The sequence below is a fragment of the Dama dama genome, chromosome 2, assembly GCF_033118175.1.
Source record: "Dama dama isolate Ldn47 chromosome 2, ASM3311817v1, whole genome shotgun sequence".
NCBI lineage: Eukaryota > Metazoa > Chordata > Mammalia > Artiodactyla > Cervidae > Dama > Dama dama.
The window spans coordinates 40,698,895-40,770,983 of NC_083682.1; the positions used below are offsets into that span (position 1 = coordinate 40,698,895).

Here is a 72,089-nt window from a genome sequence, read left to right on the forward strand (position 1 = left end):
AGACACAGAGCTGAATGGTTCAGAGGTTTGAATTCAGAGTTCAGGCTCTGCCACTTGCCAATTGTGTGAGCCCGAGAGAATCACTCAGACTTTCTAAGCTGCGAAATGGGACTAAGACCCCCGTTTTGTTGGCCATTTCAAGATATGAAATAAGGCTAACCCCACTGGAGAGGGCTCTTGTGAAAACTGAATAAGAGAACTTGTGAAAGCAGTGCAACGGCAGTAATTATTATTGGTTGTGGCTCTTTGTGGAGGGGGAAACAGAGCTGGCTCATTATTATCAAGGTCAGGTTATGGGGACAATGCTTCCCTTTATTCTTAACAATGGTGCTTCCTTGGTTTAATTGTTTGCTGTTCTGTTAGATCACACCCTCACGACCGACTTAGCTTTTGGCTCACAGGGAAGATAAAGCCCAAGTGTGACAAATTCCGACTCTCCTCTACAGCGGCCTTGCCTAAGGGAAGCTCCAGCCATGTTGGGACTCCATATCATTATGGAGGATAAAGCTATTTCTCCATGGAAGGGTGCTGTACACAGAAGATCATGCTAATGACATTGCATACTTATTCAGACTTTTACAGTTTACAAAGCACTCTTACCTGAGATGGGTTACTACTTCTTCATTTTAGAGATGAGGAAACAAAGACTTAAAGAAGTGAAGTAATCTGATTCAAGTGACATTTGATAATTGGTTGTTGGGGCAGGATCCATACCCAGCTCCTCTGACTACAAGTCTGGGGCTCTTTTGTGCAATATGATATGTAGGACATGAACAGGTAGCAGATTAGAAAGCTAGTTGCTTTCAATCATAAAACTGTTGACTTTTAGAACAGGAAGGAGTTTTCAGATGACCTAATACTGTGGTTTCTAAACTGTGTCCAGGAAATCCAGTAGGAGGTGAAGCAAGCCAAGTAGGAGGTAGAATTGTATGCAACTCAGCTTTTATCAATTAAATGTATAATGTTACAATGGAGTTTGAATAAATGTTTAAAACAGGAAGACTTTCCTTAAAAAAGAAGAAAGTTTGAAAATCCCTGATCTAGTTCAACTATTTCATTTCTAGAAGGCGTATACTGAGGCTCAGTCTGGTTGAGTAACTTGTCCAAATCTCGTAACAAGTCAGGAGTATGGTTGGAACTAGGACTCTGTCTTTGCCATCTGCATATTTAATTGGCGTGCCATAAATATCCTCATTCTCCAAATAGTTTTCTTTGTTTACCTCAAACCTGTCACTTACTTGTGACAATCATATCATTAAGAAATTAGCTCTGGGGTTAGTCTCTCCAGATGACTCAACAATATGACCTTGGGTCAGTCCATTGGTCTCTGAACACTCAGCTTCTCCATAGGTTAAAATGGGATGATAATTCCTGTCTAGGCAACACTCAGTGGGAATGTTGTGATGACTGCAAAAGAGAACATTTGGAGGTTCACAGGGTTCTTCAAGGGAAGGACATTCAGCAAGTTCAATATCGTAATATTTACAAATGCCTACCAAGTGCATCACTGCTCTTAACGCCGATCTAGGAAATTTACTATCCTTATTTATTTGTTGTTCCTTAACTGAGAGGGTAATATATTGTATTTTTGCAACCATGTCAAGTACTACTGGTTTGTGAAATAGCCTCTAAAGCTTCTTGTCACACTGGCTTTCTGATAAGACTTCATGATTTCTTACTACTTACACATGGCAATAATCTTTTAGGGTTAAATACCTTTCATTCCAGACAAGTTATAGAAGCAGCTGTCACTGAAGGGTTCTCAAAAGCCTGGGGGAACCAAAACCAGGTTAGATCAAAGGACTGGTGTGCAAGTTACAGGGTTTGGATGCCTCCCACCTAGCTGGCAGTTTCTCCTCCTTCAACAAGGAATACTAAGAAAATGCTATCACAGACCTTCAGGCTGATCTTGAAAACAGCCTAATTTACTTGTCACACTGGCCAAGTTTTTAATCTCTCTGAGCTTGTTTCACTCATGGAAGGCAGATATGGATTGCCTTCAATTTCTACCTCCTACAGCTTCCCTCGTGGCTCAGTGGTAAAGAATCCTCCTGCCAATGTAGGAAACATGAGTTCAGTCCCTGGGTTGGGAAGATTCCCTGGAGAAAGAAAAGGCAACCTACTCCATATTCTTGCCTAGGAAATCACATGGACAGAAGAGCCTGGCAGGCTATAGTCCATGGGATTGCAAAGAGTCATGACTTAGTGACTAAACAACAACATTTCCACCTCATAGGGCCATCAAAGATCAAAAGACAGAGCACACAGTGGCATGTTTTTAAAACTATGAAGTATTTACTAAGTTAAAGGATTGTTGTTTTTAAGAATGTGTAAAATGCTACAATTATTTATAATGTGCATTTTCACTAAGCCCTCTCAATTTGTTAGAAATGCCCACTAAGACTGATCAACTACTCAGGTTGAAGAGAGATGTTTCAATTTATGCTGATCTCGATGAAGAAGGTGTCAACACTGAGCATGGCTGAGTTATTAAGAGAACTAGGGAGTTACCTCCTTAATTGACATTATCACTAAATGAGAAATATTTATATATACATATTTTTCTCTTTCTTTCTTTCTTTTTAATTTTTAGCCACACACTGTGGCATGTAAGATCTTGGTTCTTCAACCAGGGATTGAACATGTACCCCCTCTAAGTGGAAGCTTGGAGTCTTAACCACTGGACTGCCAGAGGAGTCCCTATATTTTCTAGCAAGAACATTTTAAATAAAAAAAAGAAAAGAAATGAAATGAAACAGAACTTTAGCAAAATTCTATCATGAATCCGCCAAATTTCTAACTACCTCTCTTGGAGAATAGCATTTCTATACTTTAAAAAATCTGGACCTAGTTTCCATTATGTGGATGAGCCACAGGAGCCAAACAATGTTTTAAGACAGCAGTGTTTACTAATGGATGTCTGGCTAGAAACAGTGTTGGCAGAGTTCTGGCCAAGGCATTTACTCTCACTAATGCTGTGGAACAGGGCTGTATGATCATGGCCACTTGTGGTAATATTGAGTCTAATACATTAGACAGTCCAAGACTGTCATGTTTTGCAATAGAACCACAAACAAGCACCCCTCAAAGTCCTGGGATTTTCCTGGAAGAGGCATTACATCAGAACTGGTTCAGATCTTCCCAAAGTCATTGCCTCAGCCAGTCATTTCACCTAGGACCTTCTTTACAAAAGCGACTTCACAGAGGACAGTGGACATCAGACTGTTTTGCAGAATGTTTAGAGACATAGACAGTATACCCTATAAATGGACTATCCCAGGCCAGGAAATATCTACCAGACATTCCCTTAAAAACCACATCAAAGTGCTTTTCTTGCACACATACTAATAGATCCCTAAAATAGAAGGACATTCAATCCATTCCCCCAACTCTGCCCCAGAAATCTACTGCCACTTATGCATTATCATTTTCTTTCCTAGCTGGACCTGGTACTAGACTTATCAGTTATTCATCAATAAGAAAGAAGGACAATGACATTCATTTTGACTGTTTGGACGCTGTTACTGTATCATTCTTTGGGGAAAGAGTAATTTCTATCTATTAAAAGAGGTTGATTCCAAACTTAAATATGTGGGAAGTCATTTGGTATTTAATAGAATTCAAGTCATGCACATAGCCCTAAAAATTATAATTAACAAGAAGCAAGGAAAATGAATAACCACAAGTCCTTATAATGGAAATCCTTAGAATAAAGGAGTAGCTGTTGTTATCATATTAATATTGTTCAGTATTAAAGATGTCAAGATGCTGTCATTAAATTTCTTTCCTGTCTACCTAGTGCTTAGACTTCCAAGGAATCTTCATTCTATTTTGCAAAATTAGATGCTGATTCAAAGATTTTAGAAGTAAACCATGAATTGAGAACTCTGAAGAAGCATTAAGTTTTACAGATTACTATTAAATAACATCTTTATCCCATATTAATAATTTAACCATGACATTTGTCAAATATTTCAATATCTACTTTAGAAATATCCAGTATTATCTGAAACCAAATCTGGCTACTTCAAGTGTATTAGAACTTGGCTCTGGAATTTTAAAATGTCCTATATCCCTCCTCCCTTCTTTCCTTGCCTCCTTCTTTCCTCGCTCTCTTCCTTCCATTTATTCTTCCTTTTTCCATTCTTATAGCCCTATGGTGTTCCTTACTTATATCTCGGGCAACATTTCAGCAGAAGAAAGTACTTTAGGAAACAAAGTGCTAACATGTCACGTAGCCACATTGAGATAAAGAGATGTATTTGCCAGTCATGATGCTGTAAGTCATTTGGACTCATACATCCTCTATCAAGATGTTTGTGCCTCAGTTTTTGATACAGATATAAAGATTATCCCTTTAATTTTTAACATAGTCAAAGTTAATATGTACCATTTCCTTTTCAATGTTGTTAATGTTAATAGAAACCTTTTAATTTTTAACATTTTAAGAGTTAATATAAACTCCATTAACGCTTCTCAGCTGATCACAGGAATGATCATCACGCACTAGTTGTATCGGTAGTTTTTTTCTGTAGATAGCCAGTTAATTTTTTGGTGATGATATTGTCAACGGTTATAATGACATCTACTTATATTTAGATTCTTTAATATATATATATACATGAAGTACTATCCTTCTCAGTCCCTCATTTGAGACCATCCTCAGCACCCTGCTCATCAGTCCAGGCTTCTTCCCCAGTTGCCTCTGTGATCTCCTGACCTTTTCTCCAGGCAGCTGCTCCTTACTCCTGGGGCTACATTCTTTAGATGTGCATCAACTCCTTCCTTCATTCTTCCAAGTACAGGTAACACAGCCTATTATGTGTGGTAAGCTTGACTAAGTGTATTCCTTTCCTGGGTTGTGGTACAAAATACCACAAACCGAATGGCTTAGACAATAAAAATTTATTGTCTTAAAGTTCTGAAAGCCAGAAATCTGAAATCAAAGTATTGACAGAGTTATTCCTTCTGAGAGCTATGAGGAAAGAATCTGTTCAGAGGCCTCCAACTCTTTGCGACCCCATGGACTGCAGCACACCAGGCTTCCCTGTTCATCACCAACTCCTGGAGCTTGCTCAAACTCATGCCCATCAAGTCGGTGATGCCATCCAACCATCTCATCCTCTGTTGTTCCCTTCTCTTCCTACCTTTAATCTTTCCCAGAATCAGGGTCTTTTCCAATGAGTCAGTTCTTCCCATCAGGTGGCCAAAGTATTAGAGTTTCAGCTTCAAATCAGTCCTTCCAATGAATATTCAGGACTGGTTTCGGACAGTTTAACTTAATTACCTCTATAAAGATCCTATCTCCAAGTAAGGTAACATTCTGAAGTACCAGATGTTACAACTGCAACACATTCTTTTTCTTTATAGCGTTTATTTGTCTACTAAGTCTCTCTAGTTGCGTCCGACTCTTTGAGACGCTATGGTCTTTAGCCCACGGGATTCCTGTGTCCGTGGGATTCTCCAGGCAAGAATACTGGAGTGGGTTGCCATGCCCTCCTCCAGGGGATCTTCCTGACGCAGGAGTCAAACACGTGTCTCTTATGTCTCCTGCACTGGCAGGCCAATTCTTTACCACTAGCGCCACCCGGGAAGCCTTTATAGTTTTTAAGAAAGAAAGAAAGTGAAGTCGCTCAGTCATGTCCGACTCTTTGCGACCCCATGGACTGTAGCCTACCAGGCTTCTCCATCCATGGGATTTTCCAGGCAAGGGTACTGGAGTGGGTTGCCATTTCCTTCTCCTTATAGTTTTTAGGAGGGTACAATTCAATCCATAACACAAATTCCTAAAGATAACACATGGGGAAGACAGCATAGAAAAGAAAAACTTACACTGAATTTCAAGTATCATTGTCAAGGAGTCCATTGACTCTGTTACAAGCTCTGATTCTCTCCTTCCTTCTATCCAATCCGCTACCATGTTTCTGGGGCCGGCTCATCATCCTGGGTGGTAATACTATTATGTACATCTCTCACATCCTGTGACAGGTAATTTTATGTGTCAAATTGACTGGACCACAGGGTACCCAGATAATTGGTCAAACATTATTCTGAGTGTTTCTATAAGGGTGTTTGGGGATGAGGTTAATATTTAAATCAGTAGACTGGGTAAAGCAAGTTGGTTTCCATAATGTGAGTGGGTCCCACCCAATCAGTTGAAAACCTAGAAGAACACAAGGCTAGCCCTCCCCCGCCTTCTCCTGCCTGATGGCCTTAAAACGGGAATGTCAACTCTTCCTTGTTATATAGCAGCTTTCTGCTTTAAGATGCAAACTAGAACACTGGCTCTGTAGAGTATGTGTACACACACACACACACACACACACACACACACACACACAAACTAGTGATTTGGTTTCTCTGGGGAAGTCTAACTAATACACTCCCTCAGACCTACTTATACAGAAAAATCACAAATAAAATAATTATCCCTTCACATTTGCAACCTATCTGCCACAAAACCAGCCCTTTATCTTACTAAACACAATACCCAACTCCCCTAATTGTAAGCCTTTGTTGTTGTTCAGTCGCTAAGTCGTTTCAGACTCCTTGCAATCCGATAGACCGCAGCACGCCAGGCTTCCCTGTCCTTCACTATCTCCTGGAGTTTGCGCAAACTCATGTCCATTGATTCAGTGATGCTAGGGTTATTCCTCTGGGTTTTTTAGTCATCTTTATGGTTAAAGATGCTCCCCCATTTGTCTCTCCAAGAATAAAGCAAGAGCCCACCCCAGAAGCAAAATCCAGCGGCCAATGTTAGCGGAGCCATAGATTGAGAAATACTGAGGTTATAGACCTAGAGCACTCAGCCATGTGCACAAAACTTCTTACATATTCTTTGCATATGCTTCAAAACTTGAAGACTTTCTCAAATATTCCTCATCTAGTTTCACTTAAGTTTCTTCATTCAACTAGACAATTCCTTTATCAAACTGTCTTTTATAGTTTCATACTGCACGTGTGTGACTCTGTACACAATTAGCCTTGTCTAATTAGCATAATACCCTCCACAGGTTAAACACACAAGAGCTGAACCAAATCGGACTCCTGAAAGAGTGCCTCCAGGTTGGAAGGGGATGAAACACTCCCCCTGACTCAGTGGCTTGACTTCCATCTTTACTTCAGATTTCCATTTTCCTGACTTCGTGTCATCATATCCCCTATTCATGCCTCACCCAAGCCTGTGTGGCTCCCCCTTTAAAATTTGCAATGTGGACAAAGCTGTTTCCTTTGGCATAACTGAGACAGGCTGGTATTTTCAAGAACAGCTTTACTAAACATGAGGGAAAACAGAAAAGAAATAATTACAGAAAACATACACAGGATAAAAATAGCCAAGTTTCCAACTGCAGGTTTCTGTTTCTAAAAATTCCATTAGAAGTAGGAAAGCTTTAGAGGGCCTCCATCCCATTTCGCCCTAGTCAACCACGTCCCTTCATTTGGCTGTATCCTGTCTGGACTCCTCTCTTACCTCCAGCACTTCACCAACCTCTGAACTCTGCAATCTTGAGATTCTATTTTGAATTTTTGAACCCGTATCTCAAAGAAAGAATGCCCTCTAACTTACTTTTTAAACTAACATTCTCCCAATAAAAATATCCTGGACTCCCAAAGACCTACCAAAATTCTGGCTTACAAGAGATTTTTCAAATTTGGATTTGAAGATCCACTGAATTTCAAACATTACCTCTCCCCAATATTGATATTAAACCAGCAGAAAGCAAAGTGTATGCTAGGAAATGAGCCATGGGATAATGAATATTCTCTACAGTGGCAAGTAGGGGTCTGTGGTCAAATATTGGGTTGGCCAAAAAGTTCGTTCGAGTCTTTCAATACAGTGTAACCCGAACAAACTCTTTGGTCAGCCCAATACTTTTGAGGCATGTCAGGCCAAACTAAGCTCAGTTTTCTCCACTGCATAATTTCTCAAATCATCATGCAGTCGACGAATATTTACTGAGCACCTATTATGTGCCAGGCACTAGGTGCTGAAAAAACTCTGGTGAAGAGTGAGATACCTGCCCTGCCTTCAGAGAATCCACTTTCTAGGTGGGGTTTATCAACAAAAGTGAACAAGCAAACATGATTTCAAATACTGCTGAGGACTGTGAAGATCTCAACAGGGGATATTGTAGGGAAGGACTGGAAGTGGGGAAGCCAGCAGGCAGAGGGAACAGCGGGTCCACAAACCTCACAGGTCAAGGTTTGGCATGTGAGAAGAACCTCACAAGAGCCTCCATGGCTGGAGCTGAGAACCTGCATGTGATGAGGTGTGATCTTAGAAACTGCAGGAAGAGGTAAGGTTTGATTGTTGTGCAACAGAAAGCAATTTGAAGTGTGTTAAGCCTTGGCTCATTCTAATTGACAACTTGGAGAAAAACCAAAAAGCCCAAACAGAAAAATCTCTCCTTGGCTGTTGGGTAGGAAATAGAATCTAGAAGCCAAGATTACAAGTGGAAACCAGTTAGAAGGCTCTTGCAGTCATTCATCTGAGATGATGATGGTCTTGTCAGTGCAGAGAGAGAGAGGTGGATGGCTTTAGCACATTTTTGAGTAGAGACAACAGGGCTTCCTGATGGGCTAATGGGTGTAATAGGGACCAGAAGAAGACAGTCATCACTTCCAGCTCTGGGGCGTGAGCAATGAAGTACATGCTGGTATTACTGAGGCGTGTCAGCTCAAACCCTCTGAGCTGGTATTGACTGAGCCGGAAGAGACTAGAGAAGCAAAGGCTTAAAGGCATGAGGGAATAAAGAGATTGTTTCACCCAAGCTGAGTTCAAGATACCTATTACACATGTAGGAGATGCTATCAAGTAGACAGGATCAAGTATCAAGTAGTTGAGTCTGGAGCTTAGGAGGAAGGTTTTGAGATAAAAATTGGGAACTCATTAGCATACGGATGGCATTTGAAGTCCTGGAACTGGATGAGATTACCTAGGAAGGGTGTAGAGAGGAGTTCAGGCCCACAGCCAAGCCCCGAGGCACTTCCAATTTAGAAATCTGGTACAGAGCGGCAGCCATCAGAGCAAACTTGTAACCTGTTCACACGCATCAATGACTCTACGGCAGGCAGTGTTTCCCAGACTTATTTGACCTGGGAACCTTTTGTCACATAGCATCCCACAGGCCTAGGGTTCCAAGGAAAACCTTTTGGGAAGTACTCTTCAAATCCTCATAGCTGCACTCCATGTGGCACAATATAGTAACTTCTAAGCTGACATAGGTTAAGTCTTCGCTCTTCAGGCAGAGAGGTGTTTCAGTAAAAGCCCATCAGTTACTGGACAAAACAGTTCCCTGAAGATCTGGGCCAAAAAATACACCCACAGGAATCACACATGTGCCAAATGCAGTAAAAAGGGAAGGAGGGCTGTTCCGCCACAGCCGCATGGAGCCAGACCTCACATGCCAGAACTTTTAGCCTTTTTGCATGAGTAATAGTTATTTCGGTGGAGGAGTAAGATCGAAAGTCTGAGGAGAGGCCCAGGGAGTAAATGCTCTTTGTGTGTGTGAACTATATAACTTTTTCCAGGATACTAGCATTTCAGTGTTTCTCTATCTATATACATTATACCAGAGAATCATTTGATGTTCTGGGAAGAGTTTATTTTTTTGGCCATACCACATGGCTTGCAGGATCTTAGTTCCCGAGCCAGGAATTGAACCCAGGCCCTGGGCAGTGAAAGCACGGAGTCCTAACCAGTGGACCACCAGGGAATTCAAAAGGAAAGAGATCATTTAGAAAAAGATATATTTCTCTATTTTCTGGTTAGTTTCTTTTTTTTTTTTTTTTTCAACACAAATGATAACATTTTATTCTGGAAAAGGCAGCCCAAATATAAGATTTCATAAACACTGGTAGGTGAACAAGTGCAAATTTAAATGTAAATACACAGTAAAGGGGATTTCCTGGTGGCTCAATGGTAAAGAATCCGCCTGCAATACAGGAACTGCAGGAGACAAGGGTTCGATCCCTGGGTCGGGAAGATCCCCTGAGGAGAGAGCATGGCAACCCACTCCAGTATTCTTGCCTGGAGAATCTCATGGACAGAGGAGCCTGACAGATCGCAAAGAGTCAGACACGACTGAGGTGACTTAGCATGCATGCATAAAGTTGAGGCAAAATCTACAGCACTTTGCCTTTAAGAGGAAATGTAATGTTCTCCTGCAAAGGTTATCCCATCCAGACCACGAATGCAGCTCCATCTCCCATAAAGATATCAGGTTTGCTTTCTGAACTTTGCCCAGCCTAACAATCTCAAAATGATGGCAACGAGTGGCACTGAATAAATCATTAAGACTCATTCTTAACTTTCTATTGACTGTTACTCAATAAAGTCTTTTGTTTCTGTTTTTGTTTGTTTGTTTGTTTCTGTTTAAAGGAATAGAAACTCACTCAGGTATGCTTTTGGGATCTGAGGCAGCCCTAAGAACAGGATTCTCTCTGTAACATATTTTCCCTTCTCTTTCTCTCTGTGTGTCTCTTGCTCTGTATGTGTGTGTCTGTCTGTTTCTCTCTATCACCACACACCACACACACACACACACACACACACACACACACACATACATTACATACACAGAGGCTCAGAGGGTATATGTTCATTCTCTCACAGGACTCTGAAATGTCTCATGTTTTAGTTATGTGCTAAAAGATAATATTAAAATTCTCCACATTGGCATACCACAGTCTAAGTGAACCACACATGTTATGAACTGATTGTTTGTGTTCCCATAAAACTCATATTGAAATCCTAACCCAGAATGTGATGGTATCAGGAGGTGGGGTCTTTGGGAGATAATTAGGTCATGAGGGTGGAGCCCTCACAAATGGAATTAGCACTCTTATAAGAGGAAACACAAGAAAGATGATCTCTCTCTCGCTCATGTGAAGATGCAGTGAGAAAAAGAGCATCTGCAAACCACGAAGAGTGTCCTCTCCAGACATCAGCTCTGTCAGCACTTCATCTTGGACTTCTAGTCATCAGAACTGAGAAATAAATGTTTGGTGTAAGTCTATAGCCTTATAACATATCACACTGACTGAGACAGCATACCTGGTTTCAAGGCTTGCTTTTCGGGGAATCCGAGGTCAAGAGAGGAGAGACATGACCAGTGGAAGCAGCCCTCCGTGGGTTAGATAAGCCTGAATTCTGCCCTTTTGGGGCTGTAGGCAGGTGGCTTCACTGGAGCCTCAAATTCCTCTTCTGCAAAGTGAGGAGACTGAGTGGAGATGAGATCTTCAAGATGCATTTTTCAGCATTTATAGTCTGATTTTATGATTTTCAGATGGAGTGACTTGGCTAAGGTCAAACAGTTTGGTGGCCCATGGCAGAGCTGGAACCACATCTTCTGTCACCTGTTCTGTTTCATTGCATCAAACGGTATTTCCACTTAAAAAATGTTTAAGCATCAGCTCACCATTCTCATCTATTTGGATGGCTATGAAAACACCGTAAGAAGGCAGAACTGTACAACTTTTTTTAAAAGTATATATTTTGAAGTCAGTGAAACTTAGGTTTGGATCTAGGGCCACTTTCAGCCCCATCACCTTGGAGCAGCTACTTAACTGCTTCTCAGCCTCAGTTTTTGTCCCCGTAGGACAGGTGTATTCCGTACCTGGCTCACAGGGTTGCTGATCAGGCCGAAACCGTCTGTAAAGCACCATGGCCATAGGAGGTATAAACATGCTGTCTTTGTCCACTCAGGCTGTCATAACAGAATGCCATAGACTAGGTGGCTTAAACAACAGAAATTTATTTCTTAGTCTTGGAGGTGGAGAAGTCCAAGGTCGAGGCATCAGCCAATCCAATGTCTGATGAACTTTCATTTCCTGATTTGTACTTGGCAGAAGGACCAGCTAGCTCTTGATCTCTTCTTACAAGTCCCACTATAAGGGCTCCATCCTCATGATCTAATCACCTCCCAAAGTCCTTACCTCCTAATATCAACACACTGTACAGGGAAGGGGTAAGATTTCAACATATGAATTTGGAGAAGACACAAAATTCACTCTATAACACATACCATCTCATATTTCACATCTCCCTCCCTCTTAATTATTTGGAGGAGATAAAGCACAGAGTTCATGAACCAGGATGAAGGGGAAGCATGTGGTGGCTTTATTTTACATATTGTTATTATTGTTCAGCCACTAAGTCATGTCTGACTCTTTGTGACCCCATGGACTGCAGCATGCCAGACTCCTCTATCCTCCACTATCTTCTGGAGTTTGCTCAAATTCATGTCCACTGAGTCGGTGATGTTATCTAACCATCTCATCCTCTGCCACCTCCTTCTCCTTCTGCCCTCAATCTTTCCCAGGGTCAGGGTCTTTTCCAATGAGTCAGCTCTTGGCATCAGGTGGCCAAAGTTTTGGAGCTTCAGCTTCAGCATCAGTCCTTCCAATGAATATTCAGAACTGATTTCCTTTAGGATGGACTGGTTGGATCTCCTTGTAGTCCAAGTGACTCTCAAGAGTCTTCTCAAGCACCATAATTCAGAAGCATCACTTCTTTGGCACTCAGCCTTCTTTATGTTCCAGCACCAACATCCAAACATGAGTACTAGAAAAACCCTAGCTTTGACTATATGGACATTATACCTTTCATGTGTAAGTAATATTTATTAAAGAAATCATTGTAGTTCTATCCCTCTGGTTGAGAATCTTTTCAAAATATTAGTTTATGTTCTTTTTTTGGAAAGCACACACAGAATATAATTGAATCTTTCTTGATGACTGAAGATCTTGCCATGCCTCAGGCTATTTACTCAGAACTCAAATTCAAATTATTCAACTGCCTAGATAAATACGCAGAAGGTGCAAAACCTAGTTAGAATGTGTTGAACTCAGGAAATCTTCTAGTTTATTGTTTGTTTTGAATTGAAATCTTTGTTAACAATTTCTTTGTGGTTCAAACTTCTAAACATGTGCAAACATTCCATTTATAGATGAGGATCTTGGATATGGTGTTCTGGTTAAACAAACAACCAACAACTTTTTGTCTTTTCCATTACTGCTTATTACAGCATATTGAATGTAGTTCCCTGTGCCATATAGCAGGGCCTTGTTGTTTATCCACTCTATGTGTACTAGTTTGTGTCTGCTAATCCCAAACTCCCAACCCATCCCTCTCCTGCCTCCACCTTCTGCCTTGACACCCTCAATGTCTGTGAGTCTGTTTCTGTTTCATAGATGAGTTCATTTGGGTCATATTTCAGATTCCACACATACGTGATATCACAGTATTTGTCTTTCTCTTTCTGACTTATTTCACTTAGTATGATAATCTCTAGGTCCATCCACATTGCTGCAAATGGCATTATTTCATTCTGTTTTGTGGCTGAGTAATATTTCATTGTATTTGTGTGTATACACATATATGTATACAAACACATATATAGTGTGTATATATATATATGCACCACATCTTTTTTTGAATGCCTGCTTTGTTGAATGACCTAAACCAGGCACAATTTTGAATGTGAGGAAATATAAAGATTAATTTGAGGCCTTAAGGAACATATGCTCTCATTGAGGAGGCAAAACATAAACTCATGAACAAGTAACTATAGCAAGATCCTAATAAATGAAAGAAGTCTTTATAAAGAAGTCAGTACTTGACATGGGACTTGAACTGTGGTTGGATTTGGACCAGCCATGGTCTGTGATCGTGTTGCTGGAAGGGGACCACTCCCAAGGCCCAAGAGTGGGCGCCTGTCTAACACTCAGAAATGAATTGTCCGAGGAGACACACGTGCTGACAAAGCAGGAGACTTTATGAGGAGGGGGCGCCCAGGCAGAGAGCAGCAGGGTAGCGGAGCCCAGGAGAACGGTTCCGCTGCGTGGCTAACAGACTCAGGCTTTATGGTAATAAGGTTAGTTTCCAGGTCATCTTTGGCCAATCATTGACTCAGGGTCCTTCCTGGTGGCCCAGGCACAACTCAGCCAAGGTGGATTCGAGTGAGATGGATTCTGGGAGACTGGTGAGGCATATGGACTGGCATCTCCTCCCTCCTTTTGACCATTCCTGATTTCCTCTGGTTGCCAGTAGCTTGTTAGTTCCGTGTTTCTTACCAAGATCTCTCATTGTAAGATAACTCATGCAAGTGTTTATGATTGTGTCTGGCCAGGGTGGGAGGTTTCAGTCAGGGGTTCCCCCAGTGTTTGCTAGGGATGGGTCTTTAAAGTAGAGGGGATAATCTGAATATATGCTCAAGGGGGATGGGAAGGCTTGGATATATCCAAAGGACTATAGTTGTTCATTTCAGAGAAAATTAAAGCTAATGCAAGATATTTAGCTGGGACTTTCCTGGTTTCTGATACCATGTACTAAAGAGACAGATCTCTTGAAAAGTGTTTCTTAGGCCCCAGTAGTTGTGGAAAACTGTGATCTCCTGTATACTCTTTTGTAAATTAGTTTATTTCTGTGGGCTGATACTATGTAGATCCAAAAGAATTCACAGAGCTTTGAATTTGCCTGTTGTTAGAGGTCTAGACCCATCTCTTACACACCAGACAGCCCTACCAAGACCCCTTCTCCTGTGTTGTAGAAAAGAACCTTTCCAGACACATTATAGGTCCTAGGTTTGGATCCCTGTTGCCCTTCCCTAAACCCCTCAAGCCAGGAGCGTGGAGGAGCGAGAGAAACAGGTTTCTCCAACCTCCCCGTTTGCCTTACCTGCTGCTTATTTGTCAGCTCAGCCCTGTGCCCACCCCCACCCCACACTGACTCCATGAAAACAAGGTCAGTTTCTTCAGAAGATAAAGAGCATTTCACCTATTTGATCAATGAACTTATATACTCCTTCTTTATGAAAATAGAAAATGAGAGAAAGGCAGGAAAAATCTGTGTAGGACCTTGGCATTGTGGAGCATGAGTTAGTCTGCTTTGTGGACGCCATCACTTCCGGACGCCATCACTTCCAGAACAGGAATAAAAACAAACAATAGAACACACACACACACAAGCAAAAACCCCATGATACACCCACGTGCATGCCACAATTTTTTAAAGTCTTTATTTAATTTGTTACAATATTGCTTCTGTTTTATGTTTTGGTTTTTTGCCTGCCAGGCATGTGGGAATCTTAGCTCCCCGACCAGGGATCGAACCTGCACCCACTGCATTGGAAGGCAAAGTCTTAACCAGTGGACCAACAGGGAAGTCCCTGCAGTCCACACTGAAGCATCTGGGCAGTGAGCCTCTTGTTAAAAATTGCTGGGTGGATAATCTCATGGACAATTTCAAGCACTGATTAATTTGAAGGAGACAAAAGAAAGATTGAGATTCTCAAACTCAGGTTTCCATGTGTAAAGCAAATCTAGACTATGCTAAAGAGCATGACGTTTTTGCTTTTTAAGAAGACAAGCATTTTATCCTGAACACGAAACATGGAAAGCCCTTGGTCTGGGATTCCCTGTCTAGAGTTCCTTCTAGTCTTTTTTTTTTTTTTTTCGTAATTTTCCCATTTCTGGTCTCTTTGTTTCTGCCCTTTACCTTCAATCATAATGCAAACCTGCTTCCCATATAGTGAAAAACTCCTTTCGTCACCACGCACAGGGCCCAAATGGTAGAAATGAAAGGAAGCTAAAAACCACCAAATACACCCTCCTGGCTTTAAAGATAAGGAAATGAGGCTCTGAAAGATAAAGTGGCCTTGTTGAGTATAGGGATGGTAAGAATGGAAGCAAGTGGTAGAACTTTATGTGCTCATTCACATAGTATTTGATGGTTAACAGAGAGCCAACATATGTGTGATCCCATAAAACTTGTGATGTAGATGGTATTATTATGTTCATTTTACAGGTGAGGAAGCTGAGACCCAGAGAATTCTCCTATAAGGGGAAAGAGCACATGCTTTTTTATCAGGTCAACTGCCCATGACAAAGCCTAATGACTGCAGTACCAAACTCCGCTCTGAAGGGCTGGGCATACGAAGATGAATGACACTGCTTATATGCAGAGTACAACATGAGCAATGCTGGGCTGGATGAAGCACAAGCTGGAATCAAGATTGCCAGGAGAAATATCAATAACCTCAGAAATTCAGATGACACCACCCTTATGGCAGGAAGTGAAGAACTAAAGAGCCTCTTGATAAAAGTGAAAGAGGAGAGTGAAAAAGTCGGCTTAAAACTCAACATTCAGAAAAATAAGATCATGGCACCCGGTCCCATCACTTCACGGCAAATACATGGGGAAACAGTGGAAACAGTGGCTGACAGTACTGGAAAGGAATATATCAAGGCTGTATATTGCCACCCTGCTTATTTAACTTATATGCAGAGTACATCATGAGAAACACTGGGCTGGAAGAAGCACAAGCTGGAATCAAGATTGACGGGAGAAATATCAATAACCTCAGATGTGCAGATGACACCACCCTTATGGCAGAAAGTGAAGAAGAACTAAAGAGCGTCTTGATGAAAGTGAAAGAGGAGAGTGAAAATGTTGGCTTAAAGCTCAACATTCAGAAAACTAAGATCATGGCATCTGGTCCCATCACCTCATGGGAAATAGATGGGGAAACAGTAGAAACAGTGGCAGACATTATTTTTTGGGGCTCCAAAAATCACTGCAGATGGTGACTGCAGCCACAAAATTAAAAGAAGCTTACTCCTTGGAAGGAAAGTTATGACCAGCCTAGATGGCATACTACAAGGCCGAGACATTACTTTGCCAAAAAAGATCTGTCTCATCAAGGCTATGGTTCTTCCAGTAGTCATGTATGGATGAGACAATTGGACCAAAAAGAAAGCTGAGCACCAAAGAATTGATGCTTTTGAACTGTGGTGTTGGAGAAGACTCTTGAGAGTCCGTTGGACTACAAGGAGATCCAGCAAGTCCATCCTAAAGGAGATCAGTCCTGACTGTTCATTGCAAGGACTGATGTTGAAGCTGAAACTCCAATACTTTAGCCACCTGATGCGAAGAGCTGACTCATTTGAAAAGACGCTGATGCTGAGAAAGATTGAAGGTGGGAGGAGAAGGGGACGACAGAGCATGAGATGGTTGGATGGCATCACCGATTCAATGGACATGAGTTTGGGTAAACTCTGGGAGTTGGTGATGGACAGGGAGGCCTGGCATGCTACGGTTCATGGGGTCGCAAAGAGTTGGACACGACTAAATGACTGAACTGAACTGAACATGCTCACGTCTATTAGGAAAAGGCTTTCATTCACCTGCAATGTGGGAAACCTGGGTTCAATTCCTGGGTTGGGAAGATCCCCTGGAGAAGGGAAAGGCTACCTACTCCAGTATTCTGGCCTGGAAAATTCCATGGGGTGTATAGTCCATGGGATGGCAGAGTCAGACTCAACTGAGTGACTTTTACTTACTTCACTTCACTCAAGGCCACCCACAGGGTATTCTAATGCTGTCAAAAAAAATTACTGAAGCCCTAGAGGGTCTGAGTCCTATAGGGTCATTTGACTCCATCCTAAACATGGCTGTGTGGAAACTTTAGAAAAGAAGGGACAGTTCTTCTGCACAGAAATCTACATTTTAAACTGCACACAGCAAGAGTCTGTGAAATGTGACAAGTAGTAAAGTTGGCTCAAGATTATAGAGACATTTGGAGTTTAATTGGAAATAGAGGTGAGGTAGGAAGGAATCCACTCCAGTATTCTTGCCTGGGAACTCCCGTGGACAGAGCAGCCTGGCAGGCCACAGTCCTTGGGGTCACAAAGGGTCAGTCATGACAACGACTGAACAATATCAGCGGGGATGAATAAGGGCTTTCCGGCCTCTTCTTCACCTATCTTGTACTGTCCTTTGTGACTAGTACCCTGCCTTGTCACAGTGGTACTGACGAGCACAAACTCTTTTTGTTTCCCCCTTTTATTCTTGCTAAAAGAATCTGATCAACGACTAGATCATACCCTGCATGGATGGTGAAAAAAATCATCTGGAACTTCTGTTTATCTAAGACTAGAGTAGACAAACCACTGCCTGTTTTTGTAGGCTCATGAGCTAAGAATAGTCATTACATTTTTAAAATATCATTTCTTTTATTTTTGGTTGTGCTGGGTCTTCGTTGCTACGCACAGGCTTTCTCTCGTTGAGGGGGAGCTACTTTTCGTTGCAGTGAGCAGGCTTCTCATTGCAGTAGCCCCTCTTGTTGCCAAGCACAGACCTGAGGCATGTGAGCTTCAGTAGTTGTGGCTCATGGGCTTAGTTGCCCTGGGGCATGTGGAATCTTCCAGGACTAGGGATCGAACTGGTATCCCTGGCATGGTGAGGTAGATTCTTAACCACTGGACCACCAGGGAAGTCCCTACTTTTTTAAATGGTTGAAAAATCAAAAGAAGAAGAATATTTTATGCCATGTGAATACAATATTAAATTGGAATGTCAAAGGCAATTAAGTGTTACTGGGCTGGCAGGCGCTTTTATTATTTGCATGATGTTCATGGCAGCTTCTGTGCTACAGCAGTGGAGCTTCGTGGTTGCAGCAGAGATTATATGGCCCCCGGAGCTTTAAATATAAATGGCAACCCACTCCAATATTCTTGCCTGGAAAATTCCACGGACGGAGTAGCCTGGTAGGCTACAGTCCATGGGGTCCCAGAGAGTCAGACACGGCTGAGTGTGCACGCACGCACATTCAGCCTTTATATATATAACCTTTGTCAGCCCCTCTCTTAGAGCGCTAATCATACTGTTTGAGAATTGATTCTGTTCACATCCATCTCCCAAGCTAGACTTTTGAGCTTATGAAAGCCTCCATTTTTCTCAGAATGAGGCTTCATTCCTGGTTGGCTTTCTATAAATGTTTGTAGGATGAAAAGAGGAAATGAATGTATACCGTGAGCGTAGGCAAATCAGTTCCCTTTTCTGGGCCTCAATTTCCCCTTTTGTGAAATGAGAGCTTTGGCTATGGTGAGGTCCCTTCTAGCTCCAACATTCTATTTTTTATATTTAAAAAGCTATAACTAAAAATCAATATATCACGTTTAGTTCATTGAATCTTATTTTCCCCAAATTTGGGTTTTCCTTTAGTGACTTCTGATTACTGGTTGGTTTCCCAGGTCTGTCAATATCATGAAACGGGTGCCTTGACCAGCTAACTTTAGTGGAGTATCTGATGTTAGTGGTGTGGTATGTACATTGCATGTAATGTGAAAATTCATTGCAAATCAAAACTTCCTTCCTTCAAGTCTGCTTGTCTTGCATGAATCTAATGTTAGAAACAATATTCTTAGGGCATGGTCACTATTAAGAATCTGGGGACTTCCCTGGTGGTCCAGTGGCTGAGACTCCACACTCGAATGCAGGGAGCCTGGACAGGGAACTAGATGCCATGTGCCACAACAAAGACCCAGCACAGCTGAACAAATAAATAAATATTTTAAAAAAGAATCTGATTAAAAAAAAAAAAAGAAGTAGGACTCCCCTAGCAGTCCAGTGGTTAAGATTCCCTTCTTCCACTGTAAGGGGCCTGGGTTCAATTCCTGGTCGGAGAACTAAGATCATGATGCTCGGTGTGGCCAATAAAAAAGAATCTGAATGTGTGGAATCCAGAGAGCACACTCTGGATTTATGGTCACTTCTCACCTCCGTCAAGACGCATCTATGTGATAGGCCTAGAAACGAGTTGTCTGCCCCTACTCAGAATTTTTGCGACTTACAAAAACTTATTAATTGAAAAGTCCTCCTCTAAACCTCACGAGCACTCAGGACCAGGCCCTGAGGTGGTGTTTGGTGGACAGCTTCACACAGAGTTAAGGCCTGATGTGTTATTACTGTGATTTCATTGAAATCATTATCCCGGTCTGTTACCTCCCAGAAGGGTCTCTGCCTCTCCCTAACCCACCGTTGTCAAGGGGACAGAATCTTAGAATTGAGGCTCAGGAGACACGAGGACGCAGGCTTGCCTGTCATCGGACCCGATGAAAATTTCCTGCACGGAAGTCAAGACCAGCTCTCATGGATTAGGTGCGATTTGTTTTGTGGATTCTTATGTTTCCCTTTCTACCCTTCCCCTCAGGCTTCTAACACTGCCCACTGGTTATCCTGGGCCACTCCTATGAGGCAACAAGCGTGGGAAACACTCAAGCTTTCAGTTCAGTATCTCCTTTCCCTTTCTCTTCTAAACAACCAGCGGTGAGGTAGAGTGGACAAGGGTAAAGCCCCTAGAATCCGATTAGCCTGAGACCCAGGTTTTCCCAGGTGACTCAGTGGGTAAAGAACCCACCTGCAATGCAGGAGACACAGGAGATGAGGGTTTGATCCCTGGGTCGGGAAGATCTCCTCAAGGAGGACATGGCAACCCACTCCAGTATTCTTGCCTGGAGAATCGCATGGACAGAGGAGCCTAGCGGGCTACAGTCAATGAGGTCTCAAAGAGTCAGACACGACTCAAGCGACTTAGCAAGTGTGCCAGTTTCCCCACTGCATCGGTGGAGCTGCAGTTCCTCTTATCTGCTAAATGGAGATAATATTAATACTCCTCATCTACCTCCACTAATCATCCAGAATCCCTTAAAGGCAAAGACCATGCATTATTTATTCTTTTTTATCTCATACTCCTCAGTACAGAGCACGCAGCAAATAACTGACATGGGCCTCATATAAGCAGAATGGAACTGACCTTACGTCGATTCATGAATGATGGTGAAATGTGGAGTGTATGAGCTAAAAGGGGCTCAAAGCCCTGTTTGTTCAGTGAGAGCAAATGAGAGGCAGATGTACACCGCCGCCCACTTCTGTGCTAAACAGACAGAAAGAGTCAGTATATTCTTTCCAGCTGGGTGTCCTTCCTGACCTGGGCTTCACGATCTGCAACAACACTCTTTGGGACGCCATTGCCATTCGACTCCGTTATTGCTGGAGGGAAAAAAGAAAAAACAACACCTATATACTCTTCCTGAATGCAACTTCCACCTTAGAAACCTAGACCTAGAGAGATGATATCATTTGGCCAAGGGCACAGAACTAATCGCAGGGTGAGTTCGAGCAGGTTCTTCATCCAGTGCTCTGTCCACTGCATATCAACTAGTTCTAACACAAGTCTAGATGCCTTCAAACCAAGGCTTGAGCCCTGGGGGATATTTCTAGCAAGGACACGTGTTTTGTTTTGCTTCCTTTGTTCTTGTTTTGTTTTTTTGGAGATGGAAGAACAATTTAGGAGGCAAGTAAATTATTCAATGCACTTTCACTGACAGCAGGCAAAAGAGCAGAGAGGCAAAGGCCCCCAGAGAGCTAGTTAGATAAAAAGAGGACTCTGCCCAGGCCTTATAGACCCATAAACAAGTAGTGAAAAAAAAACCAGGTTGATAAGTGAGCTAACAGAGATACACTTATCTCTGTTGAGGGTCAGAGGGCATGACCACTCGACAGTTTGAGAGGTCTAGGAGGGCTTAACTGAGGAAGTAATTCTCCCCAAGAAGAGTCCAAGTACTCCAGAGCAAAGAAGGGAACAGCGGTTGAATCATAGGGAACTGCATATGCAAGGGCACAAGCTGGGACAAGCCTATTCATACAGAGAGACTCGCAAAAGTTTGGCATGGAAAGAATGGTGGATGTGGTGAATTGAAAAGGAGAAGGGAGGGGAATAGGGCAGTGTCAGAAGAGGTTTCTAGAGAGATAAGCAAACACAGCCTGCTTTGAAAGAGTCTACAAAGGCTGATAAGACAGATATGTGTGTGTGTCTATAATTATAATGCATGATAGAATGATCCAAGGCTTTTCAGAGGATCAAAGGAAGTGCAGAGAACTCAGAGGTGATTTCCCACTGGGGGTTAGAGAGTGTATCACTGATTCGTCAGGGAGGGCTTGAACTGGTCCTTTTGAACTTGGAGGATTCAGGTAGAAGTTAAAGGTCTGCAGTGCAATTACCTACCCAACTGTGTTCTCTCTCTCTTTTTATTTTAAATTGGAGTACGATCGCTTTACAGTGCTGTGTTACTTTCTGCTGTGCAATGAAGTGAATCAACGATACGTACACATATATCCCCTCCCTCTGAGACCTGCCCTCCTCCCCCCAATCCCACCCATCTAGGTCATCTGGGTTCGACATATTTACACTATTGTGTGCAAAATAGGTAGCCAGTGGGAACCTACAGTATAGCACAGGGAACTCAGCTTGGTTCTCTGTGATGACCCATTTGTGTTCTTCTCGATCATATCTTTAACTTAATGGAGCAGATCCTAAACCTCAACACACTGCCCGGCGGGCTGCCCATTCCCCTTATGTAATATGTGGTCTGTTTTGTTCAGCTCTCTATCACCAGGGCCTAGGACAGTGCCTGGCACCTAGGAGGTGCCAAATTAATATTTGTGGAATCGGTCTTTTCAATGATGTACTTTTACCAGGGCAACCACATATTTTAGATTTTTTCAGAGAGTCTTTAAGATATCCTGTCCCTTAGTTGCCATTAGTACAACTGCATCTTGTCATGCATCTGTAGTTCTGACTTAGAAAATATGGACACACATGAGAAAGCTTCATTCTCATTTTCAAAACCTTTCCCTATGCCAGCTGGCGTGTTTGGGAGGAAGGTGGGAAGAGAACGTGGTTTTCTGGAGAGCACACCGTTTCTGGGCCGGCGGCCGTGGCCACCCCCTCCTCTGTGGTTGTCTGCCCACATGGCCTCAGAGCAGGGCAACCCCTCTGTCTTGTTCTTTGTCCACGAACACACAGACTTTGGGAATCGTGGATGCAAGTGGAAAGTATTAGCAACTCGAAAAGGATGTAGCTGGGTGTTTGTGGCCTTATTTGGGTCTTTCCAAACAAGTTTCTGGCTGCTCTACTGGGAGAGAAAAACTTCCACATCTGCAGAGATGAAAGAATATGCTGTTTCACAGGCTTCGCATCTGCTCCACACTCCCCGGAATGTAATATTCAGCGTGCTTGATTCTCATTGCCAAGTGGACCATCATTATCAACCTTGTATGTTCCCCTCTCCTGCTTTTCTTTGTTTAGTTTTAGGTTCAGATGTTAAAATTACTAGGTGCATATAGGGTGGTTTTTTTTTTTTTTTTTTTTGAGTTAAGGAAGAGGCTTGCATTATATTCTGACTTTCCACAGCCTATCTCTTCCTCTCTGAAAATTTTAAATCCCTCTTGTACTTAGAAAACAATAGAGAAGGCTGCCTTTCCTTTTTTTTTAAGTTTTTAATTTTGTATTGCAGTATAGCCGTTAATAAACAATGTGTGATAGTTTCAGGTGAATAGTAAAGGGATTCAGCCATAATATACATATATCCATTCTCTCTCCAAATTCTCTTTCCATCCAGGCTGCCACATAACATTGAGCAAAGTTCCCTGTGCTACACAGTAGGTCCTTCTTGGTTACCCATTTTAAATATAGCAGTGTGTGCCTGTCCACCCCAAGCCCTGAGCCATCCCTTTCTCCCTAACTATCCCATCCCCCCATCCTTCCCCCTGGCAACCGTAAGTTCATTCTCTAAGTCTATGAGTCTCTTTCTGTTTCATAAGTAAGTTCATTTGTATAATTTCTTTTCAGATTCCACGTATAAGGGATGCCATATGATATTTCTCCTTCTCTGTCTGATTTACTTCACTCAGTGTGACAGTCTCTGGACTGTCACAGTCCATGTTGCTGCAAATGACATTATTTCATTCTTTTTAATGTCTGAGTAATATATAATATATTTAGGGCTTCCCAGGTGGCTCAGATGGTAAAGTGTCTGCCCGCAATGTGGGAGACCCTAGTTAAATATATATACACACACACACATATATATACCACATCTTCTTTATCCATCCCTCTGACAATGGACAGTTAGGTTGCTTCCACATCATGACTATTGTAAACAGTGCTGCAATTAACAATGGGGTGCATGTATCATTTTAAGCCATGTTTCTCTCCAGGTATATGCCCAGGAGTGGGACTGTAGGGTCACATGGTAGCTCTGGACTTTCAGGTGGCTCAGTGGTAAAGAACCCGCCAGCCAATGCAGGAGACATAAGAGACACAGGTTCAGTCCCTGGGTCTGGAAGATCCTCTGGAGGAGGGCATGGCAACCCACTCCAGTATTCTTGCCTGGAGAATCCCATGGACAGAAGAGCCTGCCGGGCAACAGTCCATAGGATCACAAAGAGTCGGGAATGACTGAAGTGACTTAGCATGCATGCAGAGCAGCTCTATTTTTAGTTTTTTAAGGAACCTCCGTACTGTTCCCCGTAGTGGCTGTATCAATTTGCATACCCACCAACAGCGTAGGAGGGTTCCCTGGAAACAACTGACTTTCTTAATGGTTTCATCATCCTCCTATTCACCCAAAATAAAAACTTTTACAGCCATCTCCTGTACTTCTCTCACCACTTCATCCTCAAGCCCTCTTAATTCTGTCCCCAAATTATTCACACATGTATCCCCTCTCCCCCTCAGTCTCTCAATACGCGTCATTCCAGCAGCCTCTTACTTGATCTCCCTAAACTCCAAGATCTCTCAATCAGGCCAGTCTTTGCATTACTTCCTCAATGACAAATGAAATTATGACACCATCCTCCCGTATGACACTCTTCTTCCAAAGCCATGGGCAGCTCCTCACCACATAGAGAATAAAATGTAAGATCCTTGGTATAATCAAGACTTTGTTGAGTCTTAATGCTTTCTCAGTCAACCTTTGGAAATGAAAAACAAATAGAAGAAAATTTAATTTATACAATAAACTGGATATATTACATAAAAAGTGTTGTCCAAAAATCCACCATAAACGTATATGTGTATATATATCATGTAGATAGACGGACAGGTGTGTATATATACAGGCAATGTTACAGTGATTATTTGAGTTACTAGGCAAACTGACAAAGTCTCTTCATTGTGTGATTTTAGACTGACTACTGAGTGTATGTGTTGTTTTGAGAACTTAGCAATTCAAAGAAATAAAACAGAAAAGCCACTAAAATTTAAAGTTATTTTTAAGAAATATAACTTTAAATTTTAGTGGCTTTTCTGTGTGACAAGATGGACAGACAACTCCATTTATCTTCAGAGCTAACGTTGGCTACGTGCTTACAGTATGTGAGGTCACGTTCTAAGACCTTTGCAAGCACCAGCCTTAGAAACACACCATGTCCCCTACACATGAACCTTCAGGTTGTGACCTTTCAAAGAGGTGAACGTGCGTGTGCATGTCCAGCCACGTAAGTTAGTTCACGCGTCTGGCATCCATTGTCAAGTGCGTGCATCCGCTGTAAATGGCCGTGCTTTTGTGAACATCACTGAAAGTACTGACCGGGTACAGTAGCCCCACACCTCGACTTCAAGCCCGGGATGTGACTTGGCTGGTATTGCTGAGAAGGGCCAGCCGTTGTACTGTACTACTGCACCTTTCAAGGAACTGTACTGTAAAATTAAAAGTGTTTTCTTTATTTTCTTTCTTTATTTAAAACATTTATTTATTTATGTGTCTGTGCCAGCTCTTAGTTGCTGCGGGCGGAATCTTCAATCTTTGTTGTGGCATGTGAGATCTTTGTTTTTTTTTTAATATTCAGTATTCTCTTTATTTATGTACGCTAATTCCTTCAGGTCCACGCTTATATTGCTTAGGAGATCCAGTTTAATATAGGTACTACTAAGAATAAATTTTGTCAAATATATTGACTGGAGATGTTAGATATACTTCTTTATGCTGGTGTGTTCCACTTTGCCAGACTTAAATATTCAGTCACATTAACTAAATTGCTTTAGGTTCGCCATAACATGAATTGATTTTTTTGTTGATATTATTTTCTAAGCTATTATTCAATTTTGTTATTTATGACTTAGGCGTGTGAGATCTTTAGGTGCAGTATGTGGTTTTATTTTTTGTGTTTGTTTTTTATGCATTATCTGTGTGAAAGTATCATAAATCTATTACAGTACACTACTATATAGCCAATGGTGTTAGTTGGATTCCTAGGCTAACTTTGTTGGACTTAACGAACAAATCAGACCTACCAACAAATAGGACGTACGATCATGCTCTCAAAACAGAACTCATTCCTATGTAGGAGACTGACTGTATTGGTTCTCACACCAATCTTATAAAATAGATATCATCATTTTCTCCATTTAAAAAACAAGGAAACAGAGGCACAGGAGAGTTAAATAACTTACCCGAGGTCACACAGGGAGTGGTAAACGTAGGCTTTGAATTGAGGCAGCTTGGCTCCTAAGTCCCTGCTCTAAATGACTCCCCCGGGTTAAGGGCCACTGGAGAGTTATCTGGGAGAGTCAAGGCCACGTCACGGGACAGGGTGCACAGCAGGGGTCCAAAGCCATTGGCGAGAGACTGGCTGGGGACAAGGCTGGGATGCCAGGACTGGGGACTGGGAAGATGATGTTTTTTGAGGTCATTTTGCTGCTGGGGATGTTTTGACATTTACACTTACTTCATTTCTATGAAAAGTAAAGTGATCAGTTTTCAACTTAAAAAAGCATCGTTGTATGCTGTGCAGAAGAAACTCAGTCTAACGTCAGGATGAAATGAGGGTCAGAGGGTGGACTCAAGGATGGGGCTGAGTCAGAGATGTGATGGGAGATGATAAAGCCGAGGAACACATTCAGAAAAAAGCAAAACAGCTAACTAGTGGAAAGCTGCTAGATAACACAGGGAGCCCAGCTGTGTGCTCTATGACAACCTAGAGGGGTGGGAAGTGGGGGAGAGAGGGGATATACATATATAATTATGACTGATTCTCTTTGATGAATGGAAGAGACCACCACAACACTGTAAGGCAATTACCCTCCAATTAAAAAAAAAAATTCACTGATTTTTTTTTTTTCAAAGAGATTGGTTGATATTTAGGGTCACAGAATGTCCATGATGTCAAAATGGGCTAAACAAAATGTTCTACTTCAGAGAGTAACTTGCAGAGGAAGAGGTTAAGCAGTAAGTGCTAACCACAGCCTGCCTTGGGCAGAAGCAGAAGGAAGCCTTGGGCCCAGTGATGGGAGGGAAGCTGCTTTCTGTTCTGGTTGTAGAGGGGCAAAGAATCAAAACACCACTGTTGCAATGGATGAGTTTACAAAATTACAGGAAGTGTGACATGACTTGAAAGACAAGGCACACTGTGGAAACATCTTCAAGCCATACTTTTTGTTTTGGAGTATTTCCCATCTGGGAAACTGAGATTTGATGAAATGGCATCACCTCGGGTATTCCCATGGATCAAGACGAATAGAATATTGTGAGAAGATTGGGATATAGAACCAGGTTCAAATCAGGCTCCATCACTTGCCAGCTCTGTGTCTAAAGGCAAATTTCAACCTCTCTGATCTCAGCTCCCACACTGATCAAAAGAGAATAATAACCCTACCTAAGTCCCGGGGTTGTTGTGGGCCTTCAGGTGTGACTCAGCTAGTCGGCATTCAATAAATATTCATCAAATGGCATTCATCAAATTCATCAAATGGTTAGTGGGATTACAGCTGAGTCTTTGTTTTATTTTTCTGCATTTCAAATTTTCATGAACATAAACCATGTTTGTAATTAGAAATAAAAACAATAGAACATTCCTTTTCAAAAGGGACAGGCATCTATATCAATGGTGATCTCGCAATTCATCCCACCCATACGTCAGATAGATGGCTAATGGGAAGCTGCTGTTAGCACAGGGAGCTCAGCTCAGCGCTCCGTGCCAACCTAGGGGGGTTGGATCGGGGCGGAGCAGGAAGGAGGCTCAAGAAGGAGGGGGTATATGTAGACATATAGCTGATTCCCCGGTGGCTCAGACGGTAAGGAATTTCCCTGCAATGTGGGAGACCAGGGTTTGATCCCTGGTCAGGAATATTCCCTGGAGAAGGGAATGGCAACCCACTCCAGTATTCTTGCCTGGAGAATTTCATGGACAGAGAAGCCGGGTGGGCTAGAGTCCATGGAGTTGCAAAGAGTTAGACACATCTGAGTGACTTACACTTTTTAACATAGCTGATCCATATGGTACAGCAGAAATGAACACAACACTGTAAAACAGTTATACTCCAATTAAAAAAATTTTTGTAAAAAACCACGCACCCAGAAAAGGGACAGGCAGTAATTTCTCATATTGTCACATTTGTTTTCCCCACCTCTGTCTCTTTCATATCTCTTTCTGCTGTGTAAAGCTTGGGTCCTCTGTAGACATCGATAGTCAGAGGATGCCATGGGGTGCTGGCTACTCTCTAGACTCTGGCAGGGCCTTGCGGGGTCAGGCCCCTGCACCCAGGCCTGCGGCACTTAAATGAGGCTGAGATGAGTGGTATAGCTCAGTGCCCACGGGGAGCTCTCTTCTCTCCATTGCGCATCGATCCCTGCCGTTCCCTCATCTGCCACTCAGCTGGATGCTCCCCCCGGCCCTCAGGGAGCTCCATTCTGTGCCTCCCGCTGGTTTCCATTTATTCACCACCGAGGCCCGGAGGCGCTGACAAAGGCTGCAGGGGTCCTGCCTGCAGCTGGTGAGACCAGGGAGCCTGTGGTCAAGTACATTAAACAAAAGAACACTGGCAGGAGACCAGCTTCAACTCTCGAAGCTTCCCCTGGTTCTTTACTTTTTTTTTACAATTTTAGGTGTGTGGGTCTCACAATTTGCCTTCTGGAGCTGCTTAGCAATAAGAGAAAAGATGGACGTGGGGATGGGAGGCAGAGTTACACCAGTCTGAAGTCATCCAACACCAGGAGGCGTAACCGAGGGCCCAGTTGAGTTCGCAGGGACCCGGTCTGCCCACCCTCTTGCACGAAGGCCTCATCTCAGGCAGGGCGGAAGGGGGAGAGCCACAGAGCCAGGATCGCTCTGAGTGTGTGGCTTCTGGGAACACAAGGTGTGGTTCATCGGCTTCCTCTCAGACCCACTCCTGCTGGCCGGCTCCCCTCTCTGCAAACATCATTGCTGTCCACCCCGATGCCCAAGTAAGAATTCTAGGTGTCTTATTTGACCGCTCCCCCTCCTTTATATCCCACAGCAAATTACACATGCAGCCCTGCTTACTGCTTTAAAACGACTCTCAAATCCATCCACTTCTCTCCATTTCCACTGCTACCAGCTAGCCGAGACAAGCGAACTCTCCTGCCTGTAAAACTGGTATTCACAAATAGGACAGTCGTTTGAATGCCAGGCTACCGCAGATGACAGCTAGAGAGGATAAGCAACATGCAAAGGTCACGCAGGTGGTCAGTGACTGACAGATCCAGAGGAGAATTCAGACTTCCTGGTCCCAGGTCCAGCCCTGCTGGGGACACGTCCAGGCTCCACGTATGCCTTCATTCGCTCCACTGGATTGAGACCGTCTTATGTGCCAGACTCAATGAGAGACGCGATCATTGTCTCTGTGTGGGGGGGGTGACCCCCCCTGTTGGATTATGGCTTTCTGCCTGTTAATTTATGTCTTGATCCTGCCTGCTCTGAACGGCAGACAGAGCAGAACATCTCTCAGGCCCCGGCCGGCCTTCACATTCCAGCATTCCGCAAGTTGGCTTCTGCGCGGTCTACTCAAAATAGCTTCTGAGCCAGTGAAGCCAACAGAAAATACACACGATGAGGCACTTCTTCCAAGGAAAGGACTCTACCAGAGTCCAACACTTAAAGAGAAAGTGTTTGCCTCTGGACCAGATTTATAATCTATGTGGGAAAGGGGGACAGGAAAGTTGATCTGGTTCCATTTTTATTCCATAACTTCCTGGGAAATACCCAGGGCACTCAGGATTCCAACTGACTCACTTAGTGCATGTTAATAAAGGTGTACTAGGTGGCTCAGTGGCAAAGAATCTGCCTGCAATGCTGGAGACGAGGGTTCGGTCCCTGGGTCGGGAAGATCCCCTGGAGAAGGAAATGGCAACCCTCTCCAGTATTCTTGCCTGAAAAATCCCACGGACAGAGGAGCCTGGTGAGCTAGAGTCCATGGGGTCACAAAAGAGACACAATTTAGCAACTGAACAACAACAAAGACGTGCCAGCACAGTAACAGGCGCTGGGAGCACAATGCTGGACCACAGAGAGATGTCCTGTCCTAGGAGGACTGATAGGTGATGGAATCTGACCTAAGCTGTTACCTAGCTTCCTTTTAAGTATATTCATTTCTAGATACAACCTTCACAAATTTCAAATACAGGATTATAGAATCATAGATGCGAAGAGACATAGAGGAGATATTTCTTTAGCACAATGTCTTTCTGCCCTGAGTTGAGGTTCAAATCTCTTTTATAATATCCCCATCAAGTGATCATGTGGTCCCTCCTTGGATACCTCCAATAGTAGGTGATTTGCTGCCTCTAAGATGATCTATTTTTTAAAACAGATATTTTATTTACTTTTTGGCCACTCCATGCAGTATGCAGGATCTTAGTTCCCCAGCCAGGGATTAAACCTGTGTCCCTGCAGTGGAAGTGTGGAGTCTTAACCACTGAAACACCAGAGAAATTCTTAAGGTGATCTATTCTATTTCTAAACAGCAGAGGAAGTTAGAAGCCTCTTGTGTTTGTTGAACCAAGATCGGTTTCCCTAAAATTCACCCTGCGTTCTGCCCTCTGAGCCTACACAGGTCAAGAAGTGTCTTCTGCTCTGAGGTGCCTCTGGGCTACATGATCATGGTTATAATGTCCCCCCAAGCATTCTCTTCTCCAGACCAAATGTCACCACTTGATTCCATTTCTTCCCCTACACGTGGTTTTGAACTCTTTCTCTAGTCTAGTGGCCAACAGAGCTACTCTCTCCCACTCTCTGGAAACACGGAAAGACTCTTCATGTAAACAATATGATCCTCCTTGATTCTCCCATATTCTCCCATGTGACCATAGAGCAAATGTCTCCCATCCCTGCAATAGCCCCCTCACAAGCATAGCTCTGTAGATAGCTTTGAAACAAAGCAGGTCAAATTTATTACTCACAAACTAGAGCTAATAATATTGAACTTTCAGGATTGTTGTAGATATTAAAAGAGATATGAATGATGAGTTAAATGCTTCAACAAATTCTGGCTGAACAGTACCAGGCACTGCTGGGCTCTGGGTAGACTCAATCCTGAAGAATACAGAAAGGACCTCCTCCCTTATGAAGCTTACAGCCTTGAACCTAAGGATAAGCAGCTCTCCAAGGATCACAGAGTTTGAGCTGAAGTCTAGGGTTCCCTATGACCTAAGCTTGAAGCTCAAAATCATACACACTGTTAAGGGTATCACCATGAACATAGATGCAACCAAATTAATGCCAACTAAGCCTTTAGTGGTACAATTTCCTTATGAGACTACTGCTTTTAGAAACAGAAGACCATAGTGGTATTTCTTATGAATAATAACCATTATATCACAAGTTGTCTCATTTTCTCCTTCTAGAAACCCCATTTCCCATAAATCAAGGCATTTTATAATACATGAACCAAGTTAGTTTCCATGCAGTTTGTTTCTTCAAACCTTCATCTCTTTCCTAACTTGGTTAAACTAAGTGAAAAACTCCAGCGCAGAACAGCAACTTCACTGAGGAAGAGGTGCTTGCAGTTAAGTATCTCTGCCCAGCTGTGTGCTAGGGCAGTTATCCTGCCCATGAAGTTGTCACCAGCCACCATCTTATTCAGCAGGCTATGGACAACAGGATGTGCTTCTGACATCAAGGAGACTTTCGGCTTTTATGCAGCTGTGTCTTGGCTTCCTCATTATTTCACACCACAGTTTCAAAAGTGTTTGGTCAAGGAACTGATAGAAATGGAAGAGTCATTTACTGCAAAACCCATAGTCTCTTTGCTCAGTTAAAACCACTGATCTTCCTGTTTCTCTGTTACCGTCAGATAAGTCACCATCTTGGGTGGGGTGGCCTGTGGGGTGTGGGGGGAAGGAATGTCATGACTTGTGTCAGAAGAACAGAAAATATTTAGCAGAATATTTTCCATATCAGAGAAGATGCTCTGTGACCACCATGCTGAGAGTTAAGAGTTGAGGTCTTGTTAAGATCTCAAGACGAGATCTTAAGAGTTAAGATGAGAGTTAAGATCTCGTTCATTAAGCCCCTTCCACTGACCCTGTATGCTGACAAAATTTTCAAATACTATCTATGTCTTGGTGTATTAATCATCAAAATATTTACAATGGCTAAGAGAGCTGCTTTGCTACCTACGAAACCCCGACCCAGGCAGGTCGTTTACGAATGGTTTAGCAGCAGGTTCCCCATGAACATGCCGCATGTAACAGGTGAGGGGGCGGCCACCTTTCCTGCTACACCCTGTGTCCCAAGACGAAGGGATGCGGGGCGGTGGCCCAGCGGTGGCCCAGAAGGTCAGCGGGGGACCGGCTCTCCAAGGCCAACCAAGACTCCCGCAGCACTGCCGTGTCGTTCCGCCTGGGCAGGATTCTGACTTAGAGTCATTTAGTCATAATCCCACAGATGGTAGCTTCGCCCCATTGGCTTCTCAACCAAGCACATACACCAAATGCCTGAACCTGCGGTTCTTCTTGTGCTGAGCAGGATTACCATGACAACAACACGTTACCAGTAGGGTAAAAGTAACCTGTCTCAGGACGGTCCAAACCCAGCTCACGTTCCCTATTAGGGGGTGAACAATCCAACGCTTGGTGAATTCTGCTTCACAATGATAAGAAGAGTTGACATCGAAGGATCAAAAAATCCCTTAGAAGAAAAGGAGTAGCCCTCATAGTCAACAAAAGAGTCTGAAGTGCAGTACTTTGATGCAATCTCAAAAACGACAGAACGATCGCTGTTCGTTTCCAAGGCAAACCATTCAGTATCACAATAATCCAAGTCTATGCCCCGACCAGTAATGCTGAAGAAGCTGAAGTTGAATAGTTCTGTCAAGACCTATAAGACCTTCTAGAACTAACACCCCAAAGAGATGTCCTTTTATTTATAGGGGACTGGAATGCAAAAGTAGGAAGTCAAGAGATACCTGGAATAACAGGCAAGTTTGACCTTGGAGTACAAAACGAAGGTGGTCAAAGGCTAACAGAGTTTTGCCAAGAGAATGCACTGGTCATAGCAAACACCCTCTTCCAACAACACAAGAGAAGACTCTACAGATGGATATCACCAGATGGTCAACACTGAAATCAGACTGATTATATTCCTTGCACCAAAGGTGGAGAAGCTCTATATAGTCAGCAAAAGCAAGACTAGGAGCTGACTGAGGCTCAGATCATGAACTCCTTATTGCCAAATTCAGACTTAAATTGAAGAAAGTGGGGAAAACCAACAGACCACTCAGGTATGACCTAAATCAAATTCCTTATGATTATACAGTGGAAGTGATAAATACATTCAAGGGATTATATCCAGTAGACAGACTGTCTGAAAAACTATGGATGGAGGTTCATGATATTGTACAGGAGGCAGTGATCAAGACCATTCCCAAGAAAAAGGAATGCAGAAAAGCAAAATGTCTGTCTGAGGAGGCCTTACAAATAGCTGTGAAAAGAACAGATGCGAAAGGCAAAGGAGAAAAGGAAAGATATACCCATTTGAATGCAGAGTTCCAAAGAATAGCAAGGAGAGATAGGAAAGCCTTCCTCAGTGATCAATGCAAAGAAATAGAGGAAAATATTAGAATGGGAAAGATTAGAGATCTCTTCAAGAAAATTAGAGATACCAAGGGAACATTTCATGCAAAAATGGGCACAATAAAGGACAGAAACGGTATGGACCTAACAAACAGAAGCAGAAGATATTAAGAAGAGGTGGCAAGAACACATAGAAGAACTATACAAAAAAGATCTTCATGACCCAGATAACCACAATGGTGGGATCACTCACCTAGAGCCAGACATCCTGGAATGTGAAGTCAAATGGGCCTTAGGAAGCATCACTATGAACAAAGGTAGTGGAGGTAATGGAATTCCAGCTGAGCTATTCCAAATCCTAAAAGATGATGCTGTGAAAGTGCTGCACTCAATATGCCAGCAAATTTGGAAAACTCAGCAGTGGCCACAGGACTGGAAAAGGTCAGTTTTCATTCCAATCCCAAGGAAGGGCAATGCCAAAGAATGTTCAAACTACCACACAATTGCACTCATCTCACTTGCTAGCAAAGTAATGCTCAAAATTCTCCAAGCCAGGCTTTAACAGTATGTGAACTGTGAACTTCCAGATGTTCAAGTTGGATTTAGAAAAAACAGTGGAACCAGAGATCAAATTGCCAACATTTGTAGGATCATCGAAAAAGCAAGAGAGTTCCAGAAAAACATCTACTTCTGCTTTATTGACTACACCAAAGCCTTTGACTGTGTGGACCACAACAACCTGTGGAAAATTCTTTTTTTTGTTTTAAATTCTGGTATTTTGGAAATACCAGACCACCTGACCTGCCTCCTGAGAAATCTGTATGCAGGTCAAGAAGCAACAGCTAGAACCAGACATGGAACAACAGACTGGTTCCAAATCGGGAAAGGAGTACATCAAGGCTGTATATTGTCACCCTGCTTATTTAACTTATATGCAGAGTACATCATGAGAAATGCCAGGCTGAATGAAGCACAAGCTGGAATCAAGATTTCCATGAGAAATATCAATAGCCTCAGATATGCAGATGACACCATCCTTATGGCAGAAATCAAAGAAGAACTAAAGAGCCTCTTGGTGAAAGTGAAAGAGGAGAGTGAAGAAGTTGGCTTAAAACTAAACATTCAGAAAGCTAAGATCACGGCATCTGGTCCCATCACTTAATGGAAAATAAATGAGGAAACAATGGAAACAGTGACAGACTTTATGTTGTTGGGCTCTAAAATCACTGCAGATGGTGACTACAGCCATGAAATTAAAAGACGCATGCTTCTTGGAAGAAAAGTTATGATCAACCTAGACAGCATATTAAAAGGTAGAGACGTTACTTTGCCAACAAAGGTCCATCTAGTCGAAGCTATGGTTTTTCCAGTAGTCATGTATGGATGTGAGAGTTGGACCATAAAGAAAGCTGAGCACCGAAGAATTGATGCTTTCGAACTGTGGTGTTGAAGACTCCTGAGAGTTCCATGAACTGCAAGGGGATCCAACCAGTCAATCCTAAAGGAAATCAGTCCTGAATATACATTGGAAGGACTGATGCTAAAGCTGAAACGCCAATATTTCGGCCACCTGATGAGAAGAACTGACTCATTGGAAAAGACCCTGATGCTGGGAAAGAGTGAAGGTGGAAGGAGAAGGGGGCAACAGAGGATGAGATGGTTGGATGGCATCACCGACTGAATGGACATGAGTTTGAGCTAGCTCTGGGAGTTGGTGAAGGACAGGGAAGCCTGATGTGCTGCAGTCCATGGGGTTGCAAAGAGTCGGACACGACTGAGGACTGAACTGAAGCATTATTCTCCTTTTTCACAGGAGAAAACTGGTTCGGAGAGGACGAGTGGCTCACTCAAAGTAATTTAATACAAATGCCGGGATTTAGGCCCACTCCAGGGCCTGTGATCTTGTTATTTCTATAATCTAGAAACTCGTACATGTAAGTCCCAATTCAGAATAGAAGGGCCTGCTCTCAGGACATCCTTTCTTGCCTACTTTTTTCATTCCCTTTCACTGTCTGTATCCTTTTCTATCTCTTTTAGAGAATTTAGTTCCTATGAGGAAAAAATAGTTTACTTATCCTTCTATTCTTGCCAAGAGAACACAATAAGGTCTCAATAAGTACATTTTAAGCGAGAAACATACACAAGCCAAGATACAATGTTATAGCCAGAATTTCCTTCTTAATTAATTTTTATTAGGGTATAGTTGCTTTATATGGGCTTCCCTGGTAGCACAGTGGTAATGGATCTGCCTGTCAATGCAGGAGATGCAAGAGACCCAGGTTAGATTTCTGGGTGGGGAAGGTCCCCTGGAGAAGGAAAAGGCAACCTGCTCCAGTATTCCTGCCTGGAGAATGCCATGGACAGAGGAGCCTGGTGGGCTACGGTCCGTGGGGTTGCCAAGAGTCGGACACGACACGACTAAGCCACTGAGCGCACGAGCCCAGCGTTGCTTTACCATGCCGCCTGAGTTCCCACCGTGCCGCAAAACGAGTCAGCTGGAGTGTCCATGTGTCCCCTCCTTACTGGACTTCCTGGCCATTTGGGTCACTGCAGCGCTTTCAGCAGAGTTCCTTGAGCCATACAGCAGGTTCTCACCAGCTATCTGCTTTATACTCAGCCTCGATAGCGTACACGTGTCAGTCCCGGCCTCCCAGTTCCTCTCATCCTCTCTTCCCCCCCTTGGCATCCACACAGTTATTCTCTATGCCTGTGTCTCTATTTCTGGCTTGCAAATAAGATCATCTATACTGTTTTTCTAGGTTTCCACATATCTGCATTAATGGGCAGATTAATGTGTTAGTGGTAAAGAACTTGCCTCTCAGTGCAGGAGACATAAGAGATGTGGGTTGGTTCCCTGGGTCGGGAAGATCCCCTGGAGGAGGGCATGGCAACCCACTCCAGTCTTCTTGCCTAGAAGTCCCATGGACAGAGGAGCCTTCGAAGTGATGGTCCATAGGGTCACATAAAGGCAGACATGACTGAAGGGACTTCGGAGGCATGCATTAATATCTGCTATCTGTTTTTCTCTTTCTGACTTACTTCACTCTGTATTACTGTCTCTGTGTCTATCCACGTCTCTACAAATGGCCCAATTTTGTTCCGTTTTACGACTGAGTAACATTCTGACTCCTACTTCACAATTAGAGTCTCTCATTTTTAAATTAATAATGAATCAAATCACCTTACAGAGCCCATGTGGTAGAAACCATGGGATGACTAAACAGTAAACCCCCTTCCACTGTGGTTCCAAACTGCACGTTCTCGCTGTCCAAAGCCAGAGAGAACGAGATCCTCCCATTCTTAGTGGGCCACTCATAAGGAGTTGAACAGAGACATGCAGGTGTTCAACTACGAATACAGGGACTTGCTGCTCTACGAAAATAAAGAATGTTCCCCAGAAATACAAGAAACTGGTAGGACTTATTGTGCAGCGTGTAGGGGAAGAAAGCTCTCTTCATGCAAGCGTGGCTTCCCTTAGAGCAGTTGAAGACTGAGGAGTTCTTGGCTTTAGTATTTCAGACTCCGACACCTAAAAGTCATCATTCCAGCTGGAATGGACAAAGCGTGGAACAAATAGGTGTGCAAGGGTCAGAGAGCCAGGAAAGAAAGCAGACTGGGATGGTGATAACTCTCCACACTGACAGAGCATTTCCGAAGTTCCAAGCACTGCCTTTGTTTTAATCCTTACAATAGTCTGAGAAGTAGGTACATTTTAAAGATGAAGAAGTGAAGCTTAGAAAAATTAAGTAACGTGCCCAAAGACACCTTGCCAGTAAATGTAGAGCAAAGAGAATTGAACCCAAATTTCTCTGACTCCAAAGTCTAAGCTCTTAACCATTAATGCTAATCATTAACTACACTTATCTAACCATTTCATCTGGGTGGCCAAGGACTAGAGGGCAAATACTAGAAACACACTTCTTCTTATTTATTGTCTTTATACATACGTATATTAAGTGCATAATTCTTGTTTTGTGAGATGGATGCTGTCATTCTAAATTAATCCTTTTGTTGTTTAAAAGTACAAACTAATAACCTCCTCTAAACAGTAGACAAGGAAAGGTGGATTCAGGGTCTCCAAACTCATAATTTTATTCAAGAAACTAATGCCCAGAATAGGCTGACCAGCCACACAGCAGTCGTTACAGACTTGAGCCTGATAAAAAATGCTACTTGTGTCACTCCTGTTTGTAGAGTGGCTTATGATCTACTGGGGATGTCATGTATATTATATGTATATGTATATTTATATGATCCTCTAAAAACTTAGGAGGTACATAAAGTAATATTACCTCTATTCTATAAATGAGGAGACCCTTCCAGAATTGTAAACCTATTAAGTGGTAGAACTGGGACTTTGGTTCAGGTCCTGAGAATTCAAATCCCAAATAAATGAACTTCCAGCCTTTTAAGCCTTACAGTGAGGGAGAGGGAACTGTGCTCAAATCTTGGCTCTATTATACATGCCTCTGAGGCTTCTCCTCTCTCAAACAAGGGATGAGGATGTCTGCATCACAGGTTCTGAAACTAAATGGAATGATGTAGGTGAAGCCCCTTAAAGTAGTGACCAGGACAGATGTAGATCCTGCCCTCACAGACCTCATAGTCTGGAGTTAGATGAGCCTCGAAAAACAAGCACCCACTAACTACACCCTTAATGATCAAGTTACAATAATCATAAATGTTCTAAAGGAAAAACACAGAGTACTTTGCAGGTGAAGAATAGGGTAAGCTAGCCTCCTGCGTGGCCAAGGGAAGGCCTTCCTAGGCAGTGGCAGCAATGCTGAGACCTGAGGGATGAGTAGCAATTAGCTAAAGGATGTTGGTGAGGTAGGAGGCGGGTGTGTGGGTTGTACCAGAGGGTGCTCCAGGCTAAGGAACATCATTGATGTAGAAGCTTAGAGCCCTTGAGGAACAAAGAAATGACTTGTGTGGCTGGAGTGTAAACAGCTTCAGGAAGAAGGATGTGAAACCATGCTGGTGAGGTAGGCAGCCTCCAGGCCACGTAGAGCCTTGCAAGTCAAAAATTTCGAACTTATCCTAAAAACTGTGAGAGGCAATCAGAGGGCTTCAGGCAAGGGGACAACTTTAGATTTGAGCTTTTAGAACTTGCAGTTCCTCATTTGGAAAACTTAGAGTCTTTTTAAAAGCTTTGCTTTTTTTTTTTTTTTTTTTCTTGAAAAACACTTCTTTAGCACAATTTACATTGGGGAGAGTAATACAGGTTGTGTGTTTGAAACACAGGAGATGACCCAGACTGGGGCAAGTATCAGGTCCTTCTTTTGCTACTTTCAGCATCTAGGACATGTCATCTCAAACGCTATTTCTGTTCTTGCCAGCTAATACAGTTCTTTCTCTCTCTGAGCAAGAATTAACTTCCAAATCCCCAAAGGACATTGAAAACCACAGAGTACACATTTCTAAGAAGCTCATTTATCCACACTCTGTGTTGAGGAAACATTGATCAAGCATCAGTCATGTACTCAGCATCATATTTGGTGCTAGGCGTGCAGAGATGGGTAAGAGAGAGTCCTTGTCCTTTAAGTGCTTACAGTCTGGGATAGAGTTAAGCCAGAAAAATAATTCAGTGATCACAGTAATTACAAGAGAAGAAATGGGGGAGGGAGTAACTCACGGAGCTGAGAGTCAAAGGAAGTTTTAGAAGAGGTGATTGAACACATAGTATTGAACACATGGTATGTGCTCAATACATGTTGGGTAAATGAACGTTTGAGCTCAGTCTTTTCTTCCGGCTCTTCTGAGATATAATTTATATATAACATTGTTTAAGCTTAAGGTATACCACAGGTTAATTTGATACACTGACATATTGCAAATGATTTCCGCAATAATATTATTAAATTGAATCTTGAAGAATCAGGGGAAGTTTAGCAGACAGAATGAGAGGAGTAGGGAAGGAGCAAGATCACAAATACCAAAAAAAAAAAAAAAGTGACTTTCTGAGATTATTTTATCATCAGTCAGCAGGATGGGCTGAAAAGGAGAGATTAGGTGTGAGGAGACCAAGTGAAAACCTAGGGCAGTAGACGAAGAGGATTTCAGGTGAAGGGGATTTAAAACTCACTGAGCTATAATCCTGGCTGTTTTCCTGACGCTGAGTTGCACTAGGTGGTACCATGTACGGCTTGTGAGTGTGACTGCGTTGCCCGGTGAAAGGATGTGTGTTCCCCCTCACTAAAACAGAGACCATGTCATCTGCTGAAACCCTTAGAGCATCGAGTTTTGTGCTCTGTACCCCATGTGTACCCATCAAAAGCCGGCTGACACCTGGATGCACTGAGCTTGTGTGGGCCCGGGGCGGTAGCCTTCTCCCCTCCCATTAGAGAGAAAGCAGCATCTTAAACTCAGCCAAACCTCTTTATCTTTCCCCTCAAGCCTGATATGTTCTTTCATTTATTCAGTTGTACCCCCCCCCCCAACCCACCCCCCTAGCTAGGCCCATCAAGACAAAACTGGAAGCCAAGGACAAAATTAGGAGGAAAATTCACTTTTTCAAGTTCTTAAGAACTATACTTTCTCCTTCCAGATATTCAAAAGAGTTTTTCTCTCATTCACACGTGGAAAGGAGTAGGTGATCTTAAACTCCAGTGATACCATTTCTCTGAATTTGCTCTAAAAATACACCCACACAGGTACATAAAGAAGCATCTATAAGCATGTTCTTTGTAAGAGAGGAAAAGTGGAAATAGCTCAGAAGTCAATTAATATAACACAGGCTAAATAAACCTAAGTAAATAAATGGTTTATTCATAACATGGAATATCATGCAACAGCTAAAATGAATGAAACAGTTCTTTAAGCATCAATACAGAAAGCATGCCAAGACTGATTGTTTAGTAAAAAAGGCAATTTGAAGAATAATCAGTTTTGTATCATATCATTGATGTAAAAAACAGCAAACAACATACCAACAACCTAAATCAGTAAGCTGTTGCTTATAGCTACACTGTTGCTGTTTAGTCCGGAAATGTCTGTGTCCAACTCTTTTGCAACCACATAGACTGTAGCTCCTTAGGCTTCACTGTCTGTGGAATTTTCCAGGCAAGAATACTGGAGTGGGTTGCTATTTCTTTCTCCAGGGGACCTTCCAGACCCAAGGATTAAACCCAAGTCTTCTGCATGGCAGGTGAATTTTTTTTACCACAGAAAGAATTAAATGCACAGAAAATGGTCTGAGAGAATATATTCAAAACTGGTAACAGTGGGTCACCTGTGGGAAGGTGGGAAGGGAACCAGGGTTGGGAATGATGGTCATAAAATTTAGTATTATCTGTATTTAAATGTTTTCACAAGGGTAATAGTTCATTCATGTGTTCAGAATTTAATTAAAGAATTTAAGGTAAGAAAATCGTTGAGGATATACAGTACTGCTTTCTTTTAAATTAATTATCTAATTGATTGATTTTTGGTTGTGTGGGGTCTTCACTGCTGCACAAGAGCTTTTTCTAATTGGGGTGAGCCGGGGCTACTCTCCGTGATGGTGCACCCACTTTCACCGCAGTGGCGTCTCTTGCTGCCGCCCACAGGCTCTGGGCACACGGACTTCAGTAACTGCGGCCCTCGGGCTCTAGATCTTGAGCTCAGTACTTGAGGTGTATGGGCTTAGTTGCTCCACGGCTGTCCAATCTTCCTGGCCAAGGGATTGAACCCGTGTTCTCTGCATTGGCAGGTGCATTTTTATCCACTATACCACCAGGGAAGTCCAGTACTGTTTTTAACAGTGAAAAGTTTAAATGATTGATACCTAACATATCTAGCAACAGAAGTATAATTGAATCAATCATGGTGTGATCTATATGGCAGAATTTAATTAAAATGATGCTGTTCATTTTTATAAGCGCAGGTGTAAAGATGCTAATTGGTAGTTTCATTTAAAAGGAAGTAAATGCTAATTATTATGTTCTGAATTATCTCATTTTTGTTAACAAGCGTATTCACAACAAGATTTGAGATAATTTTATATAAAAGGTTTATAGCTATTTCTAAATACTTCAGTGGGATTGTGGCTGTGCTTCCTTTTCTTTCTTTCTTTCCTAATTTATCTATAAGAAATAAGTAATAAGAAAATCCTATTTTAAAACTGTGAATAAAATGAGGAAATTGAACTAGAAATGATGAAAAAGAGAGAAATGTTAAGAGGAAGAAATGCATAATAGTGGACAAGGAAGATAAAGTAGGAAAAAGATGTTTATTGGGATTTTTTTTTCTTGAAGAGGTTTTCTTATTTTCCAGAGAGTTAAGGGGGAAAATATTTTTGTTCTCAGGGTTTTTCAGTATACTTTCCAAGCCATCAAATTCCTAAATATAACCAAAGATGATGATTTTATAAGTGAGCCAATATAAACATAGGAGATGTTTATACTTCTACATTAGCAACATGGCATTAGAACTGCAAAAGTTCTTTCAAATTGGTTTTCTTCTAAAAAATTTCCATTTTGAGTCTACTTTTAAAATATAACATTCTCTCACCCCTAACACCACCCCTGCCATGGCATTAAGGTTCAAGAAAAGTCAGAACAAGAGCAATATTGCAACATTTAGGAATGAGGGTGGGGTGGGTGGACAAGGGAGAAGGAGGTAGGAGAAGGTTAAGCATTTGGGTAGGAAAAGGCGATAGGACTTTTTTTTAAGAGTGTCACCCTAAGGTAGGACTACCCAAACTCTAGTATGTATTCCGGACATCTAGAGATCTCATGAAGAGGCAGGTCTGGGACAGGACCCCCAGGTGACGCTCATGCTGCTGGTCCATAGATGACTGTGAACAGCAAAGTCTTAGAGTCTGAGAACTTGCTGTTCCACCTTGGTCCATATGCATTTCAAATTGGAAGCCTCTGTGGTGATAACCTCTTTCTTCCTAGTCTGATGGGCTTTTTGGTTTGTTTGTTTGTCAAAATATCAAATAGCGGAAACTCTTCAGAAAGCATTTTAGGGACTTCCCTGGTGATCCAGAGACCAAGAGTCCACACTCCCAGTGCAGGAGGCCCACGTTCCATTCCTGGTCAGGGACCTAGATTCCACATGTGGCACTGTCCCGGTGCAGTCAAATAAATTTTAAAAAAATTGTAGCAATACATTTAATTTCTAAAAAATCATTTTTACCATATACAAGGGGCAGTTCAAGGCCCTATGCATTTAACTGAGTAAAAAGGGAAGCAGAACATGGAATAGGCAGGAACCCCTAATACACAAATGTTACTTGTTATAGAGGGTGTGGTATTATGGAAAAAGCCCTGGACTAGATGACAGGAGCCCTGGTTTCAATCCTGGTGATCATTAGCTATGTTCATTGGTGCCAGTCATTTCTCTCCCGGGTTTTCTGTTTCCTTTTCTATCAAATAGAAGAATTAATCTACGCAAGAATTAATCTATGCGGCTTCTAAGATCTTGTCAGCTCTGACACTTGAGGAGCCTAACAAAGGAGATGCTACATCAACAGGAAGAGAAGAAAGATGGACCACCACACCCAGAGCTGCCAAGGATCCTGCACATATGATATTATAATGGAGGAATTTTCCCCTTGTCTGCCCAGATGCAAAAATGTTGTTGGAGTGAGAGACTGGGAAACTTGCCTGGTACGAAATTCTAGTACCCCAACGTCCCGGTTTTGGCAATTTAGCATCTTGCGAATCTGTGCTAGGTAAAGTAAGGCAGACCATGTAAATAGGTTCTCCAAGAACCTCAGTGTAGCTCAGGCAGCTTTGATGCTGAGGTCCTCCGTCTTTGGGACCACCTCCTGGATTCACCTCATTCCGGGGCGCTGATCAGCAGCCAAATTCTGAAGCCCCTTGAGCTTAAGGTCCCAGCCAAATGGCCCTACAGCCTTCCTGCTTGAGCAAGCCTCCAAATCCCGGCCTGCGGCCAAATTCAACTTTCCCAACAGCTCAGCCCTCCCCCTGATAGCACCTCTGCGGACCCAAGCCTCCCAGAGGCTGCGGGCTCTACTCAGGCCTGCAGCAGCCAAGCCTCAGGGAACCGGGCAGGCCGACAGCGACATCCTCAAAGACAGGCCTGTCGGCCGGGCGTCTGATAAACCCCGGGTGGGAGACGGACCTGCTGCAGTGAGATTACCCAGACTCTGAGGCAAGGCCAACCTCACACCCCGACAGACCTGCCCTCCCTCCCTTAAAAAAAAAAAATATTTTTTATTTTTAATTGGAGGATACTTGCTTTCCAACGCTGTGTTGTTTTCTGCCACACATCGACGTGAATTCGCCATAAGTACACATGTGTCTCATCCCCTCTTGAGCCTCCCTCCTCCCTCCCACCCCATCCCGCCCCTCTAGGTTTTCACAGAGCTCCCTGCATCGTCCAGCAGATTCCCACCGGCCGTCTGATTGACACGTGGCAGTTGGTACGTCCCCGGGCTACTCTCTCCTTCCGTCCCACACGCTCCTTCCCGGCGTCCACAAGTCTGCTCTCGCTGTCTGTGTCTCCACTACCATCCCGCTAGAAAAACGGTGCTGATGAACCTCCTTCCCTTTGAAATGACTAACTGGGACGGTGGCTGTTCTAACAAAGACTCACAAGTCCCCTCTAAGCACGCCAGCGGCAGGCCGCGTCCTGGTCTGCCGGAGCCGGCAGGGGGCGGCCGCCGGACTCCCCGCCATGTTCCTGAGGCCTTGTCCCCCCGGACACGCTCTCGGGGCACAGCCTCCTGAGGCGGCCGCTTGGGACGCAGTGACCCTGAGGGCTGACGAAGGGTTTCTTCTCCCCCCCCCCCCCCCCCCCCGAGTCCCAGCCTAGGCTAGGCCAAATGATGGGGCTGCCGGTACAAAGGGTGCTTTTTATAAAGTTCTTCCCGTGGTATTTTTGGTGTCTGGAAAGGGCTTCCTCTCCTCCCACAGTTAATTAGCAGCATGGGAGCGTTTCCCTTTCCTCAACAGAAAGTCTGTTCCCACCCCTGAGGCCAGGCAGACGGGGTGCAGGTGTGGCCAAATGCTCTCTGAGGTTAACCTCAAACTTGAACTTAGAGCCTTACGTGATTAGAAGCACCGTGAGCCGCAGGGCTGGCTTCCACAGCTTCCATTTGCAGCGAACTGGGCAAGCGGGTGCAGGTCCCCGACAAGCTAGGGGATTGTTTCCTAGCATCTCAGTCAGGTGAGGGGACCGGGGAAGGGGGTGGGGAACCAATGGGTGTTGGACACGTTTGTGAATTGTTCCTACAACAAAGGCTTTTTAAAAACAACAGAGTGGAGCTTTATATATTTGAACGAGAAGCCCACAGAAGGACCTATTGTCAGGAGGAAAATCTGCATGAGTAATAGTGCATGACTTCAGTCTTCCCAGTTGAAATGTTAGGCGTGTTAAGGATGATTGTGGCCGTTCCATTGTTTTCAGTGTGGGCAAGAGGGAGGAAGGAACTCCCGAGAGGTTGGGAGGCAGATTGTCTAGCAATTCAAGGGAGGCAAGAAACTGAAATGCTCTTCCCCCCTACCTTTCCTTGCTGGTTCCCTTTCTGCCTCTACCTAACTGAAGTACCACCTCCTACAGGAAGCCTTCCTGGATACACATCTCCTGTCTTTTCATTATTTACTAGACTCGTGATACTACTGGTAGGCCATAGAACGGTGGGCATGGACTCCAGGACCAACTCCACCACTTCCTAAATGTATAACCTGGAACAAGTAACTGATCTCCTCTGTGTCTCAGTTTCCTCACCTATATTTTATTTGTTTCTTTGGCTGTGTTGGGTCTTAGTTGCAGCACACAGGATCTTCATTTCATCATGTGGGATCCTTCGTTGTGGCCTGTGGACTCTTTAGCTGTGGCTCAAGCTTAGTTGCTCTGCAGTATGTGAGATCTTAGTTCCCCAGTCAGGGATTGAACTTGTGTCCCCTGCATTGTGAGGAGGATTCTTAACCACTGAACCACCAGGGAAGTCCTTCCTTATCTATAAGTGGTATATTTACATATAACGGTATATCTATGTGTGTATATATATATATATTCTATATATATTTATATATAACGGTATATCTATATTCTAGTCTTATTGAGATCATTAAATGTGTTAATACACATATGATACACAGAACCATGCCTGATGTGTAGTACACACTCAATAAATATTAGCAATTATATTTTTATTTGTAACCACAGTGGCTAGCAAAGTTTGTCAAAGGTTTTCCAACACTCGTATGCATCATAATGGCTTGAGGAGCTTTCAAAATATATGGGCCTGGTTACCCTGGTCTAGCAGTGAAACCTGGTCATGGTATTTTGGAAAAGTTCCCTGGGTGGTTTTATTGTGCAACCAGTGGCATACCTGCTCAATGAATATTTGTTGAATGAACGAACCAAATGGGATTAGAACAAATAAGTCTAGATCATCCCTTCCTTAAGGGTTTCTCAGGTGGCTAAGTGGTAAAGAATCCATCTGCCAATGCAGGAGAAGCAGGAGAGGTGGGTTTGATCCCTGGTTTGGGAAGATCCTCTGGAGGAGGAAAAGACAACTCACTCCAGTATTCTTGCCTGGAAAATCCCATGGACAGAGGAGCCTGCTGGGCTACATACAATCCACGGGGTCTCAAAGAGTCAGACACAATTGAACAGCTGAGCACCCATGCACGCACCCCTTTCTTAGGAATGTCAAGACATGATTCTGTCTCCTTCAGAAAGTAGATTGCGGGCTTCCCTGGTGGTCCAGTGGTTAAAACTTTACCTTCCAATGCAGGGGGAGCAGGTTTGATTCCTGGTTGGGGAGTTAATATCACACAACCATTGTGGCCAAAAACAAAACAAGCCCATAAAACATAAGCAATTTGTAACAAATTCAATAAAAGCTTAAAAAAATCAAAACCATCTTAAGCAAAAAAAAAAAAGGAAAGTTGGCTCTTCTGAGATAGGCTTGACAAGCAAACAGCTGAACATGAACATAATGGAATATGTGAAAGAATCACAATTCTGTTCACCTCAACACATTGAAATATTAAAGAAATAGGAAGAAAATTATTAAAGCTAATATTAGAGATCAATAGGTATTTCCTCTTGTTCTCCCTTCTGTTGAGGCAGATATAGGTGCTCAGAGAGTTGCCATAACAACTCGAGCCAGAAGCTGAATTCTGACCTTTCCTCCAGTTTTAATATTGACTTGCAATCCAATCTTTAATTTAGTGGACATAATAAAAGATTTAAAGACCCTGAATAAAACATTTGCACCACTGTAATATGTAATTATGTGCAGGATAATAACATAATTGTAATTAATGCTTTACCTCCTTTACAAAATTCAAACTGACTGATGATTATAGAACATTAAGTCATTCATCTCACAACAGAAAAAGAAACTATAGCCAGGGCCCCTACTCTCAAGGAACTTATATTTTAGTGGCGGAAGTAAAGATAAACATTCTGAAAACTAGAGAAAAATAAATAGAATAGAAATAAATATAGCATTTAAATAGTGTCTAGCAGCATAAAGAGGGCTTTGCAGTCACTCTTTAGGCATATTGCTTCTTAATTATGTGACCTCAATAGTTCAGTTAACCTTTCAGAATTTCAGCTTCTTCATCTTCTAAATGTGGGGGTTTTTGCCTTGCTCCTTGGCTTGTAGGATCTTACTTCCCCGACTAGGGATCGAACCCCAGCCCTCAGTAGTGAAAGTGCAGAGTCCTAACCACTGAACCGGCAAGGAAGTCCCCAAAATATGGATTTTGATGTCTATGTCACAGGATTATTGTGAGGATTCAAAGCGACAACATATGCAAGGGTCTAGTGCTTTTTTTTTTTTTACAGTGATATTATTTTAATTAACAAAGGAACAGTATTCCAACAGCATGCTTTGTTGTCAGAGATTTCATTATCAAGAGGAGAGATAATATGTAAAAGGTGGAAGCAAACAAGTTGGAGAAATAACAACAAGCATATACCCACTGAAAGTGAAAGTCACTCAGTCATGTCCGACTCTCTGCAACCCCATGATAGTCCACGGAATTCTCCAGGCAAGAATATTGGAGTGGGTTGCCATACCCTTCTCCAGGGGATCATCCCAACCCAGGGATCAAACTCAGGTCTCCTGCATTGCAGGCAGATTCTTTACCAGCTGAGGCACCAGGGAAGCCCACATATACCCACTCCCTCACCCCCACCCCAAATCCCTTAAAAGACAGAAAGGATAGCTTTTAAAATCAGTGAGTCCTGACCAGTAGCAGCAAACAAGAGCGGAGGCAAAAATGACAAAAATCTACAGAGACACCCTGGGGGTCTGACTGATAGAAAACCCAGAGCAGAGAATCAACACACTCCAGAACACTCTTGAGAGACAATTTGAAGCACGAGGTCGCCAAGCTCCAAGGAAGCAGATAGCAAGAACGAGAGGGTGTTGTGAAGCAATCATGAGGACTATAAACCTTTAAACAGCTCACTGAACAACGGACCTCCCTCCTCCTTTGTCCGCTTCAGGCAGCTGCAGGTGAGGGGTGATTAACCTCAGATAAAACACACAGCTGCTCTCTAAGAAAGGGAATCACCTGCCTGGGAACGGCGCCTGCTGGGGTGCAAGGGCCTGTGACAGACCCACAGCTGAGAGTAACCCCGGCCACTTCTCACTGACACAGAAAGAGGACTGCTCCTGTCCAGGTTGTCAACTGTGGCTTTATTAAAGCAGAGGCCTCCTTATTTTACCATACGGGGATGGATAAAGGATGAAGTAAGGGTTGATTGTCCCCAAGCCTGCCTCTCTGCCTGCTCTAAGCACATTACCCGAAAGTCTGCAGTTAAAACGTCCTACCTACAGAGTTCTAACTAACCCTCTATTTCTCAGAGGAGACTGTGGAGGAAAAAACTCAAAACCAAAGCACTGTAGAAGCTTAAGCAAGATACCCACTAATTAACCTATCCTTTTAACAATAGACGTGAATGGAAAATTAAGTGTCACCAGCACTTGAGGAAATTCAACAGCTCTAAAGGAAAGTATTAACAACAACCACCACAAAATGATGAACAAACTGAAAAGTGACCCCAGAGGAAACACAGCTAAAAGAACAACAACAACAAAAAAAAAATTGGAAAAATTCTAAATGACATCATCCTTAGAAAGATGCACAAAGATATTGTATGAAGCTGCTGTGAAAAAAATTGCCAACAATTGCTATGGTAAAGGAAAACTAACAAACAAAGTGGAAATTTCAAAAGATGATGGCAAAACTAAATAAAGCAATAGAATAAATAATAGGAATGATATGGCAAAAACTGGGGATATTTTCCATAAACTAATTGTGGGGATATTTCCACGAATATATATTTTTAAAAAAGAGATTAAGAATGGATATTTTGAGAGAAAAATCAAAAGACTGCTACAGACTGAATGGTGTCCCCTTCCTCCCAAATTCATATGTTGAACCTTAACTTCAAATGTATGTGGGGATAGGGCCTGTGAGGTGATAAAGTTTAAATGAGATCATAAGGGTAGAACTCTAATTTGAGCTGGTGCCCTTCTAAGAAGAGATACTAGAGCTTTCTCTCCACCATGTGGAGACACAGCAAGAAGGCAGCCGTCTGCAAGCCAGGAAGAGAGCCCTCACCAGAAACTGAAGTGGTCGGCACCTTGACCTTCCCCTTTAAGACTGTGAGAAAACAAATTTCTGTTGTCTGAGCCCCACCCAGCCTATGGTATTGGGTTGAACAAGAATTTAGTTTTTTTTATTCCATAAGATGTTATGGAAAAACCCAAATGATTATTTTGTTATGGCAGCCCAAGCAGATTAATGCAGAGACACAAAGGACTGATCCACAAGTGTCTCCATTCGTTCAGAAGTACCAAGAGAAAACAGATTCCATGGGGGAAGAGAAAATACAAAAAGTCAGAAAGGAAAATTTCCCCGACTCAAGGAAAGGCTCCAAACTTCTTAGGGCTTGCCAAGTGTTAAGCAAGGTAAATTTTTAAACATCCTTACTTAGACAAATAATAGGGTGGTTTCAGAGCCAAGGGAACCAAGAGAAAATCCTAAAGGAATTCAGAGAAGAAAAACAGGTTTTCTACAAGGAACAAAAATGAGATTGGCTTTCAGATGTCCAGAAGGTAACTGAATGCTGAGCAGCAAGGAAGTAATAATTTCAAAATTTGGAAGTAAATCATTCTGAGCCTAGAATTATGTACCATGCTAGCCAAACCAGCATTCTAATGTGAGAGCCAAATAAAGATATTTTCTATTTACCCTTCAGTTTGTCAAAATTGGTAAACCTGATTAAATGCAGCATTAGCAAGTTTTCAGAGGAAACGGTACTCTCAAACTCTGTGGAAATGTCCATTGGTACAACCAGTTTTAGAGGGCTACTTGGAAGTGTGTGTTAAATTTTTCCATTTCCAGCTATCTAATCCAGAGAAAATCTTGTGCAAATGCATGAGAGGCTTACACTGACAGTAGGCTGAGAGTGCAGACCCTGGGGTCAGAGTGTTGGGGTTCAAATCCCAGCTCAGTCACTTAGTCATGGGGCTTTGGGGGAGATTACCCTACTTGTCTCAGCAGTGAAATTGGGGTGATACTATATAGTACCTATTTCACAGGTATATCTTTCCTTTTCTCCTTTGCCTTTAGCTTCACTTCTTTTCTCAGCTATTTGTAAGGCCTCCTCAGACAATCATTTTGCCTTTTTGCATTTCTTTTTCTTGGGGATGGTCTTGATCACTGCCTCCTATACAATGTCACAAACTTCCATCCATAGTTCTTCAGGCACTCTGTCTATCAGATCTAATCCCCTTGAATCTATTTGACACTTCCACTGTATAATCATAAGGAATTTGATTTAGGTCATACCTGAATGATCTAGTGGTTTTCCCTACTTTCTTCAATTTCAGTCTGAATTTTGCAATGAGCTCATGATCTGAGCCACAGTCAGCTCCCAGTCTTGTTTTGCTGACTGTATAGAGCTTCTCCATCTTTGGTGCAAAGAATATGATCAATCTGATTTCAGTATTGACCATCTGGTGATGTCAATGTGTAGAGTCATCTCTTGTGTTGTTGGGAGAGGGTGTTTGCTATGACCAGTGTGTTCTCTTGGCAAAACTCTGTTAGCATTTGACCAGCTTCATTCTGTACTCTAAGGCCAAACTTGCCTCCAGGTATCTCTTGACTTCCTACTTTTACATTCCAGTCCCCTATGATGAAAAAGACATTTATTTTGGTGTTAGTTCTAGAAGGTCTTGTAGGTCATCATATGCAGCATAGAAGCCGTTCAACTTCAGCTTCTTCGGAGTTAGTGGTTGGGGCATAGACTTGAATTACTGTGATATTGAATGATTTGCCTTGGAAGTGAACAGAGAGCACTCTGTCATTTTTGAGATTGCCCCCAAGTACTGCAGTTTGGACTCTTTTGTTTAATATGAGGGTTACTCCATTTTTTCTAAGGGAGTCTTGCCCACAGTAGTAGATATAATGGTCATCTGAATTAAGTTTGCCCATTCCAGTCCATTTTAGTTCACTGACTCCTAAAATGTTGATGTTCACTCTTGCTATCTCCTGTTTGACCACTTCCAATTTACCTTGATTCATGGACCTAACATTCCAGGTTCCTATGCAATATTGCTCTTTATAGCATCAGACTTTACTTCCATCACCAGTCACATCCACAACTGGCTGATGTTTCTGCTTTGGCTCTGTCTCTTCATTCTTTCTGGAGTTATTTTTCCACTCTTCTCTAGTAGCATATTAGGCACCTACCGACCTGGAGAGTTCATCATTCAGTGTCATAGTCCTCAGTGATCAATGCAAAAAAAAATAGAGGAAAACAATAGAGTAGGAAAGACTAGAGATCTCTTAAAGAAAATTAGAGATACCAAGGGAACATTTCATGCAAAGATGGGTACAATAAAGGACAGAAATGGTATGAACCTAACAGAAGCAGAAGATATTAAGAAGAGATGGCAAGAATAGACAGAAGAGCTATACAAAAAAAAAAAAAAAAATCTTAATGACCCAGATAACCACGATGCTGAGATCACTCACCTAGAGCCAGACATCCTGGAGTCTGAAGTCAAGTGGGCCTTAGGAAGCATCACTATGAACAAAGCTAGTGCAGGTGACGGAATCCCAGCTGAACTATTTCAAATTCTAAAAGATGATGCTGTGAAAGTGCTGCACTCAATCTGCCAGCAAATTTGGAAAACTCAGCAGTGGCCACAGGACTGGAAAAGGTCAGTTTTCATTCCAATCCCAAAGAAAGACAATGCCAAAGGATGTTCAAACTACCACACAATTGCACTCATTTCACATGCTAACAAGTAATGCTCAAAATTCTCCAAGCTAGACTTCAACAGTACATGAACCGTGAACTTCCAGATGTTCAAGTTGGATTTAGAAAAGGCAGAGGAACCAGAGATCAAATTGCCAACATCTGCTGGATCATTGAAAAAGCAAGAGAGTTCCAGAAAAACATCTACTTCTGCTTTACTGACTATGCCAAAGCCTTTGACTGTGTGGATCACAACAAACTGGAAAATTCTTCAAGAGATGGGAATACCAGACCACCTGACCTGCCTCCTGAGAAATCTGTATGCAGGTCAAGAAGCAACATTTAGAACCAGACATGGAACAATGGACTGGTTAAAACTGGGAAAGGAGTATATCAAAACAGCATATTGTCACCCTGCTTATTTAACTTCTATGAAGAGTACATCATGTGAAATGCTGGGCTGGATTAAGCACAAGCTGGAATCAAGATTACTGGGAGAAATATCAATAACACCACCCTTATGGCAGAAATCAAAGAGGAACTACAGAGTCTCTTGATGAAAGTGAAAGAGGAGAGTGAAAAAGTTGGCTCAGAACTAACATTCAAAAAAACTAAGATCATGGCATCCAGTCCCATCACGTCATGGCAAATAGATGGAGAAACAATGGAAACAGTGATAGATTTTATTTTCTTGGGCTCCAAAATCACTGCAGATAGTGACTGCAGCCATGATATTAAAAGGCTCTTGCTCCCTGGAAGAAAAACTATGACCAACCTACACAGCATATTAAAAAGCAGAGACACTACTTTGCAACAAAGGTCTGTCTAGTCAAAGCTATGGTTTTTCCAGTAGTCTTGTAAGGATGTGAGAGTTGAATCATAAAGAAAGCTGGGCACTGAAGAATTGATGCTTTTGAACTGTGGTGTTGGAGAAGACTCAAGGAGATCCAGCCAGTCCATCCTAAGGGAAATCAGTCTTGAATATTCATTGGAAAGACTGATACTGAAGGTGAAGTTCCAATATTTTGGCCACCTAATGGGAAGAATTGACTCATTGGAAAAGACCCTGATGCTGGGAAAGAATGAAGGCAGGAGGAGAAGGGGAGGACAGAGGATGAGATGGTTGGATGACATCACCAACTCATCCATCACCGATGGACATGAGTTTGAGCAAGCTCTGGGAATTGGTGAAAGACAGGGGAGCCTGGGGCGCTGCAGTCCATGGGGTCGCAAAGAGTCGGACGTGACTGAGCGACTGAACCGCACTGAACTGATTTCACGGGAGTTGTTGTTGCTGCTGCTGCTGTTTGATTCCTTTTGTTTTTAAGAACTGAATGAGTTACTATGTGCAGAGTGCTTCGAACAGATCCTGGTACTGTCACCACCCCTTACCAGTGGCTCAGTTCAGTTGCTCAGTCATGTCTAACTTTTCAACCCCATGGACTATGGCACACCAGGCTTCCCTGTTCATCACCAACTCCCAGAGTTTGCTCAAACACAAGTCTATCAAGTCAGTGATGCCATCCAACCATCTCATCCTCTGTCATCCCCTTCTCCTTCTGCCAGTGGCTACCTGAAACCTAATCCTATATATACTATGCTTTTTCCCATACATACCTATGATAAAATTTAACTTATAAATTGGGCACAGTAAGAGATTAACAATGACTAATAATAAAATAGAACAATTGTTACAACAGAGAGTTGACTTTTGAAAAATATGGGCATTAGAGATGCTGATCTCCACTGCAGTCAAAAATCTGCATACAACTTTACAGTTGGCCCTGCCAGTCTATGGTTCTGCATCAAGATTCAACGGATTGTGTCCACAGATTGTGGAATACTATAGTGTGTATTTACTGGGAAAGATGATACATGTATAAATGGATCTGCACAGTTCAAACCTGTGTCATTAAAGGTTCACTGTCCTAAGACAAAAGTTACATGAATGTTGTCTCTCTCTTTCAAAGTAGTTTTTGTTGTACAAATATAATGCTTTCAATTTTGAGCTCCTGGGGTATTTGCAGTGACACAAACTTGGACCACCTAATAGGGTTTCCCTGGTGGCTCAGATGGTAAAGAATCTGCCTGCAAGGCAGGAGACCTGAGTTAGATCTCTGGGCAGGGAAGATCCCTTGGAGAAGGGAATGGCAACCCACTCCGGTATCCTTGCCTGGAGAATTCCATGGACAGAAGAGCTACAGTCCATGCAGTCACAAAGAAAGAATCAGAGACAACTCAGTGACTAACACTTTCACTTTTACAGTATCTATTAATAGGACAATGGTACAGCCACAGTATGGACTACTATGCAGCTGTGAATAAAAAGGTGCTAGAACACCATCTCCAGGGGCAGAGCTGGCTCTGCAACCACCATCACTGTCTGCTCCCCATGGACACCATCAACACCTCCCCTTTATAGGAAATTGACTTCCTTTCCCCTGAGCTTGTTTTCATTTGGTTTGTTTGCAATTATATTTGTTCCTTTTTTTTTTTTTTTAAAGGTGATAGAATTATACTGATTATATGAAGATCCCAAAGACATATTGTTAAACGGAGGTGAGGGAGAGAAAGCAGCTTATAATATGTAATAGGTACAGATTATCTCACTAAAATATATATGCTAGGTCTCTATTTTAGTCATGTCCAACTCTTTGCGACCTTGTGAACTGTAGCCCGCCAGACTCCTCTATCCATGGGATTCTCCAGGAGAGAATACTGGAGTGGGTTGCCATTTCCTACTCCAGATTCATGCATGTTATGTTGGATGTGTTCAGTGATGTACCACAGGGGACAGAGCAGGAGGAACTGTGCCCTGGGTGTAGGCAGTAAGTGGATATATCAGCTGAAGAGATGGTGAAATGATCACTTTAAACAATAGCTTGAAAATAATAATGTGTGTGTGTGTGTGTTAGGCGCTCAGTTATGTACCACTCTTTGTGACCCTTTGGATGGTAGCTCGCAAGACTCCTCTGTCCATGGGATTCTTCAGGCAAGAATACTGGAGTGGGTTGCCATTTCCTTTTCCAGGGGATCTTCCTGACCTGGGGTCAAACTCGGGTCTCCTGCATTGTAGGCAGATTCTTTACCCTCTGAGTCACCAAAGAAGCCCCCCAAATAATGATAAATAATAGTAAAATCTACTTGGTATGCTTTTTATTATTGCCAAGAACTGCAGAAATAAACAATGTCAGTGATAAAATGCTACTCTCTGGCGGGAGAACCTCCTTCTCCCCCAACCAGGAACCCTGTATGCGTCTGCATCTCCCTAAATTCTTAGAAAAACTTAGAGTAGGAATTTACTTACAGTACTTACTAAGTAGGAGGATAATTTACACAAGGAAGTGGGGTGGAGTAGGGGTGTGTGAGATTTTTTTACCTTCTACTTATTAACTTATTTCTAAATTTTTTTTTTTGCAAAAAATATATTTATTTATGATTACTGGCTTGTACCATTAAAACATTTTTAATTTGTAAAAGAAACAACATGGTAGGCCAAAGGACTTTTTCTAGGAAGTCAGAAAAATGGAGAGTAATGATGGTAGCATATAACCATTTTCCCAAATATTTTAGTTCATGGACTATGGGGTTAGGTATAATGATTGCATTTTCAGAACTAAAAATCAGAAGCCAGAATCTGCAAAAGAACTTTTGGTGGAACTTCTGAGTAGGAGAGGCAGCCTGGGACATTCAATCTGGATGCCAAAATAATAGAATTTTCAAGACAGTCTGATGATTTACTATCTCAAATAGACTGCTTGAACTGGGCCTGTCTATAAATCCCCAATCCCACTCTGTTTTTGGATCCTGTTGGAGCTGAACTCCTGATGCGATACCAGCTTAAAACCCAGCATTCAGCCTGCCTTACCCTAATCTCCCCTAAATCCCAGGCCTCACAGACGTTGCTCCCCCTGAGAACTGCCAAGAGCTCTGACAGAGCATTGCTAACTGCCTGAGCAGCAGGCCCACCGTCTGCCCTCACCTAAGAGGGTAGCTGTTTTCCAGGCTATCTGTCCCCCCCCCCCACCACCGTTTTCCTCCTGGCCTCCTGGACATCCAACTTGTTCTTCTGAACCCCCACTGTCCCAACTATCCCCCTGACCCCCAGCCCCGCTTTGCATGCAGCTGAGCCAGTCTGGCCCGAGCTACTGATAAGCGATCCCGCTGGGGCTCCTGCAGAGAGTCACAGGCACAGGGGCCACTGAGGCCGTGAAAATGAGATTGCTAGGTACAGAAAGGAGGAGGGCGACAGACCAGAGAAACAGGAAAGATTTTGCCAGGAGAGCAGGCTGATGCCGGCTGAGTGGAAAAGAGAAATTAGAGCAGGACTCGGAGAACATCTGGGCTTCCCTGCTGGCTCAGCTGGTGAAGAACCCACCTGCAATGCGGGAGACCTGGGTTCGATCCCTGGGTTGGGAAGATCCCCTGGAGAAGGGAATGGCTACCCATTCCAGTATTCTGGCCTGGAGAATTCCATGGACTGCAGAGTCCGTGGGGTCGCAAAGAATCAGAGACAACTGAGCAACTTTCACTTCACTTCACAGAACATCTTGGGGGGGTCAGTAAAGGAAGTGGGAGAGAGGTGAGAACTGCGTGCACACAGCAGTTTCGGTTCTAAGTGTGAAAAAGGATGTCAAGGCAAGTGCATGGATTCATGACTGAGAAAGACTAAACGGAAAGGTTCCGGGGGCCCCTGGAGGGTTCTGCTAGGGAACAGGGTAAGAGCATGGGTCAGGAAAACCTGTTCCCTATCCAGGCTGCATGATGTCGAAAAAGTTCTTTAATCTCCTGAGATTCACCTGTAAGTTGGGGGGGGCTGGGGGGGGGCTCCTTTTTTTTTTTTTGGCTGCTCTGGGTCTTTGTTTTCATGCGTGGGCTCTTTGTTGCCACTTGTGGGCCTTCTCTAGTTGCGACGCATGGGCTCTTGAGAGTGTGGGCTCACTAGTTTTGGCTGCAGGCTTAGTTGCCCCGTGGTGGATAAGAGCTTGGCTCCATGACCAGGGATCGACCATGTCTCCCCTGCATTGGAGGATGTGATGAAAAAGTCTCTCAGTCCTGTCCAACTCTTTGTGACCCCATGGACTCTGCAGTCCATGGAATTCTCCAGGCCAGAATACTGGAATGGGTTGCCATTCCCTTCTCCAGGGAGTCTTCCTGACCCAGGGATCGAATCCAGGTCTCCCGCATTGTGGTCAGATTCTTTACTGTCTGAGTCACTAGGGAAACCCAGAACAAGTGGGGGGAAAAAAAGACAATTATTATGAATGGAGGGCATTTTATTTGCAGGTTCTATTCTAAACCCTTTGCAGCATTAACTCCATCCTCACAACAACTCTGTGAAGTAGATACTATTAATTCTAATTTATATGTGATAAAATTAAGGCTGAAAAAATTTAATTTGCCCAAGAGATATACCTAATAGGAAGCAAAACTAAAATAAAAATTGAGCTGTAATTGCAAAACCCATGCTTTTTAACACTGCATCAGCTACCTTCCAGTAGAAAGGCAGATAACAGAGAGAAGGTTAAACAAGGAGCAGTCCCAGCAGAGGCCTCCATGAAGATGAGCAGGAGGGCTTCTGTTGTCCTGTGCCCCTGTGTGGAGGAGTCCTAGAGTCCTCCCATTTGATAGAGGGAAACACTACTGCCGAGATGAAGTCATAACCCCCTCTCCTTCTGCCACAGACGGGTGATGGCATCTGAGCGGAAGCCAAGCATATATGTACCCAGAGCAGATAAAGCTGTCGACAGGGGTATTGCCTCATGTTGTGAAAGGATCTTGCAATAAGAGGTGGGGCAATAAGTCCAAAGAGAAGGGTGATGAGCTGGCAGGCAGTCTAGAACAAGCTGACTCAAAGTTGCCTATGTGACTACTGTTCTGTCCACTCTGTCCATTCCAAATGTTCCATCCTGGCTCTCTGGGCAAAGCCTAGATAAACCTTGTGGTAAAGGAGATGCCACCCAAGTAATGTCAGCTACTTGACCAGCAATGTCTATTTTGTAATGCCAAAGATATGAGGGTTTTTGCTGTTGTTGTTGCTAACTTTGGCTGCGTTGGGTCTTCGTTGTGGTGTGCATGGGCTTCCTTAGTTGTGCATGTGGGTTTTCTCTAGTTGTGGTGCCTGGGCTTAGCTGCTCCGCGGCAGGCGGAAGCTTAGCTCCCTGACCCGGGATCGAACTTGCGTCCCCCCACATTGGAAGGCGGATTCTTAACCACTGGACCACCAGGAAAGTCCCTGAGGTTTTTATTAAGGTTATAATCATTACCACCACTTCATTTGCTCACTCATTGAATATGTTATGAGTTACATAATATGACATATCCATATGTATACCCAGGCAATATTTATAGAGAGCCTCCCGTGCTCCAGGCCCTGTGCTACATGTAAGAGGTCCCCAGGAGCTTAAGGGTAGTTGAGAAATGGTAGATAGCAGGCTCTTTCAACACAGTTAGGTAAAAGCTCTGCTATCAGTGAGGGCCTGCCACGTGCTACACCAACCTTCCCTGCAAGCAGGCGATTGTGCCCTCAGGGAGTCAAGAAATGCCTCCAACAACGTGCAAGCCAGAAAGGGCCTTTGAGAAGCAGTCCAGCTCCCTCCGTGTAGAGAGAAGGGAACCACGGACCTGAGCTGTACAAAGGATAAACTGCAAATTAGCACTACATGTGGTCAACTGGGAGGGGAACTTGGGGGAGCGTCGATACATGTATGTGCATGGCTGAGTCCCTTTGCTGCTCACCTGAAACTATCACAACATTGTTAATTGGCTATACCCTGATTTATTTTATAACACAAAATAAAAAGTTTTTTAAAAATAAAGGAAAAAATATATTTGGATCTGAGGCATATACACATAAAAAAGACTACATATGGTAAGTATCAGCTGAGTGGTACTATCACAAATGTCCCAGGAGTTTAAGGGAGGCAAGTGTCACTGTGAGTCAAGAAGATTTCCTGGAAGAGGTCAGACATAAGCTGGGCTTTCCTGGAAAAAGAAAGTGTGTGTCTGTGTGTGTGTGGGAAGGGGAGAAACCTGGTTATAGAGAGTGATCGACTGTTCCTTCAGTTTGTCTAATTTTCCTTTATCTGGTTTATCAATCACCCAAAGTCCTTGAGATCTGCAATTTTTTTTGTTTGAGAAGATGATGCCACAAGATATGATATGATGAGTTGCACAGACTTTGGAGTCTGACAGACTTGGAGTCACACTCAGGCTCCACCGTTTTCTAATTGTGTGACCTTAGTTTCCTCACCTGTTAAGGGAGAATTGTGATAGAATTGTTATGAATGTTAAATGAAGTAATATATGTAAAGCATGTAGCATAGGGCCAGACACTTAGGAAATACCTAGCATAGTTCCTTAAATGTTGTAATTATTACTCACTTGCATGGACTGTTTGACAAATACAGTGCATTCATTCGCTTTCCATTAATTATTTCATAAAACAGGCATAGGGCCAGGCACCATACTAGATATTGAACATAACCATGTACCAGACAGACATTTTCCCTGCCTGCTCAGTGCAGTCTAGAGGGATGTCAGACATGTGAACACATGCTTAAACACAATGTAGGTTGCACTGTTAATAGTGCATGGTGAGTAGTAGCTACTGATGATCAGTTCTGGATAGGCTATGAATTTGAAAGGCCATACCAGGGCCCATAGGGCCTGACTTTACCTGGTTGCAACTGCCCTGGAGACCGAGCTGAAAGATGCCCTCGCTAGCAATGTCAGTACCACTTCTTGACAGCTCTATGCTCCTGCATGTCCTACCCTTATGTATTCCCCTCCTGCATTGTACCATGGTTAATTTTGGTGACTGGCAGGAAGTGGCAGAAATGATAGCATAGCACTTCTAAGGTTAGGTTATAACCTCTCTCTCATACACGCTGTCTCTCTCTGATGACTTGGTTTGGGGAAAGTCAGGTCTTGAGCAAATCCGTGGAGAGGCCCACATGGCAAGGAAGCGAAGCCTCCTACCAACAGCCAGATGAGTGAGCTTGGAGGTGGATTCTCCAGCTGCAAATGAGTTTTCAGAGATGACACCCCTGGCCAACAGTTTGACCCTCTGAAAGGCCCTGAGCCAGAACCAGACAGCGAAGCCATTCCCAGGTTCCTTATTCTCAGTATACAGATGAGATAATAAATGCTTGCTGCAAGCTACTAAGTTTCAAGGTGACATGATTTGCAGCAATAGATAACTGATACAGTGGCCCTCTTCTGTGCTTCAGGCAATCTGCTCTTCCCTTGTCATGGCACTTACCACGCTGTGTTGTAATTACCTGTTTACATGTCGGCCTCTTCCTCAGACTGTGAGCTTAATGGAGAGTATGTCTTATTTTCTTTGTACCCTCATCACCTGACACGTGTCTGACCCACAGCAGATGGTCAAAAAACTGAGTTGGATGAATAACTTGCATTTGTATATAGTACATTAGAATTGACAAAGTATTGATATCAAGTGATAACTTGTAATGGAAACTAATCCAAGGGGAAATATATATATATATATATATATATATAATTGAATCACTTTGCTATATACCTGAACCTAACACAATAGTGTAAATCAACTATACTTCAATTAAAAAAAAAAGAATTGACAAACATTGGTGCATTCATTCTCTCATATAGTCTTCATGACAACTCTAGAAGGTAAGTACTAGTTTCATCCCCATTCAGGGACCTCTGGTGGGTCAATGGTTAAGAATCTGCCTTTGGATGCAGGGGATGTGGGTTCAATCCCTGGTTGGAGAGCTACGCGCTGGGAAATTGATCCTGCACACTGCAACTTCTGAGCCTGAGCACTCAGGAGCTCGTGGGCCACAGAGAGAAGCCCTTGCACCTCAGTGTAGAACCTGAGTGCCACAGCGAAGACCCAGTGTGGCCAAAAATAAATGCGTAACCGGAGACACACAAGGCGACACGTGGAGAGTGCCTCGTGCCTATTGGGTGTTTGATAAACATCGGTTGCTTTTTTTTTTTTTAAATACCATCCCCATCTCACAGGTAGGGAAATTATGGCTCAGTGCTTTGCTTGATTACTCAAGCAATTAATTAATAAAATCAGAATTCAGATCCAAGTTTATCCAATTCTTAGTCTGTTTCCTCCTCTACACCAAATGGCTCTTCATTGAGGGGTGGGTGGGGGTGGGAGGAAAATTAGTCTGGAGAATGGAGTGCTGTTCAGCCAAGGATGGAGCTTCACAGAAAGGACAGTGGACAAGAACTCGGCTTGTTTAGGAACAGAACAGCTCTCTGTGGGCCGTCCCGACACTGCACGTTCAACATTTCATTTAGTCCTCACAAAAATCCTAAGCTAGGGAATCAATTCTTTTCCTGCCCACTTTACAGATGAGAAAACTAAGGCAAGAGCTTACATATGTTAAGTCATAAAAGCTGGGACTCAAGAAAATGTATTCAGACTCCTAGTTCAAGCTTCTTGTTGTAAAACTCAAACTGCATCCTTTCCCCAGCACTGGACAAATGGGTTTGGAGTCCAGATAGAATTCCTGATTCCAGGCAGGGTCACACAGGGCGAGATTTTATCGTGTCAGACGATGAGCAGACACGACTCACTGGACTCACTGGATCCTACATGTGCAGCCGTATCCCACCTCACCCCCATGCTGAGCTCCATCACGAATTCTCAGGCCCAAGGTCAAAGGCCTTACAGTATCCCTTTTACCAACAAAAGAAAACATGCTGTTGTGCTTAGAGACAGTTTCAGTTTGCGCATATTTAAAATGGGAAAAAGAATGACAGCGATGATGAAATGAGATGATGTGTGTAAAATGATTGGCCTGTAATAGGTATTCACAAGCATGTAAAATACTCTGCTCCCTTCTGGCTCACTCCTGTATCCTTAGAGATATTTTAAAGATTATGGAACACATCCTCCTGTGAGCCTCTCTTCGCCCCCTAAGCTGAAGGCTCAGCAGTGGTAGTGGAAAGTGGAGGGAGCAGAGGGAACTTCTGAGGATTCTGTGCAGAGTCGCCAGCATGGAGGAAGCTCGGAGCGGATTTCTGCTTTGTGTCCGCTGTGCTGTGGGGCCGGAAAAGGTCCATCCTCCGAGGCAGGTATCATGCTGAGAATGAGAAGCCGCAGCTGTTGTGGGCTCCCCTAACGGAACATGGCTCAGGGCGCTGACGCCTCAGTGGGCTGGGTAAACTTGGCTTGTTTGCCTCCATCCAAGAGACCTTTCACCTCCAGGGCTTAGGGACCAGAAAAACATTGCAGAAGCCAAAAATTTCCCATTCTCCAGGGAACCAGGGAACAGAGAGTTTCTGGGCTGGACATCAGGGGCAAACCAATGAACTGTGAGAGGGCCTCTGGGCTGAAGGCTCCATCTGATCCCTGGAAAGGGAGGGCCGGTTCCCTGTGTGGGAAGACACCACTTCCTGCTGGGAGGGGATCGGGGCTTTGTCCCCACGTGTGCTGGCTCTGCGATGCAGCTGTCTAGGCTTTCATGGGTGAGCTATGGGGACGGCCAGCCTCCAGCTGCAAGCTGGAGTGAACCTCACCCTTGCAGTCCTCGTCAGTGCAGCTCAGAGCAATGAAACGACCAAGTGAAGACCCAGGTGCAGGCCCGGGAGGAAGTAGGTGATATTGTGGAAAGGCCATGGGCTTTGGAAGGGGCTTCCCTGGTGGCTCAGATCGTAAAGAATCTGCCTGCAATGTGGGAGACCTGGGTTCGACCCCTGGGTCTGTTATGGGAAGCACCCTGGCCAGGCACTGTCGTAGCCGTTTGTGTGAGTCATTTTTTGACAGGAAGTGCTGGTAAGGAACATGGAACTAATAAGCCACCACCACTGGGAAGAGTTTGAGAAAGGCCAAAAGGAGACGCCACGTGTCCAACCACTTCCCAGAATCCTCCTTGTTGGCATCCATCTTGGCTGAGCAACGTGCGCACCACCAGGAAGGACCCCGAGTCAGAATGATGGGCCAAAGACAACCTGGAAACTACTCCCATCACCATAAAACCCAAGACTGTGAGCCACGTGGCAGAGCAGTCCTCCCGGGCTCCCTCACCCTCCTGCTCCCCGCGGGCGCCCCTTCCCAGAAAAGTCTCTTGCTTTGTCAGCATGTGTGTCTCCTCGGACAATTCATTTCTGAGTGTTAGATAGGAGCCCACTCTCAGGCCCTCCTGGAGAAGAAAATGGCAACCCACTCCAGTATTCTTGACTGGAGAATCCCATGGACAGAGGAGCCTGATGAGCTACCATGGGGTCTCAAAGAAGCGGACATGATGGAGCTACTAACAGTTCACTTCACACGGGCTTTGAAATTTGAGGGACTTCAGTTTCAATCCTAGCTCTGTGATCTACTAACCAGGACTTGGGAAAGATCCCTGACCTTTTTGGGCCTCAGTTTCTTTATATGTAAAGTAATAGTAATGTCTCCTTTGTAGGGTGGAGATAAGGACTAAATTAAACTGTCCCATGTAAAAGGTAAAACATAGCACCTGCTGTCTGATCAGTGCTCAGCAGACTATTTAAAGATTAGGTTTCTTGGGGAGATGGAGCAGAGGGGAGTAGCAGTCACAGGGAGACAGGACAAGTAAAATGCATTATAGTGCATATTTTTGTTTTCTAACAGCATATATTAGAGAACTTCTTCAGTGCTAGCAACAAAAAAGAAGATATAAAAGTTATGACCCTTGACCTAGAGGAACTCAGTTTTGCAACTGAAATGAGTGAGTAAGCAAATCATTTCTATCAGGGTTATAAGGAGTCTGAGATAAACAAGTGAAAATGCCATGGGAGAAGGTGTTTATGTTGTCTGGAGTTAAAATATTCCTTGCTGAGGAAGCAACTCTTGGGTTCCACTGGCTGAATCCTAGAAGATGAACAAACAGGAACTCTCCAGGTGAAGTGAGAGTGGAAGGTTACTGCTGATATCAGAGACAGCGTATAGAAAAGACACAGGGGCACAAAAGAGCTTGGTTAGGGGAATGGGGCTTCCCTGGTGGCTCAGTCGGTAAAGAATCTGCCTGCAGATTCTGCAGATTCTGTAGATAAAGAATCTGCCTGCACTCAGAATCTGCCTGAGTGCAGGAGACTCAGGTTTGACCCCTGGGTTGGGACGATCCTCTGGAGAAAGAAATGGCAACCCACTCCAGTATTCTTGCCTGGGAAATCCCATGGACAGAGGATCCTGGCGGGTTACAGTCCACGGGGTCTCAAGAGTTGGACACGACTTAGTGACTAAACCACTAACCAAGGGAAGAGGGAACCATGGAGTTAACTGGGTACAAGGATATGGATAAAGGACCATCAGTCCTGAGAGATATTGAAAAGACCTTGCTCAGGTGCTAAGGACTTGAGACTTTGCTCTGGAAGGCAACAAGGTTTTTACAATATGATTGATTTGTTTTCAGGAAAGGGTGGAGGAGGGAGCGCTAAGGGGAAAGATTGGAGGCTGGAGGCTGGAAACAAGTGCAGATAAGAAGCCCATCTGTGTGACATGATTAGGAAGTTGGTGGGGGGTCAGGAAGAGAGGCTAGACCTCCTGGCTCCTGGTTCAAGCTTTTTTGATGAGATTGCTCCTTCCAGTACATCTTTGAAACCTGCCTACTAAGCAGACCTTGACTTCAAATTACAGTGCTCATACGAACAGGAGAATAAAGCACAAAAAATTGCAACTAGGTTTGAATTGGACTGAAGCACCTGCTTTTTATCTTTGGTTTCAGTTCAGCCTCTCAGTCATGTCCAACTCTTTGAGACCCATGGACTGCAGCACTTCCCTGTCCATCACCAACTCCTGGAGCTTGCTCAAACTCGTGTGCATTGAGTCATTGATGCCATCCAACCATCTCATCCCCTTCTCCTCCTGCCTTCAGTCCTTCCCGGGATCAGGGTCTTTTCCAATGAGTCAGTTCTTCACATCAGGTGGCCATAGTATTGGAGCTTCAGCTTCAGCATCAGTCCTTCCAATGAATAGTCAGGACTGATTTGTTTTAGGATTGACTGGTTTGATCTCCTTGCAGTCTGCCACCTTATTAAAATACTTTCAGTAATTTTCTGGGCATCTCCACCCTGAGGTATGTATTCCCAAGAAGAATACAAATCCTTGGTGATTTGGGCCAATCGTTCATCCACTTAATCCATTTACCTGCCTGCCAATGCAGATGCAGGTTTGATCCCTGCATCAGAAAGAGTCCCCTGGAGGATGGCATGGCAACCCACTCTAGTATTCTTGCCTGGAGAATCCCATGGACAGAGGAACCTGGTGGGTTACAGTCCATGGGGTCACAAAGAGTTGGATATGACTGAAGTGACTTAGCATGCACGCATGCACATGTTCTAATCTGGGGCTGTGGAGATGGAAGGCAACCTTTGCCCTAAGAGAGCTCACAGTTTAGTGGAGGGGGAGACAAAAGCAAACAGACAGGACAGTCCATTGTGATGAGCACCATTCCAATGGGAGGGAAGTGCTAATTGCTCTGGGAGCTTGAAACAGGCACTCTTAACAGTCTAAGCCACCAGGGGAGGAGACCCTGCTGCCAAGTCTTGAATGGCAAAGAAGAGGCCACAGAGGTGCTTCAGTAGGTAGAAGAACACGTGTTGTTTGGGGTTAGGATGCAGTGATAAGAATTCGAGAATTCAACAGTCTTCCTAGTCCTGAAACCAAACACATGGTTTGCCCATGTTAACTACATTGTTGTCACTGTTTAGTCACTAAATTGTGTCCAGCTCTTTTTGACCCCATGGACTGTAGCCCACCAGGCTCCTCTATCCATAGGATATCCCGGGCAAGAATGCTGGAATGGGTTGCCATTGCCTGACTACATAAACCACACTAATTCTTTTTAAAAATATTTATTTATGTGGCTGTGCCAGGTCTTAGTTGTGGCACATGAGATCTTTGATCTTCACTGCAACATGCAGTATCTTTAGTTGTGGCAAGTGGGATCTAGTTCCCTGACCAGGGATCAAACCCAGACCTCCTACCTTGGAAGCTCAGAGTCTTAGCCACTGGACCACCAGGGAAATCACATTAATTCTGATTTAACTTATGACTTCCCTCTGGCACCTCACTGTGCAAAACTAAGCTGGTGCCTGATTTCACCCAAACTGCCAAATAGGCCGACTCTGTGTGGCCTTGTCAGACCTCTTTCAGCACCCGTCTCAGGGCCTCTCCGCCTCTGGCCTCAGTGCGTTCAGTCTTTCCTCCAACAGCTGAGGGCTCACTGCAGGCCCTGCTGGTCAGTGGCCCAGGTTCCCAGTGGCTGTGCATTCTCTCTTCCTTTCCCATCGAGTCTGAGTGTGTGTTACACGTGTCAAGTCACTTCAGTCGTGTGCCACTCTGCTGCACTATGGACTGTCCCCCGCCAGGCTCCTCTGTCCATGAGATTCTCCAGGCAAGAATACTGGAGTGGGTTGCCATGTCCTCCTCCAGGGGATCTTCCTGACCCAGGGATTGAACCCATATCTCTTACATCTACCTGTATTGGCAGGCAGGCTCTTTGCCACTAGCGCCACCTGGGAAGCCCATCAAGTCTTAGCTTGTGGGTCAAGTTCTGCCCAGTTTTCAGATGACTTTACATTGGGAACCTGGGGTCTACTGTCCATTCCACTTTGTTGGCATCCACTAGCCAGCTTAAAGCATTGACCCAGTCAGAGAGGTCTGTACTCAGCATTTTCTTTCCTCCTCGACTTGTCCTCTGTGAAGTCCATGACTTCATCTTTCTTCCACTTGTGGTTTTCTATGACTTCCCATTCTCTGGGGTCATCTCCCTCCTCTCCGGCAGTCCCAAAGGTGACGCTTTAACCATCTGGCAAAGGCTCAGAGTTTTAACCATCTCCTTATTTTGATCTTCCCACAAAACGAAAAGCTTTGAGTCCTACTCACTTTTCTCTCCAGGTTTCCTTCACACAGTGGCACTAATTAACATTTGATGAATGAATGAATGAGTAAAGGAATGGATGGAAGTGTCTGAATCAAACTTCTGCCAAGAGAATACCACTCTGGAGGTAGGAATGTCAAGCATTAGAAGTGGGTTCGAGGACCACTTTTTGAGACCTTCAGCGCCACTCTATGCTACAGACCAGTTGCGTACTTTGCCTGTGTCTGAGGTTAGTTATGAGAAAAGAAGTGCTGCTCCTGAGAACAGGGAAAATGTAGCCTCTTATCCCTTCATTTCTTTGAGCCTTGCTTGGCCTAATTTCCTCAGGCCCATTTCTGTGGGCCTGTGCTACTTTGTAGGGCTCTTATTCATGAACCAGGAACTATTAATGACACCCCAGGAGCTGATATTATACTTGACCTGAATTACGTTTGAACATTAATGCTGTGAAGTTTCACAGAAGAGAACTAAATTGAAGTTAATACTCACTTAAAAAGAAAATGAGTAGTCCCTGGTTTATTATTAGAAAAATCTTGGCCTCTGGTCTGAATTTTTTATTTTTTGTATTAAGACCCAAAAATATTCAAAGGTCGGACTGAGTAGCCATGTAAAGCATATGCTGAGAGTCCCAGCCAAAGCCAAATAGGAGAGAAGTCAAACAGTGTATAGAAAACAAAGAAATGAATCACGGCGTTGGGTAAACTGCTGGTTGGCAAGAATCCATGAACACAGACCAGGACATGTCTCTGTAAAGACGGGAGAAATATCTGTGGAAAATATCTCAGAAATAGATCCTGAGTTGACCTGAAGTCTTGAGTATGACTGAGCTTTGTCCTGTAGGGACAAAACATCGTTTCCCTTTAGTACTTATTTGTTGGTTAATTTGTCCACGGACAGAGATGAGACTGTACCCTGCCGTGTGACCCATGGTGGCCGTGGTCACTGTTGAGCATGGCCAGCTGGGGTCAGGCTGACCCGCAACCATGGGAAGGAAAGGTAGTAGAATCCGGCCCTGGGAGCAGTGAAACAGGGGCAGGACTGGGAGTTGGGAGCCCTGGGTCAAATAGCTGTACACCACATGCAATGTTCTTTAGAAAGCCGTATCCTCACCACATGCACTAGCATGCCACTGACAGCAGACTGTTTAGTCTAAGGTCCAATTTGACATTTAATTACAACAAGCTTCCTTAATTCATGGAATCGCTTATTTCTTGGTTCAAGTCGTCTTGTAAATATTAGGGATGAAAAGGGAGGAAGGACTTGAGCCAAAGTTTTCTAACACCTATCAGATGACTAGTTCTGTGTGCTAAGTTCTAGGCACAAAAGGAGCTCCCCCTAAAACAAACAGGCACAAATCCTCGTGTCCTCAGTGAGTGTAGAGTCCAGGAGGAAGCATGAGACAGGAATATTCTATCTATAAAATAAGACAGGAGAGGACTTCCCTGCTGGGGCAGTGGGTGGGAATTTGCCTGCCAATGCAGAGGATACAGGTTCAATCCCTGGTCTGGGAAGATGTCACATGCTACAGAGCAACTAAAGCCCGTGGGCCACAACTACCCAGCCTGAACTCTAGAGCCTGAGAGTTGCAACTACTGAAGCCCACACGCCTACAGCCTGTGCTTAGCAACAAGAGCAGTCACCGCAATAAGAAGCCGGTGCACTGCAACGAAGAATAGTCCCCACTCACCACAACTAGAGAAAGCCCATGCACAGCAATGAATACCCAGCACAGCCAAAAATAAGTTAATTTTTTAAAAAAAAGATAGGAGAGAAGTAATGATAGCTAGCATTTATTAAACACTCACTATGGGCAAGATGCTATTCTAAACGCTTTACATTTAAAGGCTCAGTTAAACCTAACAAAAACCTGATGAGGTCAGTACTACCATTAGCTGCATTTTACAGATGAGAAAACTGAGGTGTGGAAAGGGTTATAACTTGCCTAAAATCACAGCTGAGGGGTCAATAGCTATTTGAACTCAAGTGGTGTAACTGCAGATTCTAACTGGACTATTCTTGCCTGCCTGGGATCACCTGAAAGGTACAGTCCAGAAGCCTTCTGGGAGCTCAGCTGAGGGGGATATTCCATGCACCCAAGGAGAGCGATTACCTACACTTTGTGGGAGAAATGACCTTTGCACTAAGCCTCAAAGGATGGGGAGAGTTTGGACATATACATGTTGACAGTCCAAGTGGGGGAATAATTCAGGGAAAAGGAAAGAAGTGCTTCCAGATTGAGAACAGCCTTAATAAAACATTGAGCAGGATTTAAGGAAATAGTCAAGCTGAGTCTGGGTATTAGAATGTGCCAAAACAAAGTAGTGGGGGGCGGGGGGACTTCCCTGGTGGTTCAGCGGTTAAAACTCTGCGCTCCCAATACAGGGGGCTGTGGTGGCTCAGACAGTAAAGAATCTGCCTGCAATGCAAGAGACCTGGGTTCAGTTCCTCGGTCAGGAAGATCCTCTGGAGACAGGAATGGCAACCCACTCCACGGGTCACAAAGAGTCAGACGTGACTGAGCGACTAACACACAGGTTCCATCCCTGGTGAGGGAACTGAATCCCACATGTCGCAACTAAGAGTTTGCATGCTACAACTAAAGATCCTGCAGCTGCAACAAAGACCTGGTGCAGCCAAATTAACTAATCAATGAATCTTTTAAAAACAGTGGGGAAATGGCTAGGGGTTGAGCCAGAGCTGGACTTGAAAAGTTTGCTTATAAAATTGATTTTTCTAACCTACTCCCAATGCTTTGCCAAACTGATTAATTTAGCACTAAAACCACTCTCAGAGAGAAACTTTGATATTACACATGAACAGATGAGAAAGTTAAAAAAAGAGAAAGCTTTCCCCTAAGGACTAGCAAGTACAAGGGGACTCAACCTCTCGTTCCAGTTTTCTGTTTCTCAGCTATGAACATCCTTCCAGATGTTCTAAATGAGTTTTACACTATCAAATCACTAGATAAATAAAGGCACATGTCACATGGTGGTGGCTTAGTCGCTAAGTCGTGTCCAACTCTTTCAACTGCATGGACAGGCTCCTCTGTCCATGGGATTCTCCAAGCAAGAATACTGGAGTGGGTTGCCATTTCCTTCTCCAGGGGATCTTCCCAACCTAGGGATAGAACCTGCATTTCCTGCATTGGCAGGCGGGTTCTTTACTGCTAAGCCACCAGGGAATCCCACACATCACATATTGGATGGTAAACAGATTTTTGGCAAAGATCTTTAGTAATCATGAAGGATTCTAGAGCTTCTTTAGAAATAACTGGGGCTTGACTTACTGTCATAACCACGCAAGTAATATGTAATTTGAGTGTAAAATAAATTCATGTATTTATCTTAGAGTCTGGAAGGCCTTTAGAAATCATGCCCACTTATTTTGCAGAAGAAGCAAACAGATCTGAAAAGTTTAAAAGGACTTATTTTAAGTCAATTCACCAAATCAATAGCAAAATCACTTCTTGAACACAACATTTTTGGAACATGGAACAAATGATTTTATTGCACCTTTATAACATCTGAATGTCGACATGTGTCCAAAGTTCTACCGTCCTACCATTCATTCATGAGTTTTTGATATTTGGTCAAAACAAATTATTCAAATAAGAGGCTTTAAAAATGTTGAACACAGAATGTTTTATGCTTACGGAAGTTATCTTTTTCTTTTAGTACACCAAGTTTCAAGATAATTCAATAGAAATATTAAAGTTAACAATAGCTGATATAGGACTTCCCTGGTGGTCCAGTGGTTAAGAATCTGCCTTCCAATGTAGGAGATGCAGGTTTGATCCCTGATCGGGGAACTAAAATCCTGCTGGCCTTCAAAGTCAGATTCCCTTTTCCAGATCCCCAGGCTGGGCAGCCTGAGGTGGGGCCCAGAACCCCCACAACAGTGCGAGAACTTCTTCTGGTATTATTGCTCTTCAGCTTGTGGGTCGCCCACCTGGCAGGTATAGGATTTGGTTGTATTGTGATTGTGCTGCTCCTACTATCTCGTTGTAGCTTCTCCCCTGTCCTTGGACGTGGGGTATCTTCTTTGGGTGGTTTCCAGTGTCCCCTTAGCGATGGTTGTTCAACAGCTAGCTGTGACCTTGGTGATCTCTCAGGAGAAGAGGAGCATCTGCTACTACTGTGCCATTTTGAACAAATCTCCCCCTGGTTGGAGAACTAAGATCTCACATGCAACTAAGCCCATGCTCTAGAGCCTGTGCCCCACAGCTCGAGAAGAGCTGATACAGCACAACAACAAAAGCCCACGTGCTGCAACAAGGACCCATGCAGCCCAGCATCCCCCAGCCACAGCGAATACCCTAACTGCCACAGGCAAGACCTGAGACAGCCAAATAACGAAATATTTTGTAAAAAGCCAGCTAACCCTTCTTGCACACTTGCTCTGAGCACTTAAAATGCTTTACCTTATATCATCAGGACAGCAACCATCAAAAAAGCAGTACTGCTGTTCCCATGTTATAGTTGGGATAACGTCAAGGGATTTAGTAACGGGCTCAAGATTACACAGCTAGTGAGTACCAGTCAGTCCTCAGACCCCAGGATCGCCTGACTCCAAATTCTGTGTTATGAACTACTCTAAATAGGGGCTTCCCAAGTGGCTTGGGGGTAAAGACTCCGCCTGCCAAAGCAGGAGACGCAGGTTCGATCCCTGAGTCAGAAAGATCCCCTGGAGAAGGAAATGGCAACCTAACCCAGTTTTCTTGCCTGGAGAATCCCATGGACAGAGGAGCCTGGTGGGCTACAGTCCATGGGGTCACAAAGTGTTGGACACGTCTTAGGGACTAAACAACAACAATAATATTATAATACTTGAACCCCATATGCAGCAGTGGACAGAACTTAACCTTCCTACCAGGAAAGTTAATTATCCAGACAAAGTATAGAAACTAGAAGGCTTAATCTTCAAGAATTTTTGCCCTTCACTGACAGCCTGTAGGTAGAAAACACTTCTTTATTTTTTTATTTTTGGCCTCACTGCTCAACTTGTGAGCTCTTAGTTCCCTGACCAGGGATTGAACCTGTGCCCCCTGCAGTGGAAGTATGAGTCTTAATACATCGCCAGGGACGTTGCCTAGAAAACCCTTCTAATAGGACTTTCTGTGTCACAACCAACCACCTTCGCGGCACTTTGCTGGGGAAACCGACGCCCCGGTTTATTACACCGTCAGGATGCCAGTGGCCGTTGTGCCTGTTAACAGCCGGTGGCCTACCCAGGGCCAAGGCCATCAAAGAGCCGCCCTGCCGCGAGTGAAGCCAGGGGCCCTGGGCAGGAGTCTACAGGCGTGAGAAGCTGTGCTCCGGTGGCGGGGCCCGGCCCCACAGACCCCGCTGCAGCCTCGGCCTTTGGTGCTCCTGCTGCTTCCCTGCCCCCTGCAGCGGCCTTCATCAGCAACCAGCTCTTGCTATGTGCACTAAGTCGCTTCAGTCATGTCGGACTCTCTGCGACCCTATGGGCTATAGCCCACCAGGCTCCTCTGTCCATGGGGATTTCCCAGGTTAGAATACTGGAGGGGGCTGCTATGCCCTCCTCCAGGGGATCTTCCCAACCCAGGGGTCAAACCCTGCTCTCCTGTATTGGTAGGCAGGTTCTTTACCACTA

At 43.6% G+C, this 72,089-nt stretch overlaps 1 long non-coding RNA gene across 1 annotated transcript; it reads right to left on the reverse strand.

Moving 5' to 3' along the window:
- Nucleotides 1-20,576: 20,576 nt before the first annotated feature.
- On the reverse strand, nucleotides 20,577-56,118 carry LOC133067466 (uncharacterized). Its single transcript, XR_009695262.1, has 3 exons — nucleotides 56,003-56,118; nucleotides 24,397-24,598; nucleotides 20,577-20,833 (listed from the first exon to the last, which is right to left on the reverse strand). It is a non-coding gene; the product is annotated as an uncharacterized LOC133067466 (long non-coding RNA).
- Nucleotides 56,119-72,089: the final 15,971 nt, after the last annotated feature.